A 71838-nucleotide genomic window follows, 5' to 3' on the forward strand; every position below is an offset into this window, starting at 1 on the left:
CGTGAGCCCAGGAGTTTGAGGTTGCTATGAGGTAGGCTTACGCCACGGCACTCCAGCGCGGGCAAGACAGCGCACAGCCAGTGATGCGCATGCGTGCGAACATGCTCGCACATGCGCACGTAGCATGAACACGTGCGCATGCGAGTGAGTAGTGCCGCCTCCGCGGCCAATAGCCTGCAGTGGGAGGTGATTTGAGACCTAAGCCTGGTGCCTGGCAAGTGGGACTTGAAAGTCTTATGCTCGCTGCTCCTGGGTCTGGAGAGGACACAGTCACAAGTCTGTTGAGGTGAATGCCTGGATTTTAACTGGTGGCAAGTGACCTCTTTGATGGAGGCTTCAGGGTAGGGTTCAGTGCTTACACTTAGTGACAGACGCGGCTTCCACCCGGGCCTTGGGAGGGGCCATCATCTTAGGACATGTCAAACGTCCTCTCCTACAACCACTGCAATTCAGACATTTCGGGCATTTTAAGTTTTTCCCCTCTGTGTACAGTCAATATAGGCAAAGAAACCCAACAACTGGTTATTGCATCTTCTAAAAAGAAACATTCTCTTATGAATTAAATTCATTCTTAAATATTCAAATCCAATCCCTATGCAATTTTAATCATCTTCTTTAAAACAAACAAAAATTCCCCCTGGATTATCAGGCCCACTTAATAACCTCCTGAAGCCAGTCCCTGAAGGAGCATCAAAAAGTCTCCTGCCAGGACCTCCAGGGGAGGGATTGGCCACTGGTGCTCAGACCACCAGGTCTGAGACAGCTCTGGACACCCTGGCACAGTCAAAGGGGAGTGGGAGAAGGGGGAGGGGGTGTCCACCGCCTTCTGCCATCTGGGTCCGTCTGTGTCTCAGTCCCCTGCAGCTGAAGTCCTCCCCATGCTCTCATACACCTCACTCAGATTTCCCACCAAATCCTCCTTCCTTCCCTCTGGCCAGGCCACAGGATCTTCCTTGTTCAGGGAGATCCCTGGATGTGTGACAGCTTAGTTTCTATCTGCCACCAAACCCAGCCTACTCATTGGCCCCTAAAAGGCCTGCTCTCCTCATGACCCCATTCCTGACTATCCTGTCCCCACTAGACCTTGCGCCCTCACTCTCTCCTCCACCATGGTTAAGGCAAGGTTTTTCTTGCCCCTGAATCAAATACTGTGCTTCTTCCCTTGGTGATTTCTTATTCCTAGCTCACAGGCCACCCTTGGTATTTATTTACACGATTTCACTGAACTACAGATCTGAAGTGTGTGCCCCAACGGATGGGGCGGGAAAACAAAGGAGGGCTGTGACTATCCACCTATGATAACTCAGAGGAGCATGGAACCTGGGTGGGATGAAGTTTCTGCTGACTATAGCCAGGGGAAGGGGAGCCAAGGGAGGGAAGCTCAAGGGAGTAGTAGAGCAGGGAAACGGGACTGCATGGGTAAGTCTGGAGACCAAAAGTTACCATGATGTGTGCTGGAAACTGAAGGTAGTTTGGAGTTGCTGGAACATAGGTTTGAGGCGGGGAGTAATGAGAAATGAGGCCAGAGTTGTTCCAACTCCAGGGGGTGTCACCCATACTGCAGTCAATGAGAAACGTAGCCCCTGCTGTGTACAATTTTGTGTGGCCTTAGAGCATGGCCCTGAGTGAGTCTGAGAGGCAGGTAAGAGCTAAGCTTGGTGATAAGGGCTACAGTATAACAAGGACTGAAGAACTTGAACTTTAGCAACTCTACCCCCAGATGTTGGAACCCAACGATGCCATTTCCTTCCAGGCATCCACACTCTGGTCTTTTCCTTCTCATTCCCCTCCTCCTTAGATCACAGCTAGAAGACACCTTCAATGCCATCAAGGGCAACCCCCCTCTTTTAACAAACAAAACAACACAAAACAAGTAAAACAAAGACTAAAACAGGGGATTGGTTTGCCAGAGGTCACATAGTTAGCAGCAAAATCTACCAGCTCTGTTCTTCCCTCAGTTCCCTATGGGCGATGTCCTCAACATCCACCCCACCCCCCAACTTCTCCTGGTGTTTTCTTTCATGCATTTGGTTGTGGCTGAGGCTAATTTACCTAATTCCCTCCCCAGACCTTACAGTTAAAGTTTAGCAGGGGATCCTGGTGGTTGGACAATGAGGCCTCATGAAAGATTTATTGGGGAACTGTAGGAAATGTACTTCCTTCCTCTTCTGAGAGCACTTCCAGAAGTGCTGTGGTTCTCCTGGATGTGCGGGTTGTGGGTGGGACCTGCACACAGCCCTGGGTAGAAACTCTCAAAGGAGTTTGGAAGAAGGAGGCCCTTGGGAGACAGATAGAAATGTAAGGCCAGAAAGCTCCTAGATTTAACCTTTCCTGTTACTGCTTTGGAAAAGAATGCCAGATACACCTGTACAGCCTACAGTGTGGTCTGGGGTGACCACAGAGACAGAACTGTAAAAGGAAGAGAGACTGTCCTGTTGCCACCTGCTTGGTAGTGCCCATGATGTTGGCGGTGAAAATACTTAGAATTCAGGCCTGACCAGGGAGGGAGCAGTGGCCCGCGGGATGCTGGGAGTGATGGAAGGAGCCCAGGATGCCCCGGTGCACGTGCAGCCAGCAGGAGGCCTGGGGTGCACATGGATCAGTTCTGTGTGTCGTCAGTAGCCGGTGTTCCCTTTAATCTCCCCTCCGTGGAATGGCTGTACTCTCTCTCCCCTTGACGTCAGGCTGACCTGTGATTTGTTTTAGCCAATGGAATGTGAGAGTAGCACTAGCAGGAGCTTTAAATGTGCTTGTGTGGTCTGGCGTGGTCTCCTGGGCTTTACCCCCGATGAAGGAAGCTTGTCCTGAGTGTCCGCTAGTCCCAGAATGAAGAGAAGCATGGAGCAGATACGAGCTTGACCCATGTTCTGAAGCAGAGCCTCCCCAGCCAGCTTGCGGGTCTTTGAATGAAAAGCAAATGTGATTGCCGTCTGAGATCTGGGGGTTGCTTGTTAAGCAGCAAATCCTACCATATAGGTTCTTCTGAGAATGAGAGAAAACACAAATGAACAGTGACTTAAAACAAAAAGGTTTTATTCTCTCACATTGAAAGTCCAGAGGTAGGCGATGCAGGGAGTTGTCAAGACCCAGGATCCTTTCAACTTTTGGATTTGTCCCCTCCAGGGTGTGGCCCTCATCTTCATGGTTCAAAGTGGGGTGAGCGCTCAGGGTCCAACCATCATGTCCACATTCCAGCCAGTAGGAAGGAGGACCCAGGGAGGGGAGAAGAACATACCCCATACCTTTAAGGAGACTTTGTAGAAGTTTCACACCAAGAGTAATTTTCAAAATATTTAATGATCAGTACGGCATGGGTTTCAATTAATCAGAATGGATGCCAGCTATAAACAACAGGTACATCTCTACCTGTGCAAGTGGGTTAACCATCAGCCCTGATCATGTCTTTCCACTTACAAATATTGGCCAGGTCTCAGTCATATGACCACACCTATCTGCAAGCAAGGCTGGGAAACATTGCCTTTATTTGCACAGCCATGGGTCCAAATACAAATCAGAGGTTCTACTGCTAAGGGAGAAGGAGAGGGCATTTATAGTGGGACAGCTAGGGACTCTGCTATGCTATCAAAAACACTTAGGAGAGCTCTTCGTACAGGTCCACAGAATTTTTCAGATTTCTCTAAAAACAAGTATTTTTCATAAATCATTAGGCAGCAGAATCTGACCTTAAGTGGCTATTCCATTTGGAGTGAACATTCATACATTTGCAGCAGATATATTTGTTTGATTATGAGGTGCTGCCCCGGATCCCTCCAGGGTGTTTTGGGGGGGTGTATGTACACACACACACACACACACACACAGTATATATACACGTACATATCTATGTCTATATACAGTATTGCCTTTATAAAACATAAGTTCTGAATTTGAAGCACATTTGCCCCCAGAATTTTGGATAAATAGGGTTATCATACATCCCAGTTTGCTTAGGACACTCCTGGTTTCCAACTGTAGTCCTGGTGAAACTATTGATAACTCCAAACCTCCCTTCCCCCACTTTCACTTTCAAAATTGCCTAGTTTGGAGGATAAATTGTCTGGTCAACCTGTGGATAAGGAATTATGAATCTGTACAGAGTAAGTTCTCAATAAATGGGGGCAGTTATTAACATTCCCAAGTAGAGCTCCTGTAGAGCCTATTTATGTACAGAGATATGCTAAATGTGTTTTCTTTAACTAGCCATTCAGTTCCTCCTGGCTAAACAGTAGCCTCATCCCCATTTTGGCTCTGTTGTTTATGAATTGGCTTCCAAGGTAGTGTGGCAGCCAGCTTCATCCCAGCTGCCTGTAAGTGGTCACAGGCTCGGAAGCAGTGAGCACTAAATCAAGGCTGTTTTACTGAAGCAGGAAAATGACTAGCACATTCTGAACCTTGACAGGCTTTTCTTTCCTTATTTATGGAGAATTTAAAAATAGGTCTGGTGATGGCTCTTGGCAGCTAAATTCCATGCACGAGCTCCCCTTTCCACAGCAGAGATGGAAGGAAAACAGCTGACTGGACAGGCCTTTTCTTAATTTGAGGTTCTTCCTCCAGGTTCCGCAGTCAGGACCTCAACTCCTAAGTGACTGGTGCCAGTGTTTGTCTGAGCAGGGCCAGCCCTGAGCAACACTGTAGAAGGCCCCTTTCTGTCCCCTCCCCGCTGTGTTCCCTCACCATACCCACCGGCCTTGCCTTCTTCCCCTTTCCCAAGGCAGAGCACAGTGTAGTATCTCCCCAACGGGGCTCATCTTCATTTGCGCCTGCGGTGTATATGAAAATGCAATTGCTGAGTCCTGCCCCTAGGAGGGTGATTGAGGAGTCTGGGGCCAGGCCCAGAAGTCTGTATTTTTAACTATACCCCTGGTGCTTCTGAAGAGCAGCCTGCTTTAAGAAACACTGTTTTTTAGTACAGTGAGCAAGAGCTTTGGAATAGAACAAAGCTGAGTTCAAGTCTAATTTCTGCCACTATGGCCATGGGCCGTTACTAAGCTTCTCTGAGTCTCAGTTTGCCCATCTGTAAAATGTGAAAATTGAATAAAATAATGTATTTAAAGATCCTGGAACCGTAACTGGCAGATGATAAGGGCTCAGTAAATATTAGTTCCTACCAAATCCTGCATCGCAGTAAGGTACAATTGACTAACAAGACAGTTGTGGGTTACTCTTCCAGAGAGATCAGCTTTTAACGGGGGAGGGATAAAGTGTTTAGGACAACAACTGATTCTCCAGCATGGAACCTCAGTGGAAATATTTGAGGGGAACAGGACAGGTCTTCCTAGCCCCTGCAGATTGTACTTGCAGGATTTCCAATAGAAAATTTTAAAAGCCTTACCCCTTCCTTTCCTCTTCTTGCCAATAATCTTTTGCTTCTCCCTCTTTAAAAATCAGATTGGGCTGATTCTATTATACCAAACTACTGGTTAGTCTTAGCTTATATTTGGTAGAATGGCAGCCTGTGCAGGAGAAGTTGATTGATTACTATGTTTCTCTTGTCATGATCATAGTGTGGTCCTTATATGGTATTTACTGAGGTCCCATTGGCTTGGTGCAGGGGTGATAGGATGCAGTAGTGAGGTGCAAATCATTGGTAATGGCTTTGGTAGACTCTCATGATGACCATGGCCGTGCTCCATGTCCTCCAAATTCTTAACTCCACACCCCGGGGAGGAAGCCTCAGAAACAGGTGGTAGAGAGGACCCATCTTGGCATGAATGCTGACAGGGCTTCTCCAGACATTTAGTGACAACCAAAGTAGTTTTATCTCTTGTGATGTTCAGCAGGTATTTTGCAGTCAACAAACATTTATCAGTTGCTTGATTCTATATTTTTGTTTACCCAATTTCCCTAAAATCCTTAGGAATCTAGTTCTTGATTCTGGGAGAGGCATGAAAGGGGAGAGGTGAACTGTGGGATTAGATAGTACTTTATAGTTCAACTTCTATATTTCTGCTGTATTGTGGGGCAGTATGGCTTAATGGGAGAGGATGGTCTTTGGAGTTTGATACTTGGTTTCAGGTGTTGCCTCCACCTGCTATTAATGAAGATAAACTGTTAGTGGCTTAATACAGTGAAGGTTTATTTCATTGGAGTCATAGTCCAGTGCAGCTAGCAGAGGCTGGGGTGGAGGGTGCTCTGCTCCATGTAGTCATTCAGGGACCCAGGCTCCTCCCGTCTTCATCACATGTCTTCATGGTGCCCTGGGTCATCCAGAATTGTGATGTGGAAAGGGGAAATGGAGGCTCATCTGCAAGGCCTTTATGGGCCAGGCCTAGAGGTGTCAAAAATCACTTCTGTCCCCATTTCATTGCCCAGAACTTAGTCATATGGCCTGCCTAACTGCAAGAGGACTAGGAAATGTAGTTTAGCATGTGCCTAGAAAGAAAAGAAGAAAATGGATACTAAGGAGCATTAGAAGGTTCTGCCAGAACCATTCAGCAGCTTTGTGACCTTGGGCAAATGACTTTAACTCTCTTAGCCTTAGTTTCCTCATTTGCACAATGGGAATAATACATATCTAATGGGTCTATTGTGAGGCTTAGAGAAGATAATGTATGTAACATGCTTGATACAAACTGTGTCCTTCCCATTTTAAATACACTGATGAATACCTTTTCCTTCCGTGGGCAACCCCAAATATTGACTAGTTGAAAGCTGGCCTTGGCAGACTTTTATCTGGTTGGGGAACCCGCATCAGCATACACTGCTCCTGTCACCTGGGAGTGGAGGGTTCAGTTTGGGTGATCTCCTCTCAGGGAAGCAGGGAGGTGGTCCCTGAATCTTGGGGGAGTTTGTTTTAAGGTCTTTTCATAGCTTGTGTTGAGGTTTTGCTGGAGTATTACCTTAATAGCCAGGAAAAGCTGTTCTCCAGTTACTTGGAGGAAAGTAGCAGAATAAAATTACTTTCATGGCAGCTCTAAGTATTTGTGTTAATAGAAGTAAAAACACTCTGATGAAACTAGTAGACTATTGGAAAAATTTTGGAAGACTCTCTCCTTCTCTTGAAATCTTTAAGAAAAGGTCAGTTTCTACCTTTTGGGGGTTATTTAGCACATCCCTGGCTAAGGTCTGAAGAAGGGGCTGTGGCTTCTGGGGCCACCTTCCTCTCTCCCGTCCTTTCATGGAGTAGTCCTTTTCTTCCTCCTTCAGGAAATGAGGTTCCTAAGCCTTCGTGCCTGAGTTGACCTGCTCCTGAGCTATCTTCTGAGGCCTTCTTTGTAGGAACATCCAGACTGCCTAACACCCGCCCCCCCGCCAGGTTCCAGAACATTCTGTTCACTTGATCAGCCATGCCCAAGGATGACCAAGTACAGGAGGGCCTGTGCAGGAAATGCAAGGGAAGAGGAGAATAGTGAAGTGTTGTCATGGGAAGTGAGATATAAATAAGACGCCTCTGTTTCCCAAGAGGCAGTAATGCCCAGGTGCCCTGCCCTCCAGTGTGCACGCTGTCGGGTCATTTTGACAGGGCATGTTGCTGAATCAGAACTCAGAGTCAAGAGAGAAGAAAGGAGGGGAAGACTTGGAGGCCAGATGCTTTTTCTTCCTCTGCCTTCTGTTGGGTGGCTCAGAGACACACATGGAAACCAGACTGTGCTCCTTTGAATGACTTCCAGCCACGTCCCTCCCCCACTCCCAGCTGAAAGCCACTCTATTTTTACATTTCTCTTGGGAAGTAGATTCCAAAATTTCCCTAAGGCTTCCCATCAGGGGTGCCTCTGATTTCCAGTAAATCCAGGGTCACATAATTTTCTATATTCATTTGCATTCAGTTTGCATACATTAGCATGCCACCAAGTTCTGGGCTCTGAGTCAAAGCAAGATGGGGAATGAATGCAAGTAGGCTCCAGCTTTTGTGCCCCTGGGAAGTGGCCGAGGAAGGCAGCCTCAGGGAGAGCCACAGCCCTGAGTTGCAGGCAAGAGGTCTCGTCCTCCCCTTGGCCTGGAGGTCCTCTCCCCGGGCCTGCTGAGAAGCCTGCCACGGGGTCCTCTGTTGTCTGGACCCTGAGGCTTCATCCTCAGTCTGTTGGAGCCTAGGAGAGGGGGTTGGAGTCACGTGGTGGGTGTGGGAGTTGTGTCTTGTGGGACAGGAGTTGAGGTGAGGAGAGAGCCTCAGATGTGAGTACAGGCGAGAAGGTGGAAGGGAGGCAGGAAAGAGCAAGGGATTGGAGGAAAGACAGTGTGGGAGGAAGGGAGCCAGCTGGGGGTGGGGGTGGGAGCAGGTGTGGGAGGAGACGGACACAGTCTGACTGGAGATTGAGACAGCCCATGAGGAGGGAGGCCCAGAGTAGGAAAAGCTTGGTGGGTAAGTAGAGGCAGTAATGGTGGGCAAGCGATGCATGGCTAGTTGAGAATGGAGAGTGGACGTGGAAACCTAGGAAGTCAGTAATCAAGCTTAGAGAGTGTGTGGCCAGGTGGTTTCTCCGGGGGCCATTCCTATGCTTTCTTGCCAGACAGGTGCTAGACGGGTGTTTCTTGCTCCTGCCTGGAAAGTCATCCCTTTGGTCTGTCCTGGGATTGTCTGAGGTGTCACAAAGCCTGAAAGTGCAGATGATATATTTTAAAGTGACTCCAAATGCAACAGATGACATAGAGATGGGACTTCGGGCTGTTTTTCTAGAAGGAACAAGCTGCCCCACCCACACATGCAGTTCATTCTCCCTGTGGCCAAGACACTCCTGTGCCTGAGTGAAAGGGAATGCCTATGGCAGAAACGGAGTGGTCTCCCAGCCAGGGGAGAGGGTGGCACCTGGTATGGTACCCAGTGCTCTAAGCCTGTGTTCCCCAACCCCACCAACCCCCTAGGCTGCAGAGGTCTGCGCCCCTCGTGGAAAAATTGTCTTCCATGAAACTTAGGAATAGGGGTGGGGAGGCACACAGCAGGTCAGCAGCAGGTGAGTGAGCAAAGCCTCATCTGTATTTATAGCTGCTCACTCCCCATCGCTGGCATCACCGCCTGAGCTCCGCCTCCCCACAATGGAAAAATTGTCTTCCGTGTAACCCGTCCCCGGTGCTAAAAAGGTTGGGGACCGCTGCTCTAAACCATGCAGTTTATTGCTGACTTGTCACAGTGTAGGTCAGAAACCTTCTAGAGCCATGTACTCCATGGAGTCAGCCCGGGAGTGCGGGCTCCTGCGTCAGTCCCTTGGGATTTAATTCTGGCTCCACCAGTGGTTGCCTTGGGTAAGTTCTTCTAACTCAACTGTGCCTCAGTTTCCTCATCTGTAAAATGGTGACAGTAAAGCCTACTTCATCGTGGAGAAAGAACCAAATATGATAATCCCTGTAGAGTTCTTAGAACAGCAGCTGGCAGAGAGGAAGCACTCAGTAGATAGTACTGTTATTACACACTGCAGCCCCAAATAAGATGCAATAAAAAGACACAGAGCTTGGACAGAAGCAAGGGATGGGCTCCCAATTTCCTGGCTCTATGCCCAGTGTGGCAGCTGCTCTTAGAGTTTCAACTTAAGTTGCTGCAGTCACAGCAGCAGGCTGTGTGCGGATGAGGGCCAGGCACGGGCTCTGGCCAACCACAGGTTGGGAAATCACCCTGTTAGCTGATGATGTTTCTTTTGGTTTAATGATTTCTCTTCCCTCTTAAAGTTTTTCTTTCTTTCTTTATTTTCCTCCAGGAGGGGAGTATAAGGAAAAGAAATTGCCCTTTTCTTTGGTGGGAAGGAACACATGGGCTGGAGGGAGGGACCCCAGCGAGAAGAAAGGCAGGGGACCCTCCATGGCTTGTTTCTACCACTCCCCATAGAGGGCCCCTGGGGAGGGTCTGCTGTGGGCAGGAGGGACTAAAAATTATTAGCTGTGTCTCTCCCTATCCTAAGCCTCTTAGCGCTAATGGAGATCTCTAGAAGGAGGCCAGGAGGAGGGGACGTGTGGAAGGATGGAATGCCTTGGCCACAGTCGTGTCTGGGTGCACGACTAGAAGGTCTTTAGAGCCAAACCATGGCAAACTTTGCTAGACTGGGATACCAAGAAACAGTAAGACACAGCCACACCCCTAAAGGAGGTTACAGGTTATACCAATTAAAATAATTATTTCAGTCCCTTCTCACCCTCCACAGAGACCATTTCTCCCCCTGCCCCAGGCACACAGAAGCCTTGGGACTCTCGCTGTGGCCCCAAGGTGATGTCCCTGACAGCACACCCAGGCAGCATTCTCAGCTTATCACGAATTTGCAGAGCTGCTGTCTTGTGGCTGAAAGCAATGAGCTGGTGGATTAAAAAAAGTTCTGAGAGGCTTCTTAGAAAGTCATTCTGTATATCACTAACCTCAGATTCCAGAGCAACGTGCCAACCTGCAGCCTCACACTTCCCCTCAAGATCCAGCTGCTGATGCTGTGGATGGTTGGTGGTCCAGCTTGGGACACCCCTACCCCTACCCCAGCCCTGCCGCCTCGGGCCATAGCTTCTGCCTGCTTGGAGTTGTTGTCAGAGGAAACAGACTTCAACATGACACAGCTGCTATCTCTTTGGCCTGGCCACAGAGTTGTGTTTTCTTGGCCTATTTCACCCCAGGTTTATCTTCAGCCAAATTTCAATCATCATCAGCTAAATTCACCATCCCTGGATGCCCAGAAAATTTTAAAACTGGTCTGTAGGCTGCCAGTTGATGTTAGAGTTCGGAAAATCATTGGACTTCAGGGTCAGAAAGGAACAGCAGCTGCGTCTGGGATGCATGAGGGGGTTGCAGGGGCTGGTTGCACTGATCCCAACTTGCTCCATTCACAACTGCCCTTCCCCAGCCCTCGTCTGTCTCTGAAGGCTGGGACCAGGGCCAGGGTGGTACTGGCCTCTCTGGGCACAGAGGCTTGTCAGCACTGGTTTCGCTCCTTGATCAAGAGGCCTAAGGACATTGAAATGGCGAGGCAATAAATGTGAAACAGAAACAAATGGCTTTAGTTCCAGTCAAAAATGGAAAGGAAGCTGTTGACATTCTTTGAGGCCCACTATAGGCTATATTTTATGCTGTGCTGGCTAGAACCCTGCCACTTACTTGAAGTAGGACTTTGGGAAAGTCCCTTCTTTAGGCCTCAACTTCCTCATATGTAAAGTACATCTGGGATTAGTCAAGAAAGACCCTGCCAGGCCTGACATGCTGTGGTATCCCAGTAATCTCTGTATCACCCAGAGATCAAAGAGTTTGGGGATATGTGGGGAGAGTTGGAGAGAAAGGGACAAAGAAATGTCCTGTGAGTTTAGTTAACTAAAACGGTGGGGGAAAGGGAGGGAAGTAAGGAAGGGAAAAGGTGGAAGAGGAGAGAGTGTAAGAGGAGATAAGGAGAGAGCACAAAAGACAGAGGTGGCCACACAGTTACTCAGCACTCCTCAGGTACGTCCTGGCCAGAACGTGGAGGGGGACGTGGTGACATTTTGATTCTTCACCCCAGGGCTACCTGTATGGGGTTGGTCACTTTGTGAAATGCTATTGAGTGGTATACTTATGACGTGTACTTTTCTGCATGTACATTATTCTCAGAATAAAACACTAAAAAACCAGGAGAAAGAACATAGCTTGAAAGCAAAGAATAAGTCTTTAAAAAACAAATTTGGCTTTATGAAAAACTTAACTATATTTGTCCACATTTTCCTCATTTCTCCTTACACCAGTGTAAATTGCTTTATGACAGGGCTTCGGGGCTGTGACAATGTCAGCGGGAAAAGAAAACAGGGGACACGGTAGGCATCAGCTGAGGCTGTGAGGAGCAGGCTGGCTCTCCAAGGCAGGTGCCACTCAGCTGCTCCTTGCTGCCGCTCTGGTAGTCCGCACGCATTGTGCTGTGTGCACGTGTGCGCCTGTCTAGGAAGATGCTTCCCAACCTGTGGTGACCATGGCACACATAGAAAATGACAACATTGGAATGGCACACTGGGGTGCCTGATGGAGCTCCTGGCAGTCAACGCCGACTGGCCTCATCTTCCAGCTGCCCCAGGATGAGAGGTGGTGGTACCCAGCACATCTGTGTGGAGGCGCCCACTTAGCGGGTGGGAAGGCAGGGACCACGTTTCAGGTTCTCTAAACTGGCACGGGGAAGAGTCTGGGCTCCCTTTGCCCTTCTGCTGCTGCAGAGCCCCGCTGTGCACACCCCTCACAGCTGCATTCCAGGTGCCATTTGTAGTCATACAGATGGCGGGGCTCAGGGCAGTTATGTGGCATTCCAGGTCCCTCCCCTGTTCAGACCCCAAGTGCCACGTGTTCCTCCTTGCTTTTCTGTGAGCCTTTCTTCTTGCCACCCCCTTTACAGACCAACAGTAACGACAGGGGAAGACGCCTCCACTTTTGTCAGTTCCACCTCCTTTCCGGGCCTCGTCTCTCCTTCCAGCTTAATTTTCACCACACTCTCATCTCCTCTCCCTTCCCTCTGCTCACCCCAGCACGTGACACTTTGGACGCTTGGCATTTCATACACACTGCACGTGCCTGCCATCTACAAGTGAGCCCACATCACTCAAGTCCCTCTCTCTCCCTGTCCTGCTGTAGCCTCTGCCAAGAGCACTCAGCCTGTCATCTCTCTGCTCAGACCTCCCCCCCCCCCCCCCCCCCCCCCCCCCCGCGAAGCCTCCTTCTGCACAGTGCCTGAGAGCCACCCCCACACTTGGGTTTATATGACTGGTGTGTGCATGTTGATGGTCCCTGATTTCCTATCTGGCCCACAGTAGGTGCTCAGCAATTGTTTCTCAAATGCCTTCCAGGCTGCAGAGGGGTCCTGACACTAACTCCACCCACACACCTACTCTTGGCAATCGCTCATTGTCCCCTTGAGTCGGCAATCCCTGGCCTCTCAGGGGACCTGTCTTGTGGCCATCCTATGCCTGGTCACCCTACTGCTGGGGGAGTAGAGCCATGCAGTCTGGATGAGACACGACCTCTTAACCAGCTTGCACCTCTGGCGGCTACCTGCAGCTGAGCACTGGGCCGATTTCCAGTAAATCAGCATCAGGCTGATTGCAGTGTGATAAAGGGAGAGGTTGACAGCGACTCGGCTCAGTCCTGGCTCTGCGCATCCAAGCGCCGACTGCAGTAACAGCACGTGGCCACAAGGGGCTCTGCTGGGCGACTCTCACGCCCGGCGTGGAAGGGCCCAGCGGGAGAGCGCCCCGCCCCGCTCCTGGCAGATGAGAAAGGGACCGCTCCGGTGGTCTCTCCTCTCAGAGGTCTCCGATGCTGAAGCCCCACAGCCCCCCTGGCTGCCTTATCTTGTGTTTCACACCTTCACACCTTCCTGCCTGCTTTCCCAGAACCTCTCTCCTTGCCATCTCCTTTACAGACCTCAATCACCTCAGGGGACGATGCCTCCACTTCTGTAGTTCTACACCATAAGCCCCTTCCTTGTCCTTTGGGCCATGGGAAGGACAACTGTCCTGTTTTATCTCTTCAACATCTCCTGACTCTGCCGCCTTGTCTCCCCGCAGCCACCGAGGTGTGGGCTCCCCGTCTCTGGCAAGGATTGATGCAGTGGCTTCCTGAAGCCCCCTGCCTCCAGGCAGCCCCTGCCCATCACCTGTCCACCCTGCAGCCAGGGAGACCTCACTCCCATCAGGCACCACCTTCAGGGGCTCCCAAAGGCCCCCCAAGATCCAGCTGCCTGATCCTCCAGCCTCATGTCCCTCCTCTCCTCCCTCCCTCCAACCAGCAAGACTGGAACTTGTCATCGCCCAGCACACCGTGATGTTTCTGGCCTTCGCACTTGGCACAGACTCTTTTCTGTGGCCTGATCCTCCCTCCCCACCCCTCCTCGGGCCCCTCCGCCCCCCTTACCCTCGTTCCCCATTCCTTCTTCACCTGGCAGAGCCCTATGTGTCCTTCAGAACTGCCAATGGTCTGTGATAATTCCTTCACTGTTCAGAGGAATCCGTCCTCTGAACAGATTCTCTTCCCTGAACACGCGTCGCTCACTGCATAGAGTCGTAATGACACTCGTCCCTCTCCTCCTCAGGCCCTGCGGCCGCCACATGGCAGGTGCTGCACTGGAGTGTCCCCCCTCTGCACCGTCACCCCCTCTCCGGCTTGAGCAGGTCCTGGACGGAGAGATGTGAGAGTCAGAATAGAGCACGTATGTGCAAGAACTTTATAAATGGCTAAGTGCTACATGAATGTTTTTACTGCGTGTTTGTCTTCCAGACGAGTCCTTAGCTACACTTGCCTGTGTGGAAACCGGAAGATTAAAGGAAGGTGGTGCGATCTATTTATAACTTCCCTACCTTTGCAAGGGAAAAGCTGGCCAAGAGTAAACCATTAATTTGTCTCCCTGCAGGCCCCCAATCTTCTCTGGAGCTCTGAGTTAATGATTCTGAGGTTGTTTTCCTCACGGGGCCAAGTCGTATCTAATCTTCGGCATGTTCCCTTCTTTCTTAAGATTAACTTGACTCACTGCAATCTGGGGTCAGGAGCCTCGTTTGGCAGAGGGACAAGGCAGCCATGCGTAGATCTTAGGCCCTCTTCCTTTCTCAAAGGCTCCTGGACCCCATGCCCACGGTTCCCTCTCCCGACAGAAGAGACCTGTCCCAGCCCAGTGATGAAGACTGTGACTTTCCTCAAAGTCGCTTTAGGAATGAACTGTGCGGGTCCAAGCAACAAGGATGCTGTGATCTAACTCATAACCCCCCTCACATGAGGTCTAAGGATTTGTTTTTGGTATCCCAAGAAGAAATTTTCTGAAGATTCAGTATGAAGAAACCATTCTGGGCCTGGTTTTTAAGAGTTTGATTCGTGGCTAGGGGAGGACTGGGCTGCAGAGAGATGTAGCTCTAGGCAGGAGAGGTTCCTGGTTGGAAGCAGGGTCTGGGATTCCAGGAGGTCTGTTTATATGAATAGATGTAGCGCAGCCCACGGCAGAGGCTGCGAATAGATGCCCGGGAGCTGGTTATGGCTTAAGGGTGGACTGGATACTACTGAGATAAGGCCGTCTTACCTCAAGAGTTGAGTCTCCTCAGCCTCCACCTCTCCTTCCTCTCAATCCCGTAATTTTGGTACTCCTCCCTGTAGAGTTCTGGAACATGGTAGTAAGAACTTGGTACGTCTCAGGTCCTCATGGTGCATCAGTCTCCTTGAACTTGTCCACTTTTCCTCCTCCCCATGCCTCAGACAGGGCTTTGCAGAAAGAAGTGGGCTGGTGGGTCACTCTTTTGCAAAGGTGCCACTGTGTGACTAGAGTAAGTTACCTTCTTGAGCCTCTGTGTCCTCATCTGTAAAAGAGGGATATCATTCCTTCTTTTCCTAATAACCAACCAAGGCTTCTTGTAATAATAAATGTCATTAACATTCTGATTTTGGTTGAGCTCAGTGGCTCCCACCTGTAATCCCAGCACTTTGGAAGGCTGAGGCGGGAGGATTGCTTGAGGCCAGAAGTTCAAGACCAGCCTGGGCAACATGTACAGCCTGTCTGTACAAAATTTTTTTTTTTTTTAAATTTAGCCAGGTGTGGTGGCGTGCGCTTGTAGTCTCAGCTACTCAGGAGGCTGAGGCAGAAGGATCACTTGAGCCCAGGAATTTTTTTTTTTTTTTTTGAGACAGAGTCTCACTCTGTTGCCCAGGCTAGAGTGAGTGCCGTGGCGTCTGCCTAGCTCACAGCAACCTCAAACTCCTGAGCTCAGGGGATCCTCCTGTCTCAGCCTCCCGAGTAGTTGGGACTACAGGCATGCACCACCATGCCCGGCTAATTTTTTCTATATATATATTTTTAGCTGTCCATATAATTTCTTTCTATTTTTAGTAGAGATGGGGTCTCGCTCTTGCTCAGGCTGGTCTCGAACTCCTGAGCTCAAACGATCTGCCCACCTCAGCCTCCCAGAGTGCTAGGATTACAGGCGTGAGCCACGGCGCCCTGCCGAGCCCAGGAATTTAAGGTTACAGTGAGCTGTGATGGGGCCCCTGCACTCCAGCCTGGGTGGCAGAATGAGACCCTGTCTCTCCTACTCCGAAAAGATTGAATCTTAACAAAAGAGGCCTTCCATATTTATATCACTTTAATGCATACATAAAAGTGAAAGCACAAGCAGAAGGAATTGGTTAATGTATGTCTGGGGCAATAACAACTTCATCACAAGAACCACAGAAATTGTAGGACCATTTTGATTTCAGAGATGTTGAAATGCAAAAAACAGCAAAATAATGATAAACATCCTGTACCCACCTCCTTGCTTAAGAACTAAACAAGTCCCAACATCGCTGAAAGCCTGTGTCCACTGCCTTGACCCCAACTCTTGCCTTTCCACAGAAGAGAAAACCATTGTCTTGAATTTTGAGTTTACCACTCCCCTGTTCCCGTGTGTGTCTATTTTACCAAACATGTAATATATTATTTGATCTTGTTTTTGAACTGTTCTATAAGTGGAACTATATCTTATTCTATGATTTGCTTTTTTTAAAAAAAACATTATAAGCAGAATTTATCTTTGCTAATAGGTGTAGCTGCCATTTATTTTTCACTACTGAATATCCCCCTCTATTCATACCCCACTGTCTTATCAATTCTTCTGTTGATGGAAATTTGGGCTGCTCCCAGTGTTTTGCTATTAAATTATTTTGCTGTAAACATTCTCATAGCTGTCTCCTGGAACACGCATGTGTGTTTCCCTGGGAACACACCTAGGAGTGGAATTGCTAAGTCTAGACAGTGGTCCTGTCTGTTCTGATTGCCAACAAGTGCTGCTGCTTCCCTTGCTCCCCCTGACTAGTCCAAGGGGTTGAGGAAGTCCTGTTTCAGCTTTGTCTATGGACCTCCGGGGGAAGAAAGGTTTGTGAAAAGGATAGGGAGATGGTGGAGGTTGAGCTTCCCAGCCCACAGTCTGTGACTCTCAGCCAGGAAGGGGTTGAGGCAGGATGGGGCACTCATCTTGCCTCTGCTGAGCATGAGTGTGGCCCTGGGGTCTCAGGCTGCAGCACAGTTGACATCACAGAATCGACTGTGAGGTCACTACTGGGCGGTGGGGTGTGCACATTCAGACGGAAGGCAGCAAGCCACTCTCAGATGTATGGTTCTTTATTTAAACTGCAGTAAAAGAAAGCTGGAGTTAGCTTTCCAGGGATATTTCCCGGAGCCCCGGGGCCCATGTGCAGTTTCTGCTTCCAGGTCCTATTTAATGGGCTGTGAAGATCACTGTCTCCTTGATCTCGGAAGTCACAGAGCCAACCATCTCCAGGTCCTGGCCACTCTCCCCCGCCTCCACGATGGCCTCCATGGTGTTATTCTCCACTGTCTTCGCCATGATGTCCACATCTCTGCCACGTGGTGAGCTCACTGCTTTTGTAGTAAGGTTGGCTTTGATGTTCTTCCAGAAAGATCCAATCCTGCCGCGTCTCTTGCTGGAACCCGAGCTAGTGGTAGACATGCTCCTCCCAGATTTGTGAGAGGTCCTCGAATCCTTGGTGATGAGGGTGTGGCTGACGCCTTTGTGCGAGCTGCCGGTCCTGCTGGCCCCCGGGCTGCGCCGCCGTTTCTCCTTTCTGTCTTCTCTGCTGGCTTCGTGGCTGGATGAGGACCGGCTGGAGGATTTTCGGGCTATCTTGTCTCTGCTTGTCTTGCGGCGACTCTCACCTGTCCTGCGGTGATGGGTACTCCTGCCACTGAGCGCTCTGTCCTTGTCCCTTCTCTCCCTTTTCCCCCTCCTCTCCCTCTGTTCCTTGAGGGCTTCAGGGCTGGCATGGGCGTGCCGCCTGTCGTGGGGTCTGCTCACGCTGCTCTTGCTTGGCAAGGTTGAGATGGAAGGTTCCTCTGCTGGACTGTTGTCTCTTTCTCCAGCAGTCTTGCTGGTAGGTTCTATGCCGGCAATCGCCACACTCATGGAGCCCTCTGGGGAGACGTTAGTGGACATGCGGGAGATATGCTCTGAGGACTTGCTTGCAGCCCCTGCCGCAGCCACCTTAATGCTCTTTGGAGACTTGCTGGCAGTGCCTGCGATGGCTATGTTGCTCTTGCTTCCTCCTAGGACGGCCCCTCCTGCGATGGTGCTTACGTCTCCAGACTTGGTCGCTGCCAAACTCAAAGCACCTACAGTGCCCGCAGCTGCCCCAGCAACCGCTACCTCTGTGGTTGCCCCTGTTGCTGACTCTTTGGCAAAATCTGTAGGTTTTGTTTTTGGGTTGGATGCATCAGGCACACTGAGGGGTTTGTGGGAGTCATGTTGGACCCACTCCCCCCCAGCAAAAGCGGCAGAGGTGGCCCCGCACACCTCAGAGACTATGTGGAGGCTCCTGATGCTGACCTGGTCCTGATCCCCCTTTCCTTGCAAATCCGCGCCTCCCAGGCTCATTGTGTCTTCCTCAAGCACAGGCATGCACATGTCCTCCGCTGGAACGGCGTAGGTGCTGCTGTTACTGTCCACAGGGGGCCGCAGGAGGTAAATGAGTTTTTCCCAATAGGCAAAGAGGTCTTTCTGTGAATCTACAGGTGGACACAGCTGCAGGTAGCAAGAACGGCCGGTGGCAAACTTTAGGCGCAGCTGTTGTTTCTCACGGTCGTGAACAGAGATCCTTACAAACTTCAAGGGAAGGAGCCTGGTGAGCTCTAAGGCCTTTGCAGCCTTGCGGCGTCTCCCCTTGGTGGGCTGGCCCTGTCCACCATACTCGTCACAGCCGGCGGCCGGTCGGGCCAGCAGCATGACGTCAGGGAGTGGGAGGCTGGGGCTGGTGCACGCGATGCCCACGGTCACCATTCGGACACGGTTGTGCACGTCAATCACTTCTCCCCTTTTGGTGATCTGGATAAAGTCACTCTCAAATATTGGTGCATACTTGAATATGTCATACTCTCCCTTGTACAGCTGTCGCTGCAGTTTCCCCATGGCGGTGTTGAACATGCCCACCCTGGAGCCACTCTTGGCAGTGTAATATGGCAACAGACTGTCACTGGTCATGGCTCCCAGGGTCTCCCTTGGCCTCGCTGGCGGGCGAGGGAGCAGTGGTGCTCCTGAGTCACGGAGATGGCTCTGCGGCAGGTCTCTCCGCCCCACCCCACCCCGCAGGCCCCCCCTTTTGCCTCAGAGCCTCCAAGAGGCCGAGGTTGGGGGCGGGGGCACAGACGGTTGCCGTGGGGATGCAGTGGAGCGTCCGGACTGCAGACTGAATCTCTTCGCCGATGTAGAGACGCAGGGTGGACTCCCGAGAGGGTTTCTGACTTTAACCCCCGCTTCCACCTCTGATTTTATATCTTCCTGACAGTCTACAAAGTGCAGTCCTAGCGAGAGAAGTGACCACCGTCTTGGCCTAAGTCCCTGAGCAGCCATATTTATCCTCTGCTGCCCTTTGTGACCTGTCACTGTCACACACCCCTTTGTTTTCATCCCCTGCTGCCCCCCTGGGCAGGGCCACCATCCTAACACCCTCCTGCTCCCACAGAGGACAGACCCACCCCGCCAGACACTCAGGTGAGTGCCAAAATAAACATTTTTTCAAATGAGAAAATTTTGTGTGGCTTCTCCCCCCCACCCAATTCAAAGGGTTCAGCAAACAGACAATATCTATAGGAATGCTAGAGGATGGGATAAGTTTGAACCATTTGAGTTACACGGTTGAATTTTATAGAAAAATCTAGAATTGGCAGTCCTGGTTCTTAGCCTGTTCTTTTCATAAAAATCTCAGTAAATGTCGACAATGATGATCTTTAATAACAACCTTAACCTTTCATAATAACATTAAAGATTATTTCTCCTAGGTGCCATACTGTGTTCTTCACCTGTTATCATAAGAACCCATTGAGCTTGGGGCAATTGCTACTGTTCCCATTTTGCAGGTAAAGAAACTGAGTTTGTGTCCCTTCCCTACATTCGTAGAATTAATAGGTAGAGGAGGCATCATTTGAATCTGGGCTCAGCCGATTTTAAAGTCTTTGTTCTGAACCACTGTAGTACTTTGCCTCTCCAGGAAAGCTTGGGCCAGCCACAGGTTTTCAAACTGGATGGACTTAAGAAGACCAATTTGGTGCATTATGGGAAGCTGCATGTGTGTGCGTGTGCACACGTGTGTGTGTGTGTATTTGTGGATGTACGTTATGGAGAACCCGGGACAACCAGTTCAGACAGGGGCTGGGCTGAGCTGGGGATGAAGTTTCCCAGGGGTCCACCTCCGTTCCTCCCCTCCGTCCCCTCCATTATGCTTACACAAACACCCCATGCAGGGGAGCCCAGTTATTCTCTTAAGACCCCCAGTTTTTGCTCCCTTCTCCCTACTTCCTGCCCAGTGAAATACCAGGCAGAGGAAAACAAGAGGAAGGTGTGAGCTTACTTACAAGGTGTGAGCCCCTTTGCCAGGGGCCTGCCAAAGGCCCTCCTGAACTAACCTCCCTACCACGCAGAAGTGGTTTGGAAGCCGTTTATACCTGTGGGACACGTGCCATTCTTCCACCTGCTTGTTGCCATGCCCGCACAGCTTGCCACAGAATAAGTGATTTCTAAACTGTTACTTGAAACTTCTGAGAAGGATCCCCCGCTCCCAACTGTCTTTTCTCCCAATTTGATGGTTATGCCTGGAATCCCACCTTAGAGATTCATTCCCTGAGGATAAAGGCACTTCTTAGAATGCACACACCTGTCCGTCAGTGGATGGATGGGTGAGCAAAATGTGGCGTATCCATATAGTGGAATGTCATTCAGCCATGAAGAGAATAAAGGACTGTCACACGCTGCCACGTGCTGAGGCTTGAAAACATTAGACTGAGTGGAAGAGCCAGGCACAAAAGGCCACATATTATATGATTCCATTTATATTAAATATCTGGAATAGGCAGATCCATAGAGACAAAAAGCAGATTGGTGGTTGCCAGGGTGGTTGCCACTTCCTCATCTGTAAAGTGGGGTAACAGTTGTGAGGGTTAAGTGGGACCATGTTCGTGGAGTGTTCAGCTCATTGCCCTACTCAGTAGATGTTAGGTAGCATTGGCATTAGTCCCCGATAGTCCTTTTAGCCTCAGTGTGAAGTCCTTCCTGAAAGAAGTTGTAGATGAGACCTAGAAAAGCTTCTGGAATTAGAGCCACCATGAGAATGCAGGAGGAAGCTCCGTGGGCAACCTTGACCTCCTTGCAGGCAGATCTGGACTGGAAACACTGTACACTCCGCAGAGAGACAGCACTGCAACCCAACCAGAGGTGTGGGACAGGGAAGAGAGGAGACAGCTTGATAGCATTTGGGTGTCAGGGGTTTATTGAAAGCTCATGGAGAGAAATTAGGATAAAGATGGAAAAGGACTTCAGCTCTTGACAGAAAGTGAAAGCATTCAGTTTCAGAACCCCTGTCCTGGCCCAGAACCCTTCCAAGCTTTTTACTCTGAAACGGGTGTCTGGCCAGATCTCAGGGAAAGACCAGGGGGACAGGAGGAAGGCAACGGGAAGGTGGCTTTCCATGCCCGGCTAGTGTGATGTCACCACCCCCAGTGGACAAAGACATTGGCAAGCCAGGTGTTTGATTCTGGCTGCAGCCCCGTCTAAATTTATTCTCTCAAACCCCCAACCTTCCTTCTCCTTCAAATGTCAAACAAGATGAACTAAACAACTTGACGGTTAATACGTATTTATCCTTTTCTTTATTAAAATATCAAAACACAAACCTGGCTACAGAAAACAAAACTGTTTTTAATTTATTTGTTCAAAGAACTTACAGTTACAAACTAACCATACACAGTGCATTTCTCAGATCAATTTTTCTTGCCATAGCCACCGTCCCCTGCCCCGCCCCCACTCCATTCTTGTCCATGGCAGTTTACAAATTGTCTTGAGTTTCATAATGGCTGGTGGGTGGCGCCTCTACCCATAACTAGAAGGTAAATCCAAGGGCGTTTTTCCCCTCCATCAAGATAAGGAACATTGATTCTCTTGGAAGAAGTGGTGAATGGTACTAACATCAGATGGCTCTTTACAGATGAGGAAAGACCCTGGATGTGCAATTAAAGCAGCAAAATAAGGACACCTGTGTCACAAGTGCTAGTTTAAAGGAAACATACACGAGTTCGCAGAAGCAGGTACACTGCCGTTTCATGCGGATGAATCTAACATTTAATGAAGCCAGTGTCTCTCTGAACAATAACACTAGTAGCAGAGTAGGCAATTTTCTTTCCAGCCTGTAAATGTTATATACGTGCACAAAGAGCAAGGGAGCCGGGCTCTCTTTCAGACCTAAGGCATCCTATGCTCTAGAAATTCCAGGAAATTAGGTGAAATACCTTTCTTTGAATTACCACATCCATCCTGTCTAAAATTATTCTCTTTCTTTCTCCCCTCCCCCTTCCCGTTCTTTTCTGATATATATTTGCAACAATGAGACACACATTTTGAACATAACAAATGCAATTCAAGTGAATAATTCTTTAAGAGGAGTTTTGTGGCAGAACATTAGGTGTCAAGGTTGAACAACAGGTGTATGCTTTAGGTATTTGTACATTCAGAGAAAATGACAGTTAAGGTGTTTTGCAATTCAGATTTTATATCAAAATTCTAGCTTAACGCCAAACGGTTGATCTAAAGGATGTATTCGGTGCTGTGTTTCAGCAATTGGTAATGAGAAATTGAGCATCAGGTACCACAGACTGAGGAACAGGATTGAAAGTCAACTATCCCACCTAGTGGTGCCCCAAAGAACAAAGGGTGACACTTGGAGAATTTTTAAAGCTAAACACCTCCCATAATGAAGAGGAGAGGAGCAGGGAATGACTAGATCTCAACAATCAACAGATTTAAAAGAACAGAAACCAGCACAACACATGTTTGCCATGTCTTGGTTCCAATATTTATTATATTGACAGGTTAGGGATACTAGGATAAATAATATTTTCTCTCACAGAAAATTGTAATGATACTATTGAGTAGGATTAAACACTCTGAGGATTTCACAGAAACATCAGAATTTTAACAAGACAGTAGCCAGTTTTTGTGGCCAGTGTGAGTGACTTCTCACAGCTGCAAATGCCCTGGGCTATATTTCTTAAAACAGCTACATGACAAAAACAATGCCATTGACACCCAATAATGCTAAAGCCTGGGCATCACCTGGCCTTCAACATGTCTCCACTGACTGTGGTTTTATACTACCAGGAAAGGAAAATGGAATATTCTTTGGCTCTTCCAGCCTAGAAACAACTCCTGACCTAAGTCACTGAGTGGAGAGTCCTAACCCTTTGGAAGTTGGACTTTCTTTCTGCTTTCTTCCTGTGACATTGGAACTGAGTTTGCAACAGAGGACCTGCTGTCATGCCCATGGATTTTGTATTAACACCAGGAGAATTCTGTTCTCCAGGGGCTGACAAGCTCTTCCGGCCACTTGAACATTTTGTGAGACACTGCACATGGTGACAGCCCCCCAAGCTCTCAGAAACCAGATCCAAGGAAAATCACGTACAAGTCACACCAATGTTGTGCCAAACAAACATCAAAAGAGCACAATGCCTAGTTTTGAAATGAATGCCTTGCACACAGTAATTCCTGGACAATAATAGCATATTTGCTAGAAAGCACAACCCTGGCCATTGCACAACTTCGCTAAATGCTGTTCTCACTCCATGTCCCCTACGAGTGACGATGGCAGCCTCAGTGGAGGTGGTGGCCCCACCCCACCTACCCAAGATTCAGATACTTCTGCATGAATCCTAGCGGTGGGCATCCTGGTTTCTACAGAATCCAGATGAAAGGTGGGCAGGAACCTAACCAGGGGCCATCTGGAAGATTTGAGAATGGCCAGTGTTTTAAGGCCCAAGTCCTGGAATTGAGGCAAAGGTGTACTTGCCCTGATCCAAGATCCACTCTGGGGTGGAACACAAAGGCCCATCTCAGTCACCGCGGGCCCTCCCACCTCGATGGTTCTCTGCTGCTGGATTCTAGAGATGCACAGGAAGTCAGCTCTCCAATGGCTTCAGGGTTTTGGGTGTAAAAGGAGGATTCAATGAGGACTCCCCAGTTGCCCCCACACTGTGGCCACTTAGCTCTGTAATGTTCCTTCTTTTATCTGTTGGATAAAGAGGTTTCTCTCGTCTTCCGGAGTCCGCCCATTCTGAGCCCGGACAATACATGTGGGCCGATGAAGGTTGAGCATGTATATCAAATGCTGCTTCTCGTTCTTGAGCTCCTCAATTTGGGCCTTCAGTTCAGCATTCACGCTCTCCAGCTTCTCTGACTCCTGGGGGATAAGCAACAAAGGCATTAGGAATGGAGCCCATGGCCAGTGGGGAGGGGGAAGCCTGGGGTGCTGCCTAGGGAGCTGCCTGGATGGTAGAGGGCACCTCGGGGCTCAGTAAGCTGGGAGAGCCTTGCTGAGGGAGATGGGAGAGGAGCACTGATTTGGGAGAATGCAGACCCTGGAGAAGGCTTTGAACATGGTGCCTTCTTCAGAGGACTCTTGGAGATGCCACAGAGCTAGGCTGTAACTCTGCTCATTCTGAAGCTGCAGAGGAACCAACAGTTCAGAGATCTCCTTTGCATGAGTCCAACAGCCCACAGGCAGGTCTTCTGGACCCGAAAGGGCCTTGGAGGTTGGGGAGAAATCCCAACTCATGGTGCTTAGTCTTTTGTGAGTCATTGATCTCACTGAGAAGCTCATCTCCCCAGAAAAAAATGTGTTAATACATGGCAACACACAAAATTTCCTAATTTTCACTGACTCCCCTGAAGCAATCAACAGAGCCCTTGGGCACCTGGGGAACCTGGGTTAAGACTCCGCCCTGGCCTGTCTGCACTTGGGGGAGGGACACACCCATTGGAAAGACTGTCAGGCACCATGGCCCACCCTGCCTGCCCACAGATGCTGTTCCCTGTCTTGTTTCTCAGGAGGGGCCGGCTGAATGCAGCCAGGAGCTCAGATTGCTAGAGGAGCCAGGGAGAAGGGCTGCAGAGTTAAGAACTCGACAGGAATGCAAAGAAAGTGTAACCACTGCTTGCAGATTAAGGAAATAACTTGTTTGAAGAGATTAGCTAAAGGCTTTTCATAGTGAGCCAAACGAGAGCTGGCAGCTTCCTTTTCTCGGGAAAGTGTGCAAGTGCAGCTTCCTGAACTGTGCTGGTGGGTCCCACAGCCTGGAAGCTGCTGGACACGTATGGACCGGCAGAGGCTGCTGTGGGTCGGGCAGCAGACGCATTCACACACCTGCTTCTCATCCAGAGTCTCGTCCACTGTGCTAACAGCTTTGTTACCTCCTCATTCTGCAACTGGCATTTCTGCTACCAGCTACGAGGCCCTTCTTGCAACAACACGACCAGGTAGCGGGCATGAGGCTGGTGGCAGACAGGCATGAGCCAGAGGAAGGGGACGGCTAGAAGGCACTCACTTTCTGCAGGCACTCCGTCTTCTCCTTCTTCTTGTTTCGGCACTTGGCAGCTGCAATCTTGTTTCTTTCCCGTCGCCTCTTTTTCCTTTCGTCTTCTTCAGGGGCTACCTATAAAATCCAAAAGGTGCACGTTTAATGGCAGGCAAGAAATGCCACCCACCTCAACACGCAGCCTTTTACTGCCAACAAAAACTGGCAAACCTAATGCTGGAGAACCCGGAAAAAATAAAGCCCTAGACTTTTGCATGAAACCTCTACACACACACAAACACACAAACACATGCACACACACGCACACACACACACTTGAGAACGAACAAAGAAAATCAAAGAATTGTTAGTTAAAATTATATTGGCAATATTAGTAAACTTAAATTTAGTCGACTTTTTTTTAAAAAATGGGGGGTCTCACTATGTTGCTCAGGCTGGTCTCAAACTCCTAGGGTCAAGTGATCCTTCCACCTTGGCCTTCCAAGGTGCTGTGATTACAGGTGTGAGCTACCACATCTGGCCTCAAGTTTAGCCTACTTCAAAAACTCATTTGGATTTTGAAATGACTATGCTATTCAAATTGATAACTATTGTTCCTAACTGTAATCATTTAGAACTGGAAACAGATTCTGCTTGGTAAATATATCCTTTTCCTTAGAACCAGAAATAACCTCAGGATCATCAACTTGCCACCCTCTATCTCCTCTTCTTCTATTCAAGACCCAAGGACAACCCCATTCATTTCTATCTTCACCTGGGGCATGACAGCATCACCTTCCTCAATTTGGAAGAAGCCCATGGACCTCCTGGAAAAGAGGTACCTGAGCTCATTCCCAGCCAAAGTGGCATTAATCAGCCCATGGCTTGGGTGCCACCTGCAGGCGGTAAACTAGAAGCAACAAATAAATACAGATCTCCCCTGTGCCTCACCCCTGAGCCAGCCCTGGGGATCCCAAGAGAATCCAACCCTGTCCTGCTTTGGGATCTGGTCCTCCATGGAAGTTCACTGAGATCTGGACTTTGTCTAAGGATCGATGGGAAATTAGCAACATCCAGCCATCAGATATGGCTTAGAGCCTGGGTCTAACTGGGATGAAGCATTCACAGTGGGCTGAGTGGGTGACAGCATAGGCTGCCAGTGTCAGACCCCGTCATGTCCCTGTCCTTGCTCTGGACAGACAGAAGTGTGTGGGAGCCACACCTCAAACCACAGAGTTCCTGGGATGGCATAGTCACCGCTACAAAACCCAGATGTAAACCCAGGTCTTTCCCTTCTCCTCCTGTGTCATCTCCTGGCCATATCTTCCTTGTTCTACCATGTCACCTTCGTGGAGGTGACAGGGATCTGGGAAACAGGCTCATGCTGCCTGGACGCATAGAATGTCCATGGCTTTTGTAGGCTTGGTGTCTTATTTTAAGATGAGATATACGGCAATCAAGGGGATCAGAATATTCAACTAGGTTTTGGTGCATTCTCTTCTCAGTGGGTAAATCTGCTTGTTGAACTGACCTAAGGTCAGAAGGTCACTTGGTGAACCCGGAATCAGAGCAGATGAATTGGGATTTCAGGAACGTTTCCATGAATCAGGCTGCCTGTTTCTTCCTCTGGAGAACCCTCCAAATAGCCTTCCAAAATGCTTTCCTTCTTTCTTGGAGAATCCTACTACTTCCATTGCTTCCTGTTATCTTAAGGTATTAAATTAGGGGAAAAAAATCTCCCTGAGTATCCCAGGGTCTACTCTACACTGTCTAGTGTTGGACTGGGCACCCATAAACATTTTGTGGGGAATGCTGCCTCCCTCTTGGGCCTCCCCTGAGGTTAACTGGGGGCACAGCTCAGGCCCCAATGATGCCTTATGAATACAGCATCTTAAGTAGTAATAGTTCCAGCTACCATTCATTGAATGCTAACTATCAGCTAAGGCTAGGCCCTCTGCTAGACCCTTCATAAATGTCATCTCATTTAACCCTCAGATCAATCCTACGAAGGAGTCATTATAGCATCATAAAGATTCTTACCCAATCTCCTTTTAAATTCAGTTCTTTTGGGCCAGTTCCACTTCCCCCTTGCCCAAAGGCTGCAATCATGCCAATTAAGTAAGCTGGAAACACTCCTATTTTGCAACCTTGAGGGAAAGGCCAACAAAACGGCAGAATCTTGGCTCTGACATCCTTGAGCCACCAAAGCATCACCAGCAACCACCTCCTAGACTTCTCACCACGTTTGTTAGTCCAGGTGCCTTACGCAAGGTTGCCAAGTGTGGACAGTGCAAGTGTTTGAGACAGAAGTGAATTTGGAGCAATGCCCGGTACCGAGGCTGTGGGCACCAGGGGAGGGTGGGGCTGGCTGCCTGGTTCTTGTTCCACCTTCTGGGCGCTTGGGACCTGGTAGTGATGAAAATGACCACCACCCTCTGTGCTGCTTCAGAACAGCTCGGCACAGAGGGCAACCCCATTCTGACTCATGGCTTTAAATGCCATCTCTATGCTGATGAATTCCAACTCTCTATCTCTGGCCAGACTTTCCCCTGAACTCCAGACCCATGTATTTAACCTGTCATCTCCATGGGGTGTAGAAAAGGACAGAATTCCTGCTCTGGCCCTCACCCAACCTCCTATAGCCCCAATAACACAGCAAAGGACATGCCATTCTTATAGCTGTGCAGGCCAAAAAACTGGGGGTCACCCTCGAGTCCTCACTCTCATACCCCAGAGCCAATCAATCTATCAGTAAATCAGCTCTACTTTCAAGTCAGATCCAGAAGCCCACCATGCCCGGGCCCTGCTGCACTCACGTGGCTTGCCACCCCACGCCCGCTTCTGTACGCTCTGCCTCCGTCTTGCCCCTACCGCCCGTTCTCAGCATGACGCCCAGGGTGACCATTTAAAAATATGAGTCGGACCATGCTGCTCCTCTGCTCAGAAACCCTCCTGTGGCTCCGAGTCTCACTCTGAGCACGTGGCCATAGCTACGCGACAGTGTGTACGACGTGCCCCTGTTTCACTCCCACCTCCGCACTCTGCCCCACCACATAGCCCACCCTGCACCAACCAAACTCCCAATTCGGTGCCCTTGATCTCTTTTGCCAGATACCCACATGGCTCCGTCTCTCTCCTCCTCCAAGTCTCTGCTCAAAGGTCACTATCAGCGGAGCCCTCCCCAACCTCCTGATTGAAAACAGCAGCTCCACCCGTCCTGTCCCGTCCTGTGCTGCCTGTCCCCCTCCCTGCATTAGTCTTCTCCTTTGCACCCATCTGTCACGTTGTGTAGGCACTTACACCGTGTACTGATCGTCTCCTCCCAGGACAAGGTCAGCGCCCCGGGGGCAGCGGTTTTGTTCCTATTACTCCCAACTACAGCCCCCTGCCTGAAACATGCCCGACACGTGGTGGCTGTGTGACAGGTGCTGAAATGAAAGAATGAACACCCACCTCAGCTTTTGTGACTGACATCCCGAGGGGTCTGTCGCTGACAGTGACCGACTCCAGCGCAGAGGACATCCGGTGGCAGAGGTGCTTGTTCTGGATGGCAAACCTCAGCTCTTCCTTGACAAAGGGTGTCAGATTAGCAAAATCCTCAAACACCAGTGACCCAGGAGGGGACAGGCAGGGGACGATGGCAGAAGCACTGACTTCCGAGGCAGAGACCTGGCCTGGGTGTTGAAGCATCATTTTGCTGAAAGACACATTGAAACCCAAACTGCTTCAGGGGTCCTGGGGCATGGGGTCAAGTGTTCCCCCACCCCACAACCTCCAACACCAGAACCTCGCCCTCGGAGGAAAGTCCCATCAGCCCCCGGGCTTCTGTTCTGTTTTCATTTCATGCCATCCTCGTCTTGAGTAAAACAGGTTCTTAAAATACACAGCTCAGTGACATGGATAAAATGCCTAATTGAAGTTTATAGGAGTTGATGTCTCCGGCTACTCTGAACTCACAAGAGCTGTTGGTTTTGGCTGGTGTGCATATGTGCAAACGTCGCCCCAAACAGTTCGGAAAGAGGAAGAGCATTTTTTAAAAATCAGTGAGACCATTCCGCAACCTCACTTTCAGTCTCCTTTTCAAAAAGAAACTCGGAAGGTACCTGAAATCAAGTGGAATGTATCAGTGAGTGGAAGTAAAAGCAAGGAATGGGGGACCCTTGAATGTAGCCAAAACATCGCTGAAGCTTCTCACCCCACAAGCTGGATCCGAGTAATGGGAACGAGGAAGGTAACCGTAGCAGGGCGTGTTTCTTCGCCCCAGTCCTTGGCAGGGCATGAGGGGTGGGAATTCTTACAGTTTAGGTTGGCAAAGCAAAAGACCTTAGGGTAGAGCAAAGTGAGGAGCCAACACTCAGACACTCTGAGGGTGTTATTCAGACCTGTGGTGTAAGGAGAGGCTTGGGCTGGGGGCCTTGGGCTGGCCCTGGCACCAAAGAGCAGTGACTTGGGCCAGTTGCTTTGGCTTTCTGATACTCAGTCTGCATCTGGCAGATGGCTGAGAGCTCCCTCGGTGCAGGGACTGTGTCTCTACCGACGCTTTATCCCAGAGCCCGTCCCAGCACCTGCGGACCAGCTGGACACTGCCCAACTGAATAAATAAAATGAAGACAGGTGGTAGAATCAAATGGCCTCTGAGGTCCAAGGTCTCATCTCCCTCTATCGTCCCATAGCTCAGTGAGCCCAAAGGATGACAAAAGGAAAATAAAGGGTAGAAATAGTAACAGTTCCATGGCTACAATTTGGAATAGTCCCCCATGAGTCCTGCCTGCCATGTACTCGCACAAGAGGCAATGAGTGTGGGGACTTGTCCGGGCAGGCAGCCCACTGGCATGTCCACAGGGCATCTGTGGTCATTAGCCAAGTCCAGCCAGACAAGAAGCCCTCTGCCAAGTCCCTAACAGGTGAAGAGCGCCTCTTTCATCCCAGAAACCTTATGTGCACTATATCGTTTAATCCTCATGAGAACCCGGTGAGTTAGGTCCTAGCCCTATTTTATAGATAAGGTAACTGACATTTAGACAAGCTAAGTAATTTGCCCAAAGTCATAGAATTAATACCGGGCAGCGTCAGGATTTGGAATTAGGTTAATGTGGCTCCAGAACCCATGCCCTTAACTTATACATTGCAAAAATGAACAAATGTTATGCTACGTTGCAAAAACAAACAAAAAATAGAGCAAATTTTTTTGAAGCGGTGCAGGCACTGGGGTAAGTGGGGGCTGGAACTGAAGAGAGGGAGGGGAGACTGAGCAAAGACGCGTGGGGAAAACCCGAGCTCGGTTTAATGCAGTGTAATTGTCATATACCGGGGTGCACGCTGAAGCTGCCACCTGCATTCTGGGAGTCGGCTTAAGTGGGTCTTTATCCACAAAACTCCCAGACTGGGCTCAAAAGATGAAGATTTGAAGCCCACTTACTCCACTGTGTGTCATCACTATACCTCCCAGTGGCCTTTTCTCCTCTGTTAAGAAGTGTTAATAACAATCGCCCTGTTTTCCCTTAGAGTCATGTGAGGAATTGAAGAAACAATATATGAATATGCCTGGAAAACATTCTTCAACTAGGAGCTACACTATTACAGGGCCTCCCAGGGACCTGTCCAGCCCGGGGCTGGCTCTCTGGCAGAGGCTCTGTGGGGTCCAGGTGGGAGGGTGGCTGGTCACCCTCTTTGATCTCAAATGCTTCTGAATAGTACACCCTGACCTCTAACTCCCCCTGGAGATCTCAGATACACGGATGGAGGCAAGAATTCCAGGCCAATGAATGCCACCCTTGACTAGTCAAAGAAACCCAGGAAATGTATGTAATTCTCTTCCCAAAGCTCTGTGTCATGAGCAGGACTGAAGTTCTTCTCTCAGTTTAATCCTGTAATCTTAGGATGCTGGGAGGATACTTCTCTCTGTCAAGTGATCAACACTGAGAAACTAGCCTTCTAGAGCCAGAGGTTTAAGATTCTCCCATGCCTTCATGCTTCCCCTCCCTTTCCAACTTTATTAAAAACCCAATAGTTCAGGGATGGAATTCAGAGCTACCACTGGGCTGGCCTTTATTTGGAGGACTGGATGTCTCCCTTCTACATGGGTAGTTTGAATTCCTCCACGGTTGAATATAGTTCCATTTTGCCACCCAATTAAGTTTATTAATGAGCTCTCAGGGCTTGGGGTCTGCTGGTTGGGATATCTCCCAGCTCCTGCAAGTGTAAAGTCAGCAGTCCTGAGGAAAGAAACTGACGAATGTCAGTGGTATGGAATCTTTTTATGAAAAACATTGAGTGGGCTCGCTTGGGGACAGAAATGGGTTGTAAAAATGTGAAAAGCCCTTCAGTAGGTAAAGCAGATGTATCTGCAGAGATTTGGGCTTTCTCTGCAGTAGGCTAAAGCTTAGGCTCTTGGGATACTTTCTAGTTATTCCCTTACTCAGTCTCTTAAGGCATGACTCAGCCTAGACTCAGGCTGTGTCCCCACAAGGAAATGAAGTTAAATATTCAGACAATTTTTCAGAAAGTTGAGACCCTCTAACAATCCCTTTACTGAAGAAACAAATGTTTTTTTTTGGGGGGGGGTCCCAGATGATCTGAGTTGACTTTCTACATCGATCATAAATTTGTTCACGCCTACTACAAAGAACTTGTACTTTGCTTCTGCTTCATTATTTCCAATCAGATATCATGTCATATTATTGGTGGTTTCATCATTTTCAAGAAAGTGAAACTTTACTCATGTATTTCTTTAGCTGGAAATTCAGCTCCCAGATTTATTTCGTAGTACCTGCAACTACATTGAATTTTCACTTTTAGTTTTCATCTCTTTCCACTAAGCACTGCTCACTAACCATCTTATGGTGCTGGGAAGTCAATATTGGCCTTTCACTAACTCTTCATATGTTGGTCTTTCTCCCAGCCTGCTTGAAGAGATTATAGGTGTAAGGCTGGGCCTCAGGGCCAAAGACGATGTTTCCAGGCCTGTCAGTATCACTCACAAGCTGAGCACCTGACAAGCCACGTGGGTTTTCTGGGCCTCAGTTTCCTTTTCTGTAAAATGAGATCAAGACTGCCTGCCTCAATTCCCTCAAAGGGCTGTTGGGAAGAACACACGAGACTCACACACACACTGGGTAGCCATCACGACTGTGACTCCACTTTCCCTGTTTCAGGGGAAACTCATTCTGTCATTAATCCAATTAAACCCTATTAGGAATTAACTGGAACCCTCCAGAAATTCAGGTCAGAGCCTCCTCTGCACTTGGACTGACCCCTCAGTTCCTGACACACCAAGTAAATTCCACTCCACTATTTGCTGACACCAGCCTTTCTGCGCTAGTGTGACATACTTGAGAGAGAACCAGTTCTACACATGAAATCATTCCTTCCTTGAAAAGTTTCTGTGGAGTCCTGGCTATGTCCTCTTTCCTCCCCCCCCGCCCCCGGCCGGGTAACACTTGGGAGCCACTGACCCTGTTCCGTGCCCAGCTCATTTTAAAAGAGAGGGAATCATGGAGTCTACAGAAAGGGAATCATAGAACAGCCAATATTAGAGCCATCTAGGGCAGATCCTCATATTATAATGGAGTAATTTGAGGTCCAGGGAGGTAAAGTGACTTGTCCAAGGTCATAAAGATGGTGAATGACCCAGCCCATCCCAAGCTGCTGACCACCCACCCACTGCTCATTTCACTCCATCACCAATAGGGATCCATCACCTCAAGTCACCAACCATCGTGGCAATGGAGAACACAGCCACCAGCCAGGAAGATGAGGGGTCAGCAGTCCTGGCACCTGGTACTGGCCACAGAGGGGACTTTGACAGGACTAAGATGGTGAGGAGTTACAGAAGAAAGGGGCCGTGGAGAGAAAGGAATTAGATGATAGTGGCTAAAGAGCAAGGAGGAAGAGAGAGAGGGAAGGGTGGAGAGGTTTGAAGGCTCCCAGAGCTGCCGCAGGTGCTGGGTGCTGTATCTTATCCGCCCTGTGGGCCTGGGGCACTGCAGACTATCCAGATAGTAACAACTGCAAGCCCCACGCTGCCCGGTCTTTGTCTAGAATAACCTCAAAGCAAGAGCTTGTATGTTGTAGCATTATTATTCTACAACAAATGTTAAATGCAAAACAAGGGGACAGTAATGCCAATTTCACCTTCCTTTTAAGTTGGGGAGGCGGAAACTCCAAACAGAAAATGTGACTGTCACCCACGCTGAAAGGGATATATTGGGGGAACATCCAGATTTTCTAACTCTCAATTGTTTTCTGGATCCATCAAGAATTTAGAAACTCTTTTATCTATAAGAAAGCAGATGTGACCCATGCAATGAAATTAGGAAAAAGAAAATGGTTAGGAGGAAAGGAAGTAGGAGAACAAATCCAATGGAAATAAAGTCGGGGAGGGACGAGATGCTCCATAGAGAAGTCCCCTTTCCCCCGTTGTCTGGGAGACTGGTCAGTGACATTAGATGGGGCCACACTTCATTCAATTCCCCTCTCTGGTCCCTTTCCTTTCAATTACACCACTCTAAAATCTGAAAATCTTCAGCCGGAAAAGACCTTGGTGGTTATCTTGTCCAATCACCACATCATGCTCTCCAGCAGACAGGAGCCCACTAGTGTCTATGTGTCCATACTTCCCAGCTGGGGATACTAAGGCTCAAGAACATCAAGTGCAGTATAAGGTCTCAGAGTGCTGGCACTAGACCACAAAACCATTCTCTCAAATATCTGTGCAACTGGCTCCACACCCTCGCTTCTCACCACAGTGGGTCTCCCTGGTCTCAAAGCAGAGAAATCCACAAACCCCCAACGGAAAAGCGACAGTGAGAGTCATACAGGTACGAGAGAAAAGCGCGTGGGAGTCCGCACCCAGGAGCCGGACACCAGCTTGTGCTGGGAGTCCTCCCCTACCTCCGCCCGGGACAGCGCGACACCAGCGCTCGCCACTTCCAAACTTAGCCCAACCAACTTTCGCTCTGGTCTCCCTACGCTGTTCAGCGGCTCAGCGCTCCGAGGTGCGCAGGGCGACCCCCAGCGGCAGCGACCGCGACGCCTGCCCGCCCGCCCGCCCGCGGGTCCCCATTCATTGCGCTCCGCGCCCGGGACAGCGTTTCCGCGAGCCCCGGCCTCCGCGCCCCTCTGCGGAGCTCGGGAAAGCTCTGCCGGGGAGTGGCGGTGCCGAGTCGCCAGGGAGACCTGGGGCAGGACAGCGAGCCGGGTGGCGTGAGACACCCGCGCGCACCACCGCCCACCCACCCTGCGCCCTCCCCGCGGGTCAGTGCGGGCCGACGGCGGAGAGAAGCGGCGCTCCGAGGTCGGTTGCGGAGTGGACGCCCGACCGCCTCCGTCACCAGGCACCTTTCGCGCCCCAAATCAAAAGAGAAAGTTAGTTCTTTCACTTTGCGGGAAACTTTCCGAAGCGCTGAGAGGCAGCGGTGTCCCGACGAAGTTCAGCCGGTTACTGCGAAGCCGGAGCTGGGGGCGCGGGTCGGAGTTGGAGCAGGGGTTGGGGGACAGGTAAGCAGAGGGGCGCAAAGTGAGCAAAGCGAGCCGCCCCCGTCGCGCCCGCTCACTGGGCTGCCAGCGCTCACCTCCAGTCTCCGCTCGGGGCGGCCAGGGTCCGGAGGACGGGCAGGGTCGGGACGGGGTCGGGCTGTCTGTCTGTCCGGACGGGGTCAGGTTGTCTGTCTGTCCGGCCGGCGGGCGAGCACCGAGGACTCTCGGTCGGCGCGCGCGCTGGCTGGTCCGCTCGGGGAGAGCGCTGTGCCGTGCGCGCCTGGCTGAGTGCGACTGTGGCTTGGAGCGCGTTGCATCACCCCTTTTATAGCCCTTGGCTGGCGGCGCGGTCGTTTACTCCGGGTTACCAGTCCCGGGCTGACGTAATGCTATTAATAGCTTCCCGGGAGAACCGGCCGAACTGAGCAAAGGAAGGAGGGGTGGAGGAGGGGCCGGGGCGGGGCGGGAGGCGCGGGGAGGGGGGGTCACCGGTGATGCAAGCTCGGGGAGGAGCCAGCCGAGGCGCGTCCTCCCGGCCTCGCGCGCTCGGATACACACTCGCCCGCCCTCTCTCTCCATATCAGGACCGGAGCCGCCCGGGCGAGCTGCCAGATGTGCGTACTCGCCGCTGCGTGTTCCAGGCATGACCAATGGTGCCCAAGCCAGCGGCATGACTCCACCGCGCTGGCATCTCTCCCTCTGCTAGGTTGGAGGGGGGCGGGGAAGGCGGGGAGGCGGGGCCCGGCCGCGGCCCAGACTAGGTGAGGCTAGGAAACCCGCACGACCTTTCTCTAAAATGCGTGGTCATTTTCTGGACCTTCAGGAAAATACCCCCCGCCCCCCGCCAGCCTCCTGCTTCTCAAGTAGGGGACAGAGTAAGGGTAGAAACGTTAGTGTCTGGCGTGGGAGAGGTGCCCAAAGTCACCCTTCCGTGTATCCACGCCGTTACCCGCCGGGTGTGACCTCCGCGGCGGGGACCGCGAGACGCCGGCCGACCTATTAATCCAAACGCGGAGGGCAGCGCTTGGCCGGCCGGGTGCGCCCAACCCGCAGCCCCGCACACCCCACGCGCGAGCACACGCAGGAACCACCCCCAGCCCGTTGGGAGCCCGCTCCAAGGCGAGGGCGAGTGGTAGAACGGTATCGTTTCGGATTTTTTAACAATCACAAAACGTTTGGAATTGACGGGGAGATGGATTCTCCGTGAAATCAACCAGAACGTGGAAAGACGAGCGACCTAAAGAAATCAGAGGCAACCAGAGGGAGGGTAGGAGGGGGCTGAAGCTGGGTGGCCAGGGACAGGGGAAAGAGAAGGTGTCCCCGAGGGCTGGGACAGCCGCGGGGCGGGGGGCGGGGGGGTCGCCGCGCTCTCTCGCAGTATTTAGGGAAAGCCCATCTTCATCTTCCACGTGTTTTTCTGCGTCCAGAGCGGATTGGGCTGAGACTGGACGGTCCAGAATGGGGACACACTGACCACTGCCGGAATAGAGCCCCCCCAGCAGAAATCCCCTCCGCCCTCAAGCTGGGGTTGCGGGAAATGTGGGGTCCCGTGGCCTGAAATTCGAGCCAAGGTCTCAGCAGAACTTGGTTCGAACCTTAAAAACTATTACTATTTACCAGTTCTGATTCCCCCCACCCGCCACCCCCACTGTCTCTGCTCAGAGAGCGGCAGAACCAGGGACCTTCTCAACTGCCCATGGACGACTATATGTGGACACGACTGTGGCCTGGGACTTTCGCACCTGCCTGGGAGGGATACCTGCGCGCTCCCGCCGGGTGTGGGAGCACGGCCAAGGGCAGAAACACCTGCTTCTACCTGCCTCTTGGGAGAGAGGCGATCGAAGGTCATAGTTTGATAATTCGGAGCCTGAGTCACTGGCAATCTCTCTGTCTCTCTCTCTCTCTCTCTCTCTCTCTCACACACACACACACACACACACACACACACAAACACAAACAGTGAGGCACCCCTTGCCCTAGCCCTAGCCCTGCTGATTGCAGAGCAGCCTGGGGCGACACCCTCAGAGCTGCAGGTAAAATCGGGTCCCCCGTAGCCGGGTTCCTTGCGCCCAAGCCCGAGCCTCACTCAGTGCACCCCCCTGCCCTGGGGCCTGGGACAACGCGGCGGGCGACCTCGGGAGTCCTCCCACCCTGGCAGGTCCCGGAGCCCTGGGGTTCCATGCGGGATCCTCAGAGACCTTGCTTTGGACCTGACCGGATCTCCATCGGCTTCGCGCGGGAAGTGCAGGGCGTGTGTTTTGGCTTTACTTTCGCCCTGGTAACGGCTCTCCTGGCCCCATCCTCCCTGTCCCACGCCCACACCTCCTCACACCCCGCTCCACACCTCCGCACCCCGCCCTCCCACCGACGTGCGGGCAGGCAAACCCCGGGCGTGTCGGCACAACCCCAGAGCGCCGAGCGAGAATAGATGCAAGAGTGCTTGTGCATTTAAATGAAAGTTCTTTGGAATCTCTACTTATCCATTGTATCTACTTATATACAGACAGTCCTGAAATAATTAGCGCCATTATGAAGTGAAACAAGGAGATAAGGGAGAACACATGAAGCTTTTTACTCTTTTTCTGCTGCAAAACGCCTACAGAAATCGTTAACCAGTTTACAGGTTAAACTATGATTCCATAATACACCCAAGCCAGAGATGGGGTCTTTAAGGGGAAATTCAACTTAAGGCACCCAGTGAACAAACAGCCAGACCAGCGTTCACAGAACAATGCGAGGGAAGGGTGATTACAACAGGACAAGTCTACAACAGGTTGTCGGCTTCTTTTTGTTACCACTGTGCCTGCAGTTCCTCTTATCAATCTTGTTTCATTCTAATAATCCTTAGCTTTGAGTGTCTCAGTCACACCTGGCTGGAAATGCTATCAGCTGTGCACAGAAGTCTAAGCCTGGCAGTCTCTGCCTGCTCTTCTACTGAAACCCTGAAAGCGATAAGAATCTTGACAGAGAGGTTAAGTCGAGCCCCACTTGAATGAAACTCTTATCCAAGTAAAACAAAAACTGCTCCTTCCTGGCTCCCTCCCCCGCAGCCTCCAGGAAAACTGTGAAATGTCCCATGAAGCGAAGACTGGGAAAGGGCAGTAGAAGGGAAGAGCCCCCAGGGTCTGTGCCACAGGACATTGATCAATATCTAAGCCCTGTGCCTCCTCATTTTACCCTGACTTAAGTTAATGCCACCAGTGTTGAGTGTGCACACTGTCATCACACACACAGGCAATGCCATGTAGAGGAGGGGCTCGAAAAGCCCCCCACACCAAAATGCTTCTCTACACAAAGCAAAGAATGCTTCTCCAGGCTCAGAAGGAAGCCCTGGCTAGGGTTATTTCAGGGGTTAATCCTCAATGAAAGAGGGTTAAGCAGAGACTTGAATATTGCTGAGGTTTTACGCTGGGGAACCGCCTGGGGAATCCACATTCAGATCAGCCTTGGTATGTTTTGCCGAGTGAGATAAGAACTGGCGACTTCATGCTGGGGCATGTGCAAAAGGAAGGGAAAAAAATTAAAAGGGGAGGGGAAGGAACCAAGCAGCTAAAAACAGCCCACTCGTGGCAACCAAACCTAAACAGAAAAACATTGCAGGGAGCCAAAAACAAAAAAGAAAGAAAGAAAAGTTCAAGAGATATTTAAAGGTTTTAGCAGTTTCTTAGTTCAGCGCACAGTCCCTTCCCACATTCCTCTGCCTCATTACTCTGTTCTCCAAATCCCAAGACTCTATTTGCTCACAGAGCTCTAGAAACACAAGTTAAACACAAGTTAAAATCAGCCAGGGAGGCAGCAGGGTACTAGCAGCCCTCTTTGCCCGGCTCAACCTACTTCTCTGCCCTGAGAAAGGAGTGAGGTGGATTTTCTTGTTCTTTATTCTGTTTCCAAAGCCTAATATTTTCTACAGACAGTTTGAATGTAGGCGTTACTAATTTAATAGTCTCCAAAATGGGCATCCCCAGGAAATGAGGACAGCATCACACAATAGCCTCCGAAGTGGGGAAGGCACTTTGATTCTGCTTTCAGCACTTAGTGGCTGTGTCACCTTAGGCAAGTCATTTCCTCACCTGAAAAATGGCACTAATCATAGCATCTAACACATAAAGTCATTGTGATGATTTATTGAGGATGGGGCACACAGTTGACCCTCAGTAGTGATATCATTATTTGTGAATCAGGGAGGGCTTTCTGGGGTACCCCTGAATCTCTCCAGGAGCTCACTTGGTCCCCCTTGTCGGTGGCTGAGAGTCATGGATGAAGTCAAACAATACCCAGGAATGACAGTCAGGAGGGGAGAGGGGATAAGAAGCCAGGCAGAAACCCATGAGAGCAATCCTTGTTCTGCAGTATGTTGACTCTGCCACACACCTGGGGCATTCCTCATTGTGGTGTGGACTGATGGCCCTGCAAAGTACCCTGGGCTGGGAGCAGGGGATTGGGGTTCTGGTCTGATTCTGCCTTTGGTATTCTCGTGCAAAGCACTTCCACTTTCTAAGGCTCTCACCTTTCCTGAAGTCAGGAGCCCTGGGCTGAACTCTGATGGTCCCGAATGGGGCCCCTCTACCAAAGCCACCCTATGAGCCCCCGGCAACTTCCCCTGAGAGAGCTGGGGAGAAGGAAGTCATTGAATAATAGCACAGGGACAGACCCATTTCTGTAATCTCCCTTCCCCTCCAAAAACTAGAGTTGAGAAATGTCGGACTTGATTCTCAGTCACAGTCTGTCCTTCCCAGCACCCCCTGCAACATTTCCATGAATTTTTACCCACGTGGACTTGGTGCCTTTCGAGAGAGGAGGGTAGCAGAGCACTCCAGGCATGGATTGCGTCTTTGGGGACTTCTTGTGTGTAGTCTATCATCAACAGCCACAGACCCCTACCTTGGTCCACAGGGCCAAAACCCAGGTAGCAGCTATTCCTGTTTGAGAGAGTGAATCCTGAAGCTCCTAAAATCCAAGAAGAAGTCCTGGAGGTCAGGGGATTAGCAGGACTCAGGAGACCCAGGACTCACAGATTCACTTCCAGCCAACTGAGTGACTTAATGCAAGTCATAAACACATTATCTCAGTTTTCCAGTCTATAAAATGGAACGACTTAACATCGACTCCACCTAAAGGGTTTTAAGAGTCAAATGAGATAATGGATGTGAAAGTGGTTTGAAAATAATTAAAAGAATCATACTTTTAAAGATTCCTTTGGAGGAAATTTTCTTACTATAATTTTTTGCTATTATGAAAATTTGGGAAAAAGGCAAGAGAAAAAAAAAAACATCCATGATCTTAACACAATTAACATTGTGGTGTATTTCCCTGCAATCTTTTTTCTCATGAACATGATTTAAAAAATATAGTTATGATTTTAGATTGCATGCAACTTTGATATTTGCTCTTTTGCTTATGACGCTGAACGGTATGTGGTTTTAATTACTATAAATTTTTCTTCTTGAAAGTATGATGTTCATTTTATTATACAGTATAGCATATATACAAATGATTACAAAGAACAAATATATATGCACACATTTTAATAATAAAACACATCAAGAACCCACCACCACCTCCAGTGCTCACATGTCTGTTCCTGATCACATCTGCCTCTCTGCCTCCCAGAGGTAACCACTATCCTGATTTTTATTACCACAGTTTGTAATGGCCAATTGATGTTGTATCATTTCTTCAGTTATTTCTCTACTTGTAGCATTTAGGGTGTTGCTAATATTTTGCTAGGTTGCTATACAAATTTAAATCGTTTTTATGGAAGAGGTGACAGCAAATACCATCATTGCTCAGGTTGCTTAAATGGGTCTAGAGAAAGGGTCTTGATTTCTATCTTCAAGTGTTAGTCAGGGTATAGTGGAAGGTGCAAGGACCCCCGAAGATTGCAACTACCTGTGCATTTTCCTTGTTTCCTGGCATCCAAATAAAAAATCCTGCAGGCACTTTCTCCCGTGGAGCATCTCCTGTAATCCCTCCCCCCTTCTTTCCCATCCTCCTTTATTTTCTGTTCATCCACCTTGGAAAAGAAAATCCAGTCTGCAGCATGGGGTACAGAGGTAGAGCCAACCAGAAGTCCTTCTGCCTGTGCCTTCAGGAAAAATGCTCACTGTGGCCCAGGCAGCACCTCCGCTCTGGCATCTCTATGCCAGCTTGGTGGCATGGGTGGCTACAAGGTAGGCAGCCACCTCGGTCTACAACTGAGCAGGTGCAGGGACCTGATGGTGCTGATTTTCAGAACTACAAGACACCATAGCCAGAAGGACCCTAGAAGTCATGTATTTCCATCTTTCCCAAGCTGGGCATGAGCATGCACTTGGGCACACCATTGTGAACCAGGGCCACGAGATAAACAGAGGGGATCTTGCTGGAGAGCCCATCTTAAATAATAAGTGCTTGAAATATTGTTTTATATTAAACAAATGTGGATGTGTTGAATTTGAGTGTAAGGCACACAAGGATTTTTTAAAGACAGAGAAAAGATATCAAATACATTCTGCATTTGGTATGGGCTACCAAAAATTATACCCCTAGGACCCCGGGGAGATTAGTTCTCTGCCTTCTTCCTTTAAGTGTAAATAATATCAGCAAATGATATTATGTAGCATTTTCTTGTTCCAGCCTATGTGCTAAGCCCTTTACATGCAGTTGATGCCTTTAATTCTCATAACCACCCTTCGAGGTAAGTACTGCAAACATCTCCATTTTATAGATGAGGAAACCAAGGCACAGAGAGGGTAAATAACTTGCCAGAAGTTACTTAACCAATGAGCGGTAGAGCAGGAATCAAGCCCAGGTAGTTTGGCTTAACCACAACACACACTGCCTTTTGCCAAGTGCTCACGGGAGAACATGGGATGCTCTGATGCAGTTCAGAGCCCTCATTTGAAGGATGAGAAAAAATTGATCTCGGAAAGGAAAAGCGGCTCTCCACAGTCTCAGAATTATAAATTCTCACACCAATGGGGACTGCAGCAGCCATCCAGACTACTGAGCCCCTGTTTTGTCTTCTGCCTGCAGAGATGCTGCATTTGCTGAGATCGGGGACAAGGTGAAGAAAAGCTCATTGTAAGAGGCGTGCCCTACGACATTGCAGGGGCGTCATCATCAGTATGCCCTTAGTGGCTGGCCAAGCATACCGTCCTTGGAGCTGAAAACGGGTGGTGTAGGGGAAAGACCTGGGGATGGCAGAGAGAACCTGCACTCAGAACTGAGTTCAAATCCTCATCCTGCCGCCTCTTATTTGGCTTTGCAGCCTCAGTTTCTCCTGTAAAATGAGAAGAATAACATCTATCTTACAAGTTGATATTGAGGATTAATGAACAATACATTCTCAAGGTTTCCACATTGGAGACATTCAATAAAGGTTACTTTTTCCCCCTCTTCTCGCCTTATCCTTGAAGCCAACAAGTCACATAGAATCCTGAGATATCAGAAGTTTCTAGACTGCAATGGAAAATTCCATCTCTTAGGCTGATGTACTGACAGATTTGAAAACAATTTTTTAAAAACAATTGATGTGTGGCCAGGTCATATTTAGTAATTACTATTTACTGAGCACATACTACATGCCAGGCATGGTGGTAAGCACTTTTTAAAATCCGCAGTATCTTATTTCATCCTTATCATAACCCTGTGAGGTGGGTATTATTATCTTGGTTTTACAGATGAGGAAACCAAAGCTTAGAAAGGTTAAGAAAATTGTTCATAGGAACTTGATTTAAACATAGTTCTAACTTACTTCAAAACTTATATTAAGTTATTTTGCCCTCCCAAATGTTAGCATTATATGTGCTTATTTCTCTTTTGCCTTGCTGACCTTGTTGAAAATGGGCACCCCTGCTTTACCAAGGTCTGGCTTTGCTGAATGCATGGAAGCTTCCACACTTGACCTTCCCAGAAAATTCTTACTCCTGAAGTCCCAGAAGATTCATGCTTGACAAATTCCAGATCCCTGCTCCCTCTGTGATACTGTCCCCTCTGCCAAATTTGCAATTATTTCATAATTTGCTTTAGCCACAAACATAAGCCCTGCTATTGACTGAGTAAACTGAGTAGGGCTTTTTGGACTTTTATTCTGTTTCCCAAAATATGATGAACTGAAATCATATGATGATGAACTTGTACTTGAAACTGGAACGGCTGAGGGTGCAGTGAGTCACTCTAGTGAGTTTATATCTATCAGTCAATTTATCAAATTGTGTCCTATTGCCAGATACTGCTCTCAGCAGCGTACTTGACACCTTGGGGTTACAAGGGCAATACAAGAGCATTTCTTGACCTGAGGTGTTTAAAATCTTGTTTAGGTGGCAAATTAATACATATAAAACAGTGTCTAGCATGTGGTAGGTATTTTGTCCTCAAACATTTTAATGAGCACCTACTATGTGCTGAGTACTGTGTTACGAGCTGCAGCTACACAGTGACGCACCCCTGCCCTCCAAGTGCTCACAGCTCATGGGAAGGCAGACTTGACAACCCGTAGTTACAGACCAATGCAATAAGGGCTAAAGAGGGGGCAGGAAGGCTCTGCCCAGGAAAGCTGGCAAGGACTGATGACAGAGGTGACTTCTGAGCCGGATATAGAGCCGAGCATATTCTAGGCAGGAGAGGAGGAAAGGCATTCCAGGCATGGGCAAGGCATATGCAGAGGCTGTGACTGCCAGGAAGGCAGGGGCTGTGCCCTGCTCACCTCTATGCTTGTTCCCAGCTCCTCGCACAGTTCCAGGCACATGCAAGGCCCGTGGTGAATGCACATTCAGTGAATGAAAACACGGAATGGTGGAAACATGCGGCACGTTTGGAGAATGGTGAGGCAGTTGCTGAGCAGTGGGATGCTTGGAATGGAGGGGAAGCTGGGGGGCCAAGTGGGGAAGGAGCAGACTGTGATAAGCTTTGAAGATTGTAAAAATGAGTGCCGACAGGGACAAAAGGAGGGGCTCATAGGGTCTTTCAGGGCAGATGGACCCAAGCAGATGCTTTTCAGGAAGATTCCTGGTGCAAGGCTGAGGGTGGACTGGATGGGAGAGGAGGATGCCGACAGAGGCATCAGGACGCTGCAGCACTGGCCAGGTGAGGTGACTGAAATGTACATGAACTGAGAGGATGGTGGTGTCCCCACTCTCACTCATTCATTCAAAATAAAAATTATCCACAAAACACAATGCTCTTATGTATACTGAAATCAAAATAGCCCTTTTCCTGGATCTTTTCACTGCATGATTCAGGATTCCTTTATTAATGCTGAGATTCTCTCACTTTCGGGGTACCCCTACTTTAGCAGTGCCCTGAGCAGGTATCCGGTCAGTCTTGGGAGTGAACCAGTGCCGCCTGACCTCAGGCAGGGCTGGTGAGGTGAACAGAAGGGCATGATTTGGGGAAACTTCCAGGCAGATACCTTTGGATTTTGGCACCAGCGTGGTGTTAGGACGAGAGGGGAGGAGTCCCTGACCGCATATATTATGGAGCATGGGGGGGGGGGGGCAGGAACTGATTGAGATTGTAGGGACTTGAAGTGGGAAGAGACTAATGGGTTTATTTTGGGACAAACACCTGCACATAGCAGCAGGATGTCAAAAAAGGGAATGGCCCCTGGACATTGGCATGCTGGTGTCATCAAAGTCACAGAAAGTCTCAGAGGAGGGTGGGGAAAGGGAGGAAAGGTAGCCAGGCTGGGTCCTAGGGCTCAACATAGGGGTCGGTAAGCCGTCCAGATTATTGGAAATTTACTATTAATTATCAGGTACCATGTAAATCTGCCCTAGTGGTTCACAGCCAGAATCTGTGTTTCCCTCAGGCTTTTGACAATAATATTGACCCCAGCTAGCTTTCTGATAAAGTGATTAATGAGGAACAGAGTGGTCATCAAAGAACTAGGAGAATCTAGTGGTCTTCAGCCTGACATAATTGAGAATTGACAAAGTAGATACTTATTTAAATGAATCTGTTTTTTCAATGCTATTCCACTATTTAAAAAGATGTTTACAAAGAGCTTATAATTTAGGGAATGTTGTGAGGATAATGTAAGTTTTAAAATACATATATTGTAGACACAGAACACTCACAACTCAGTAAAAGCTATAAAGAGACAATGAAATACACTTAATAGAGAAAAAAAGAAATTGTCACAAAATATTGAAAGTGTTTGACTCTGGTTGCTGGAAGTATGGGTGAGTGATTTTTTTTTCCCTCTCCTTACTTACACATTTCTGAATTTGCCAATTGTTCTATAGTAGGGATGTGTTAATTCTTAAAAGATGAAAGTATAAACTTTCATGAAGGTAAAAACTAATATTACTGTGTGTTTTTCAAAGGGTGTGTTTGCCTACTTTTTTCGAGTCCTGCCATTAAAGGGTACTAAAGACTGAGATCCCATCCAAGTCAAATCTTGCCTTAATGAAATGTATCAGGCACTTATTGAATGCCTGTGATATGCCAGGGTATCCCGGAAAGAATAGAATAGTTTCTAAGGTGGGGGATGGAATGACTAATTAATCTTCAGTAAGTTCAGTTTTTGACCTGCTAAACCTAGCAGAGGCTTACATCAACGAAACAGAAAGAATCCAAAGTCTACTCATCTAGGTTGAGGACACGGGGTAAGTGGAAATAATGTAGGGCTGAGGTTAAAGTCCTTGTTCTGCACTAACTGAATAACCTAAGGTACCTCTCTGAGGGTCAGAATCCTCCTTTGTTAATCAAGGAGACTGAGTTGGCCTTGAAAAGAGCCAAGCTGGGTGAGGGGACTATATACTTTCTATCTGACATATAAAGCCGTAGTTTTATGTAGAGGCAGCAAGAAGCCCAAACTCTGCCACTTGCTGGCCTGGGACATTGAAAACAGAGCTAGTAAGACCCACCGTGCAGAGGTGATATGGGTGGGTGGGTAGAAAGGTGACAGATAAATGACAGAATCACTCAGTACCCAGAATATAACAACATATCAGTAAATGGGAGCTTCTGTTATTATAAATTCTGAAATTCCTTACAGTTCTTCAATTCTATGATTTTAAGCTCTGTGTCTACAGTCAATGCTGATGAAGATGATGATAATGATGGTGATGTCACACTTTAAGGGCCCCTTTTCTCTTATTGTCATTCCCCATTAATCAAGGAAGAGACATATACCTAGTCACATAAAAGTTGGTAACCAAGGAGGCCCCATATTGTCTCTGTTTGGGACATGCCTAGCTGAACTTACCACCTCTTTCCCTCAATTTGCAACACTTAGTCTCTGTTTTCTGATCTGAAAATTTGCCACAGGCACACAAAATTGCTGTGAGAAATAAATTCATCCACTTATTCATCAAATATTTTTTGAGTGCCTGCTACATGCTAGGCATTGTTCAAGGTATCGGGAATACGAGACTGAACAAGGCAGACAGAGGCTCCACACCTAGCACTTTACACACTTTAAATATTAATTTAAATTGAAATAAGGTGGCAGTGGAAACGGAGAGATTCTCAGTTCAGAAGAACCAGTGTTACCTCTTCAACATTCCTTTACAGAATTTGGGAACAAAGCATTGACCATTACTCAATCACTGTCCGTGTTCCGGAGGGAAGCCAACATCTTTTGCCCCCCTTTATGTTGGCTTTGAAAAGGGAGAGGTTGGGTGAGAGAGGACCAGTTACTTTTTTTCCTGACATACAAAGCCTTAGTTCTGACTTTCCCATTCCTCACAGAACACTTCTGCATTGGCTCTGTGACATGTCCTGACATGTAGAATCAAAGGAAACACAAAATGAAAATGAAACAAATGTTCCACCTGAGTCACTGTCTGTGTTTCTCCTTTATCACCAAAGCAATATACTCCCACACAATTGAGGCTTGTTCTATTTAGGTTTTAAAACGTCATCTTTGTAATTAAAGCACACTATTATTGTTATAAAGTAAACATGTGAAAAACACGTTCTTAGAAACATCTCTCTGATTCATAAATATTTGGATGGTGAAGTCACATAGCTGGAATGCTAACCTTGCTAACATGCTGGTGATAAAGATCAGTAGATGCTAACATTACACAGTGAAAAGCTGGCCTTAGTGTGCAGTGGAAAAGAGAGATGGAAAATTGAGCAGTTATCTTGTAATGGCCATTGGAATAATCTAGGCTTTAAAAATATATACTCTTTTTCTAATGTTAAAATTCACTTAACTTGTATTTATTAATGCGTTAAAGCATATTTATTGAGTGCCCCATCCGGCACACCCCACAGGCACTTTAAGCCCCAACCACTGGAGGCGCTGGTGGTTTCAGTTTCTCATCAGGCCTTTCACATCCTACGTTTATTTTTGCCCATGCTGGTCCCTTTCCATGGAATTTCTTCCTCCTCCCCACCACCCTACCTTTTCCACTTGCAAAATCGCTACATTATTTTATCTTTCCAAGTCCAGTTCCAAAGTCACTTCCTCCTGTAGGTAATGTAATGTTAGCCACATCCAGGATTCGCTATGTCATTTGCGGGGCCCATTACAAGATGAAAGTGTGGGGTCCCTTGTTTAGAAATTATTAAGAATTTCAAGCCAACGACAGCAGAGCATTACGCCAAGTGTGGGACCTGTCATGCTCATGAATCCTGCTCTGGACACACCTTTCCTGTGTTCCTGTTATTCTCAGTGGATATTGTTTCTTGGCTGCTCTGTGTCCATCCACCCCAATTCAGGTAACGCTGTCCCAGTTTTCCTCTGGGAAAGCCCCTCGCTTCACATTCCTGGGCCATGTGCATTGAGTGGCCGATCAGAGCAAACCATGCATTGGGTGACCAATCAGAGCAGACCAACCACCGTGATTGGTCCAGGAAGGGGCTCGGGGTCCAATCAGAGCTAACGAGCTGCAGGAACTTTGGGCAGGGACTGCTTCAGCCAGCGGACGAGCGGGACTTGACCGTCCGGACTGCGAGCCTGGGGCGCCCGGTCTCCGCGCTGAACCGGAGGGAAAGGGCGGAGTCGAGATGCTCTGCGTCGAGCTGTGCGGCAGCTGCATTTTCCGCGTAGTTTTCAGCTATGGGAGCCAGTAAACTCCCCCTTTTTGTTTAGATCATTTTGAACTAGCTTTTCTAACACTTGCAAGCAAAAGAGCCTTAGGAGATAGATATCTACTGGTCTGTATATACTTTTTAATATATATGTTTCCCCACTTGAGAGCAAGCATCCTGTTTTGGTCATGTTACCGTCCTCAGGGCTCGCGATAGTATTATAATAAAATATCCTTTCGTTTTTAAAAATAGAATAATTGGGATAAATGGATGACAAAACAGCGGTTGCAAACCTCCTCTCCAAGTTGTGACATTTAACTGGCTTGTAGAATTGAGACGGCTGTGAGACCCTGCACACTCATCCAGTTCAACATATGCTAAGTACAGGTGATTCTGCTCTCAGGTGCCGGCAACACCCTCTTCTTTCCCCTGAGGTGGGGCCAGTGAGGGGCCCAATAGCTTCAGCCAACAAAGCAGATGCATACCCATTAGCTCTTTCACATCGCCCACAGTCCTAAAAAGGGATGGGGCAGGGAGGGTCATCTCCATTTTACAGGCTGGAAATTGACACTAAGAGTCTGAACACTTCCAGCAAGATGTAGAGTGGTGCTTTCCAAAACGATAGCCGTTGGCCACACCACATGAGCACTTGTAGTGCGGTTCATCTGAATTGAGATGTGCTGTCAGTGTAAAATACACACTGGGTTTTAAAGACTTAGTATGAAAAAAAATGTAAAATATCACATTCATAATTTCTGCATTAATTACATGTTGAAATGACATTTTGAATATATGGAGTTAAATATATTATTAAAATGAATGTCATCCGTTTATTTTCCTTTTATTAATGTGGCTACCAGAACATTAAACATTACCTATGGGGCTCATGTTTGTGGCTCACATTTTATTTGTATTGGATAGCTGATCTGGAGTCTAGCATCCTGGCTCATGCTCTGTTTCTATCTATAGACCCAAGCTCTCCTCTCTCTCCTGCCACTCTCATCTGAGATTCTTCTGACCCGCTGTCTCTGCTCTGTCTTTTCCCTCCTTGCTTCTCAATCCTTCCTCCCTAATAAGGCAAAATGTGTAAGAGGTAGACTGACTTTTTAAATCTGCCACTTGTAGGCCTCTGCTAATTTATAAGGGCACAAAATGAGCACAATGGCAACTCTGAACTTTGGAAAATTGTCAGGTTTTTTTTAAGTTCATATTCTCTGGATATTTTTACTTTTTAAAAATGAGTTATCTGTATTTAATTTTAAAAGAAAAATAATGAATGCTGGCTGGAAAGTTACGATAAAACATATTGTAGTCCTTGCCAATCTTCCATTAAATTCATGAAGTATGTGGGCCACCTGGGATGTGTCTTGGCCTTGTGCATCATTGCCCCAGCCCCCATCTGCCGGGTCTGCTGCCAGCTGCTCTTCAGCCCCACGGTGCCCCAAACTAGAGGAAATAGAATCCAACTTCAGGAGGAGGGCTAGACTAGACTGAAGGAAGACTTACTCTCTGTGAGCATTTAGACATTAAAACTACAAAGGAGGATTCCTTTAAGGTAGATATGTGTGCCTCTGGGTGGGCACGCATTTGTAGGCAATTCAAGGACTAACTGGAAATAGGGAGCTGCCTTAGGTGAAATCTGAGAGCTCAAGAATTCTGGGAGTGTCTATTCAGCATCATGGATTGAACAAAGACTTTGAGGAATTTTGAAGATCTACAGAACAAATAGAAGACTGTCCTTATATAAATACATATGGAGAGACACAGACATAGGTATGCTTACAATCACAAAGTCTTAAGAACACTTATTTTTAAATGCCATATTATCAATGGATGGATCAGGCTGGCAGCACCTGAACCCACTGACCTGTCCTAATATCCCTAGAAGTGGGACCGCCAGACACCATGGACCCCTTACTGTGATAAAGTAGGAAGCACACAGCCCACCAAGAGAACCGAACCTGAATCTAATCTAGCCCCTAGATAGGACCACTGGTTTTTAGCAAATTCAGAGGATAGAGGAAATGGTTAGAGGATACAAACAGCCAGTACCAGAATGAGGGAAATTCTACAGGACAGATTACCTCATTTATTCAACAAATAAATATTATGATAAAAAAGAAGGAGGAATTATCATAAATTAAAATAGACTTAAGAGACCAAACATAACGTATGGGCCTTATCTGGATCCTGATTACATCAAACTAACAGTAAAATGCCATTTAAAGAGATAATTTTGGAAACATGAACCTAGACTAGATGATATTACAAAATTATTTTTAACTTTGTTAGGTATATTGTGATTATCATTTTAAAAGCCCTTATCAATCTTAAAAAGGAATAAAATTCTGACACATGCTACAACATGGATGAACCTTGAAAACATGATGTTAACTGAAAAAAGCAAGACATAAAAGGACAAATATTGTATGATTCCACTTAGGTGAGCCATCTAGAAGAGTCGAATTCAGAGACATAAAGTAGAATAGTGGTAACTAGGGACTGTGTTGAAGGGAAAATGAGGAGTTCTTGTTCAATGGGTACAGAGTTTCGGTTAGGATGATGCAGATGTCCTGGAGCTGGATGGTAGTGATGATTGCACAAGGTAAAGGTGCTTAATGCCACCGAGTTACACACATAAAAATGGTTAAAATGATATATACTATGTTATGAACACTGTATCATAACTTTAAAAGAAATCTAGCCTCCTGAGTAGCTAGCTGAAACTACAGGTGTGCACCCCCACACTAGGCTAATTTTTTAATTTTTTGTAGAGACGGGATCTGGCTAAGTGTGCTCAGGCTGGTCTCGAACTCCTGGCCTCAAGCTATCCTCCCACCCTCCATTTCCCAAAACATTGGATTACAGGCGTGAACCACTGCGCCCAGCCAGATTGGCAAAATATTAATAATTATTAAAGCAGGATTACGGGTATATGCAGGTTTATATGTGTGTGTTTGAAAATTTCCATAGTTAAAAAGTTTTTAATGACTACGAAATGCCTTACTATCAAGCATCAATGAATACAGCACAATTCTGTCTGCAAACATGACCAAGCCCAGCTGACTGGAGCAGCACATGCAATGGGCTGGGGGCAGGGCTGTGGAGAGCATTCCCCATGACTAATCCATAGGCCACTGGTGTCTCAAGAGTACCTACTTTTCCAGAGCTGCATCCTGACCTCTGCTCTTGCTGGAACACACACTGTTCTTCTCAACCAGTTTGATGAGCTTCTGGTTTATATTTTTTTCCACAGGCATAAGCCAAGATATCACTTTAGATTTTTTTTCCCTTGCAATAGGAGCCTGGTGGCAATTGTTGAATATCATTAAGGAAGCTTCATCAAGCAACAGGATGGAACAGACTGCTGGGAACCCACGGGAGGGATCCTGTCTGTCTAAGGACTCTGGAGAGACTGCAGAGCAGGAGGCTTCTTTAAGGGAGATGGGTCTTGAAGATATCCCCTTAAAAAGGTGGGGGAAAGCGTTCCAACTAGAGGAATCAGAATATGCGAGGGCATGGAAGCCCAAAGGAGTGTATCTTCCCCAGAAAGGGAGAGTCGCCACATGTCCCTTGTACAGGGACACATAAGGGAAGATCAGGCTGAGAAAGTTAGCTGGGGTCAGATTGTAAATGATCTTGTATGTCTTCTTTTTTTTATTTTCTTTTTGCCCAGAATATACAACTCAGATTTTGTATATCTTGCTATGAATTTCATTCTTCTGACAAATTGAGAGCTTACTAAGGGCCACATTCTTTGCAAAGATATAAAAGCCACCAGGTTCATCCTAAAGGGATCTTTTTCACTTCTGTGCAATCTCTCCTCATTATCTAAGTGGTTAGCACACTCACCTTATAGTAAGAGCAATAGAAATACATTATCCTGCTCCTCTAATGTTGCCCATATCCAATGCTAACTTTGTAAGACTTTCAACAGCGGATCCATTAAGCTTATCTTACCATTTAAAGAAGTGCCCAGGAAACATGCAATTTCTGAAGGAACAATAATACAGACAGCCACTGCAAAATGAACACCTGCACTTATGCCTCCTGTGTTCACATTGAATTCAACTTTTAAACATGTGTACTTTTTAAATACAGTACCTTCTGTTACATTTTAAACACTTAAGTAACATATGCACGTGATAAAATAAATCAAATAGTAAGGAAGTGTTTATGTTGAAAACTAATAGTACCCACCCCCACACTCATGCCACCTTCCAGAGGCCACTACCTTCAACTGCCTCTTTTAAAAATTATTTGGATGGTGGACTTCCTAATTCTACGTAATATGCTTCTGTGAGTTTTTAAAGAACAATTTCTTGGTCAATTTAAGACATTCTTTAAGGACTCGCCTTTGTGAAATAGGAGGATTTAGCTTCCTATTTCCCTCCTTCCAACTTCTTGATTTATAATTTAGCTTTTCTATTGGTTCTCTCTGCACGCTTACATGATATACTTAATCATCTATTTCTTCCTCCATCTAGGAAGCACCATTTGGCTCCCCACTATGTTCACTGAGGATATTAGCACAGTTCCCTTCTTTCTGTCTCTCCCATGTCCCCTTTATCTGCTATTCAAACCTTTAATTTTTCATCAAGAATGAAAACATCTACAGGCAGCTTTGCCACCATAGTCGAGTCTTCCTTGCTTTGTGGGTAGGTGGATTTTAAGAGTGGAAAGCTAATAGACAGGGTGTACGTTCTTATGACTATGTAAATTCGGATTGCTGGGATGCCCAGGGGTATGTGAGGATCATACTCCTCTACCTGGCTGAAGTCCTCACTGGTGTGCCACTTAAAGGAGAACGTGCCTACCAAAAGCAGCCAAGTGGGTTCTCTCTTATGATACGGCGTCAGATGCTAAAAGTGATACTGTGTTTTAGTTGGGTTCAAATTGGGACAATAATTTTCTTTTCAAAATATAAATACTGTACTCTATTTGTTCCCAAATTAAAAAAGAGAAAAAAAGAAGAAAAAAATGTAAACATGTCTGCACATTCACAGAAAAAATTCATATACATATATTACTCATAGTTTTGAAAAGGAAGTTATTGCCCAAATGTGAAGGCAACCAAAATGTGGCATCATTTGGAGCATTTGAAGGAGGAATTCTATGGATGGTGGAGAAAGAGAGCAAAATCCAAAAGTGTAAAATTAGAAGTCAGTAGATAATGTCCAGATAGAAAAATCAGACAATGAGAAGTATATATGCACTATTTATAAATGTGCAGAAGAAACAGCTGGAAGAGTAGAAAGCAATGAGCTTTCTATTGCTGGGGTTTGGGGTGGGGGTGCATGGACTGGGAGGCTTGTTTTTTCCTTATGAGCCTTATGGTATCATTTGACTTGTTAAACTTGGTATATGCGTTCCTTTGATACCAATTAAAACTGAATTTAGAAAGAGAGTAATTGTCCCTCTCATCTCACCGCAAGGTGATCACTGCTGCCCCACCCAATCTGATAGGAGTGAAGGCACTAGCAGAGGGTCTGAGGCTCTTTGTGTGTCGCCTGGTGGTGGCACCCAGGGTGATGCGATGTGATTCTTCATTGGTAGACCCAATGGCAGCAATGCTGTCTTTGCTCTTGAGCCGACTGGTTTCCAACCTCCCCTGGTGGGGACTGGTGGGAACATGCCTGGTTAGGGCTGTCTGTGAGCAGGATGGGACGTTCAGAACGTGCAGTTTGACTTAATCCCCTTGTTTTGATCCAAGTCCACACCCTGCCTGGAATCTTCTAGTCCTAAACCTCTTGTGTTTCAATTTCTCCTTAAATGAGGGACGGTCACCTGGCTACAGGGGTGGAGAACGCTACGGAGGGCATTACCCCTCTTAGTTCAGACTGATGACTCATCTCCCTGGGTTCGGCGCCCTGTCTCACTGCCACCTCCCACAGTAACTGGTGCGCCGTATGGTGAGCCTCACAGGGTCTGCAGAGGGACTGCGTCCCCTCTCAGGCATCTTGTTTGAACTGCTGCTCTGCTAAATTAATTACGGTGTCCTACCCCACACTTCCCATCTTACACAATTCTATTGACATCTCTTGTCTGCTGTTATCTGTCTTCCTGTCCTTTCTGTCCTTATAAGATTGATTACATATATATTATATATTTTTGGGGGGGGACTTGAGAAAGAAAGGAGGTAATACACAGATGTATGAAGGAGAGAATGAATGATTAATGCTTCATTTTAACTGAAGTTGCAACTGACTTTAAAATGGAAAGTCTGGATTTTATTTACCATTTTCTGCCCACTGTTGTGAATTCACCTTCTGGGTTATTTCCCTGTTAGCAACACTTTGTCCCTTGGCCAATGGCAGCCTCCCTGGGCCCAGCCTGTGGGCTTCTAAACACATGGGCCAGTCACGAGAGGTCCAGAGTGGAAACTGTGGCTTGTGTCATGCAACCCCCTCCCACGGCAGCTACCCCAACTTCTGCAAAAGTCCACTTGCAAGTCTGTTGTTTGGAATGCAAAACATATTTTCCCATAGAAACGATAAAAGAGGGGAATATTTTAGTTCCCAAGCCAGCTTTCAAAAGTCTATTTAACGCAGATAAAGCCCATAGGTACAAATACTGTTTATTTATTGATGTATTCACCCCCAAGCATTTATCCAACACCAGTGATGTGTAATTTGCACATTATTTTATTATTGTAAGATCCTAATCGAACACAATCACTTTCTTCAGTTTTTAGCTTTCATTGTTTTTAACTTCCAAATGGTCTTCTCTTTTCTAAAACATAATCCCCTTCTCTCCTTCCCTCTAACTCACCCATCCCACCTTAAGAGAAAAAGGCAAAGCTTGTGTAAGCGTCAGTGAAAATGTTCATTTGTCCAAGACAGAGAGTCCCCAATGCCTCTTTGCACCCAGAGGGCTCCTCTGCCCTGTGGAGGGCCCAGGCCAGGGTCAGGGGAGACGCTGCTCCCTGTGCTTTCCCCAGGGCACTGTCGTGACTTGGGTGAAATTGGGAATTAGCTCCTCATCACTTATCTTTGCAATTACTAGGGCTGTAGCACTGACCCGAACAAAAAGCCACTTTTAAAGGCTTAACACAGTAACTCTCGGTTATTTTTTGCCTTCCCATAAAATCCAAAGGTAATTGGAGCATGTTGCCAGCTCAGCACTTCACGTGTTTATTTCTTCCATGTCGCTTCATGTCTGGCCGTCAGAGGACGGACGTGCGCTCTCACTCCCGAGGGGCAGGGGACAGCCACTTTGGGGTGGAGATTGTAAACCTCCCAATTAAGTTCTTTGACTCCTTCTCCAAGGTTGTCCTGGGCGGGAGTGCCGTGCTAGATGGCAAACTCATGCTGATGCAGTCGTCCATTCATTCATTAGTTCATTCTCTCACCAAATACTTATTGCATGCCCACTGTGTGCCAGGCACTGTGCTTGGTGCCGGAGGTGCCTGTGGCGTCACCTCGACAGCATTAACTCTGCACGTAGAGCAGCAGACGGGAAGAAAGCCTAAGGGGAGTAGTCCCTCCCACCCACCTTCCCCCAGCCCCTGCCCCAGATAAAGTTCTACCCGCTTAGGAGAGAAGGGAGAGTGGACAGAGGGGGAGACGGAGCGAACTGCCTGCACGGGTCCCGCCCACCCCTAGTCAAGCTCTGGGTCAGGAGATAATAGGAACCTCATGAAAAATGGGGGAGCCCCAGAACAGAGGAGACTTGCATCGCCTGCTACAGGTGACTTCCCAGAGGAGCCCGAGTGTGAGGGTAGAAGCAGCATGGCTGGGTGAGGCACCTGGGTGGATGCGCCGGGAGCGGCTCCCACGTGGGGCAGAGAGAGTGGCCGAGACATCCCCATGGCTACTGCCTCTCACAGGCAGGACCCAGGAGGGTCAAGAGAGGCTGAAGGACACAGCAAGTTTGGGGAAAGGAGATTATTAGAGGCCACAACAAGACCTGGGTCATTTAGGAAGAAGCCCAGAGGATGGGTGCCAATGATCAAAGGCCGAGGGGACCCTAAACTTCAGCATAAGCCATTGTGAACAAACACCAGCAACCGTGGAGCAGGCACCTCTCTTGGCACCAGGGCAAAAGTAACCGCCCCCCTCCCCCAACCCTAGTCACATTGTACCTAGAACTGAGAGCCCCTCCAGGAAGAATGGCAGAAAGAGACTCAAGGCAGAATGCTGAATTTGACTAAGCTCATAACCTGAATCGACTCCATAATCATTAATTTGTCTGAGTTTATCTGAAGAAGACTAGATTATGTTTCCCGTGACAGAGGGAGGGTTCAGAAATTAAGAATTACAAAATATAATCTATTACATTTTACACATGCGAGTATATGGCCTATGAAACTTGCTCCTGCTTTACAGACAAAGAATCACACATCTTCATAAATCCTCTGGGAAAATAAATAGCTGGTGACATAGAGGCCGAGAGGGAGGAACTTACATCAGATGGGATGGTTTGAGGAGGGCCTCCAAAGACAACTGAAGCCTGAATGAGAAGGAACCAGCCTTGCAAAGCATTATAAGAAGGAATAGCACAAGCCAAGGTCCTGGGGCAGGAAAGAACTCAGCTGTTTGAGGAACTGATGGCAGTCCAGCATGACCTGGCATAGTGAGCAAGGCGGAGGGGGCCAAGGTGAGTTTGGAGAGGTGGACAGGCAGGCAGGTCCAGCAGGGCCTTTGGGTCCACCAGTGGTCAGCAGCCCCAAAGCTGCCACACACAGAAGTCCTGCTCTTCTCCCACCCTTGGCTTTGTTAATAATCCTTCCTCTCTTCTCATCATACTGTGGTTCTGCCGCACCATCAAGGCCTTTCTCCCTGTGCCTTGGGAGACCCATCCCCCACCCGACACACAACTTCCCCAATAGAATTTCTCTTCACGTTCTCCTTTTGGTATCTGGCAGGTTGGAGAGAGGGCTTGAAAATGGGCAGCCGCAGGGCTGTGTTTCCATGCAGATTCCTGGGTCTCTCTCCCAGGCACTCTCATGCAGTAGGCGTGGGTGGGGCCCTGCAATCTGCATGGTTAACAAGCTCCCAAGAAAATTCCTTGCAGGTGGCCTGGGAGCCACACTTGGAGAAACTCCAGGTGAAAGAGAGAGAGGCCATATGTAGGCAGGGGGGCGGAGAGAGAGGGGCGACTTCATGAGGAATTTTAACTCTAGCGGAGCATGATGGTTAATTTTGTGTGTCAACTTAACTGGGCCACGGGGTTCCCAGATATTTGGCCAAACATTATTCTGGGTGTTTCCGTCAGGGTGTTTTGGGTGACGTTGACATTTAGACGGAGACACTGAGTAAAGCAGAAGGCCCTCCCTCAGCGGGGTGGGCCCTATCCAATCAGCTGAAGCCCTGAAGGTAACAAAAAGACTACCTAAAAGGGAACGCCTCCTGTCTAACTGCCTTCGGCTGGGACATCAGTTTTTTCCTGCTTTTGGATTTGAACTGAAACATCGGCTCTTCCTGGGTGGTGGGCCTCCCCGCCACGGGCCTGGAGCTGCACTGTTGGTTCTCCTGGTTCTCGAAGCTTGCCGACTGCAGGTCTTGTGACTCATCAGCCTCCATAGTGGCATGAGCCCCTTCCCTTATAATAAATCTCTTTTATGTTTATATGCATCCTATGGGTTCTGTTTCTCCGGAGAACCCCAATACAGATAGTGACAGCTGTTTTCTCTTTTCAGAATGCTCAGAGCCTTGTAGTACGGTGGGGGAAACTGTCCCGATGGTAAAGGTTGTTAATAAATACATATTGGTATAAGAAATCAACAAGTGCTTTGTGGCATGGGTCTCTCGGGGGAGACTTTAAGAAATAATTGTAACTACTATTTGTGAGCACCCTGTGTGTGAGGCGTGATATTTTATCCCCACTCCTTGTAAATACTTATGTAACCTCTGGCTTTCCTGCAAGTTTCGCCTCCACCAGGGCAGAGGTACCGTCTGTCTTGGTCACTGCCGTATCTGCGCAGCAGAGCCTGGCACACAGGAGGAGCTCGGTAAATATCTGTTGAATGCGTCAGTCGGTTTATTTCTAATCTTTTCAGCAACGCCACATGGTAGATACTATGATTCCCATTTTAAAAAAAGCAAACTGATGCTTAGCTGGAGGGTGGTTATTCTCTGATTACTACGCCCCACCCCCACCCCCACCCCCTTCCATCCACGTCCTGCCCTGCTCTGTGCCCGGGGAGGCTGACCTCCACAAGGCGTATAACCCCGCTCCTGCCAGGGAGAGAGAGAGGTCAGGGTTAGGGCCTCTGTTCCAGGGTATGCTTCCGACAGTGGCTGGTCCTCCTCCGTGGCTCCAGCTTTCAACAGATTCAGTAAAATATTCTCCCCCTCTTGCCCTGTAGGCCTAGGGCAGTAGTGGTTTCCTGCTCTTACTACTCCCTGGGTGCTTCAACATCCCTTGTTGGTTCCCTTAATCCTGCCAAAGCCTCAGTTAAACCCTTTGTGTCTGCCATCAGTCTCCTGCTGGGATCCTGACTGATAAAGAGAAATTAAGTGACAAAGTGGCACAGCTAAAAGGAGGCAGGCTTCAGGCTGCAGTGTCTAGTTCTGATGCCCCTTTTCATTTTGATATACCTCATGACCTCTTCACTCAGAAATTGGTTAGGAATGGCCCTACTTCATGACAGCCTATGCTGTCTTCTAGAACATTCTATAACCGTTGGCATTGTTTAGCACTCTCCCTTTCCCTAGAGAGGAAGAGTAGTAGCATGGAAATAGGGCTCAGCCTGCTGTGGCCCAAGAGACCTGGATTTGAATCTAAGTTCTGCTATGAGCTATGTGACTCTGAGCAAGGGCTTGCCTTCTCTGAGCCTCTGTCTCTTGGTTTGCAAAATGGGGCTCCTACTACAGCAGGAGGGAATGAGGATAAAATAAACCCAAGTATTTATATCAAGAGCTCAGTAAAGTTGGCATTTCCTTCCCTTTCTCCTAAGTTCAGGTCTCATGGCAATGCCTGAATACCTTCCAGACATCACTCAGTCTCAGTTTAAAAAATGCTGCTCAATCTCTATGCAGGAAGAGATGTCAGGGGTTTTGGCTGTTTTTTGTTTGTTTGTTTTTGTTGTTGTTGTTGTTTTAAAAAAAAACAACACTACATGGGCATGTTTCAGAAGGAGGTGTCCAGAGTCCCCATCACAGGGGACAGAAGCCTGGAGCCTTCTTTCAGGCACTCAGTTTTACTTACTCTCTTGTGACATGGCGAAAGGTGAACCTCATGACCAGTGTGTTTTTTCTCCAGCACTAATGACTGTGACTAAAATAGGGCTTAGTGGGGGAGAGCCACACGGCCCTCCCCTGGGAGGAGTTCTGAAGGCTGCACTGCTTTGCAAGGTGCAATGGGTCTGAGAGCCATTGGTTGATGAACCCAGTCTCTTTATAAATCTCAGAATGTGTAAGTGAAAATGGATTAATATGAGCTCACCAGTACAGAATTTATGGGGTCTGGGGCAAAAGCTGGCCAGGTTCCTTCTAAAAGATGGTACAAAATGAAGGGTAATACATTAGGTGGGAAGGGTTGGCAGATAAAGTACAGGATGTCCAGTTAAATGTGAATTTCAGATAAACAATAAATACAAGTATGCCCAATGCAATATTTGTGATATACTTATGCTAAAAATTCTTTGTTTTTATCTGACATACACGTTTACCTGGGCATGGTGTATTTTTATTTGCTAAACCTGGTAGCAGGTGAGGGAAAGAAAGATGTTTCACTGGCTCAAGAGAACATTGTTTTCAGGCATCCTTCACTCATTTCAGAAGCTTTATTTTACTCAGAAACCAATGTACTTGTTATAAATTGCTTTTTTATATTCATTAAATGAGGACTCTAAATAACATTCTGTATCTGAGTTCTAATGTCTATGTTCTAGAAAATAATAAAACTGTATTTCCTTAGGAATATGCAATTATATCCTTTATCTAGAGGCCATGTATCTGGCAACTTCAAATATTATAACACTGCCAAGCTTTTACTGTATATGGGTGTGAGATATATCATACGTATATATTAAATATGCCTCCTGGTACTAATTGTTTTATTCTTTTAATTTGTATGGTCTGCATTTTCATAGTATAGGCCATATTTTGTTTATGCTGTTTATTTCTCTTCAAACCATTGTCATATAAAGTATAACTTTGATAGTAGTGCAAATATCTAATGACCCACAAATATTTTTTGTATTTTAAATTGCATAAAGCATGGTTCTATTGGCAAAAACAATGACAATGACCACAACCATAAAACAAAACTCCTACACATCCATAAGAGATGTCATGGGTTTCAAGTAGTTTACTCAGGACACTGCTGAGATTTTCATAGATATCTACTCACAACTGATTTTTCTAGTCATTGATGTTCTGAGTTCTTGATTTTTGGATTTTCCATTTCAAGGCAGCAGAGGGAAGCAGAGTAGGAAAGTGGCTAGGGTTTCCACTTACAGGCACACACAGCAAGAACAGAAAGTAATGTGAATAAAAGCAGAAGCCCCACTGAGACACAGGATCAAGAACTCACAGGGGGCATTTCCTATAGGGGCCCTGCAGACCCGCTCACTATCAGTCTTGTAAGCCAGCGGTCCCCACATTAAAATGCACTAGATGAGAAAATTCTGTCCTGGATAAAGTTGAAGAACACATTAGTGAAGTGGAAAAAGGGTGCTAAGTAACATACCCAGAATATAGACAAAGAAGAGAAAGTATTAACAGACACAGAAGATCAATCAATAGATTCCAACCCTCGTCTAATAATTGAGAAAGAAGAGAAAGAAGGAAATGACAGTGAAGCAATATTTGAAGAGACAATTGCTGAGAATTTTCCAAAATTGAAGACTTGATATTAAACGTACATTTGAGTGCCAAGCATAGAAATAAGGATAGATTTATACCTAAACACACTTAGCAAAATTGCAGCACACTTAAGGATAAAGAAAGAATGGCTGTTATCAATAAAATAAAAGATAATAAATGTTGGTGAGGATGTGAAGGAAAGGGAAACCTCTCTCGGTGTGGATGGGAATGTAGATTAGTACAGCCATTATGGAAAACAGTATGGAGGTTCCTCAAAAATTAAAAATAGAACTACCATCTGATCCAGAAATCCCACTGCTGGGTATATGTCCAAAGGAGATGGAATTGGTATGTAGGAGAGATATCTGTCTTCACTCCCCTGTTTATTGCTGCATTATTCACAATAGGAAAGACCCAAATCAAATGTCCATCAGTGGATGTGTGGACAGAGAAAATGTCACACATATACACGATGGAATACATTCAGCCTTAAAAAAGAAGGAAATTCTGTCATTTGCCACAACATGGATGAACCTGGAAGTCATTATGTTAAGTGAAATAAGCCAGGCATAGAAAGACAAATACCACATGTTCCCACTCATACGTGGGAGCTAAAAAATAGTTGATCTCGTAGAAGTAGAGAGTAGAATGGTGGTTACCAGGAGCTGGCACGGTTGAGGGACTAGGGAGTTGGGGAGATGTTGGCCAAAGGATACACATTTCAGTTAGGTCAGAGGAATAAGTTTGAGAGATCTATTATATAACATGGTGACTATAGTTAATAACAACATATTGCATTCTTAAAAAATGCTGAGAGTGGATATTAAGTGTTCTCAGCACAAAAATGATAATTATGTGAAGTAATGTCTATGTTAATTAGCTAGATTTAGTCATTCTACGATGTATTTTTATTTTAAAACATTATGTTGTATACTATAAATACATGTAACTTTATCTGTCAATTTAAAAAAAGGTTAACAAGATGAAAGATGGATTATCTACAAAGGAATTCATTTGACAGAAGCCTTCTCAGACAACAATAGATTCTAGAAGATAATAAGGGTAATATGTTCAAAGTGCAGAGAGAAAATGATTGTCAATCTAGAATTCTATACCCTGAAAAATAAAGGCATTTCAGACATCCAAAGATCAAGAGGGTTTACCAACTACAGACTGTCACTTTAAGAACTACTAAAGAATATTTTATTTTGATAAAAATAATTACCTGATTGTTAAAAAATAACTTCACATTTAAAAAACTACAACCCTGGAGCCAAAATAAGATGGGGAATAGGGCTTAACATCTAACTAAAAAGTTCTGAGGCCCTCGTTGTGGTCAAGAGGACAATGAAGTTTCTACTTAAAAAATATATACATTCAGTAAAAACAAAATGAAAAGCCAAACAAAAACAGGACAACAAATGAGTAAAGTGTTCAACTTACAAAACTAGGCAAAGAACAACAGAGAAATGTAAACTAGAAATAACAAAATAGTTAATACAAGAGAAAAAAAGGAAGAAACTGTATTTAGGGAAGATGAATAAAACAAAAAGTTGATTTTTGAAACAACTTGCCAAAAAAGATAAACCTTGAGTACAACGCATCAAGAAAAAAAGAGAAAAACACAAACAGAAAGTAGGAATAAAAAGGGATGGAAATAGATACAGTGGAGATTTTGAAATACATAAAAGGATACTATTAACTTTATTCCAATAAATATGGAAACTTAGAAGAAATGGATAATTTTCAAGAAAAAAATAAAAATTTGGTAATTTATTCAGATGAAAGCAGAGTAAAGCCTTAGCCATCAAAGAAATTAAATTATTAATCAAAAGTTTGTCCAACTGCAAAGACACTGGGCCCACATGATTTTACCAGATCTTCAAAAAAATAGAGAAACCCTGCTTTAAAAAAAAACAAAAACAAAAAAAAAAACTGTTTTGGAGGACGAGAAAAAAAGGGAAGAGGATTACCTAATCTAGTTTTTGAGATATTAAAGTCAGACAAGAACAGTACAAGTAAAGAAAATTATAACTTAATCTCATTTTTTATTTAGACACAAAATCTTAAAATATCATGACCAAGTGGGATTTAATCTCAAGAAATGAAGGCACAATTCAACTAGAAAACCTATTAAACAGATTAAAAAGAAAAGCCTTTTTCTTTTATATTTTATCTTTTTTAGTATCATCGCAAGAAGTGCAGAAAAGACATTTGACAGAATGCAGCATTCATTCATGGTTTAAAAAAAACCTTAGCAAACTATGTACAGAAGGCAACTTTCTTTACCTGACAAAGGCCATACATCAAAACTCTACAAGCAAATATTATCCTGACTGGTGCTATTTTAGAGACATTTCCATTAAAGTCAGGAATAACATAAGGATACCAGTTATAAGCCTCTGTTCAACATTATACTGAAGTTCTCATCTATTCAATACAAAGGAATGGAGAGAGAGAGAGATTGCAAACTGTTCTTGTTTGCAGAAAATGTGACTGTCTAAAGAACTCAAGAAAATTCAAAGAGAAACTCTTAGAATGAGCAAGAGTGCTAGATACAAAAATCATCCAAAAATAAATTGGATTCCTAATAGTAATAACTCATTAGAAAATATGATAGAAAAACATAATCCTATTCATAACAGTAACAGAAATTATGTGGCACCTAGAGATAAATTCATTAAAAGCTAGGCAAAACCTCTATGAAGAAACCTATGAAAGTATTATTGAATAAAATAAAGGCCTAAATAAATGGAGAGAATTACCATGTTTATTGATTAGCGTACTCAGTAACATAAAAAATGTTGACCATCTCTATATTTATTTACAGATTGGATGAAATTTTAGTATTAAAAATCCCCCAAATGTGTGTGTGTGTGCAATTCTTAACAAGCCAATCCTAAAAATCATGTGAAAATGCCAAAAAAAGCCAAGACAATTTTGAAGAAAAAGAAGAGAAGGTGGCAGAACTTGTCTTATTTGATAATTAGACTTATTAATAAGATTATGGTGGTATTGGCACAAGAAATAGACATGGATGAATGGAACAGAACAAAAGCCCCCGAATAATCTGTACACATGAGGAAACTCCACATACAACTGAAATAGCATCACAAAGCAATGGGGGGACAATTGTGGGTCTGGGACAACTGGTTATCCATGTGGGAGAAAGTGAAATTAGATTCCCACTGACACCAATGATAAAGATTTAAGACCTAAATGTGAAAAGCAAAACTTTGCCACTTTGAGAAGAAAATATGGGAAGATACATTCATTATCATCAACAAGGAGAAGGTTTTTTATATAAGATACAAACATACAAATAATAAAATAAGAGGTATATATTTTATTACATTAAGACAAAAAGCTTATGTACAAAAAAGACAATATAAGCAAAATGGAAAGATATTATAGACTAGTAGAAAGTATTTGCAATGAATATAACCAAAAATGGGAGATATTTTAAGAAGAAAATATTATATAAGCTTACTTCTTTGATCACAGGGCAATCCAACTAGCTATTAATAATAGAAATTAAGACAAAAATAAAGTATAAGGACAGAACAAAAATTAAATAGAACAAAAATTATAGTATAAGAACAGCAGTTAGAAGGTAATTATAATAAGAGCATACCATATCAAAAGTTGTGAAATGCTATCAGAGCTGCACCAAAAGATGAAGTTATAGTCTTATTAGTTTTATTAATGATTATTTTCAAGGAAAGGAAAAATAAAAGTATTCAACTCAAGGATTTATAAAAACAACAGTGACAACAAAATCCCTAAGAAATCAGGAGAAGAATAAAGGCAAAACTCAAACTAAATGAATTAGAATATACGGAAACTTATAGAATTAATTCAAAGGCTACTTTTTACAAAGAGCAATAAAATAGACAAATGTTTAGAAAAACTAAAGAAGAAAAAACCCTATTGATAATAAAATTAGAGATAAAAAGGGGATTCAGCACCAGATATATTTAAAATATAATACTTTGCAAAATTATAAGTTATAAATTTGAGAACCTAGATGAAATGGATAGTCTTATGGAAATACATACATTACCAAAATTAGAAATGTAAAACCTAAATACACCAATCACAGCTGAAGAAACTAAAAAAGAAAAGAAGGAAAGATTTCTCTCCAGAAAAAGTGCCTAGGCCTAGCAAACTTTATAGGAAAAAATCCTTCAAATCTTAAGGAATAGGTAATCACCATGTTTCAACAATTTCAAAACATTGAAAAATATGGAAAGTTTATCTAATTTGCTTTACAGAGATAACCCTAATGGCAAACGCTGAAAAATACAGCTCAAAAAAAGAAAATTATAAAACTATCTAAATTATTAACATAGAAAATCCAAACATAGATAGTATCAAAAGAATAACCCATGGAGGGTTTAAACTAGAATGAAAAGTTATAGATAGTATCAAAAGAATAACCCATGGAGGGTTTAAACTAGAATGAAAAGTTTTATGTTTTAATATTTGAAAAATCCAATAGTGTAATATATCTCATCCACAGGTCTAAAAAGAAAATCCAAATAAGATTCTCAATAGATGCAGAAAAAAACATTAAAATCCAACAGCTAGTCCTTATTCAAAAACAATTACAAATTTAAACAATTACAAATTTAAAAACTTCTTAACATAAGAAAAAGTCTATTTCAAACAGTCAAGACCATCCTTAAGAATGGAATATTAAGGATGGCAATATTATTAAAATCGGGAATTATTAAAATCATTTTTATTTAATTTTGATCTGGAAGTTCTAGCCAATGAACTAGGATACTTATAAAATATGATGCATAAACTTTGGAAAAGAATAAATAGATTTGTAATTATTTGTAGATGATATAATTACAGTCTTGGAAACTCAAAAGAACAATTCAACTAAAAATTATTAGAATTGATATATGAGTTTAAAAAACAGCTAAATATAAAAAAGAGACACAAAAGCCAGTAGCTTTTCTATACAGAAATTTTCTATATAAAAATTTTCTATAGAAATTTCCTATATAGATTTTTTTATAGAAATACTATTAATATCCAGTTAGAAAATGTAATTTAAAAAAATAAAATTACAATAGCAAAAATCAATAATGATGACGTTGGGAATCTCTGTAAAATGCCTTGGAATAGCTTTAAGGAGAATGTGAGGGACCCATATTTAAAAAACTATAAAATGTTACTGAGAAATGTAGAAGATTTGTATACCAAGTTTTATGGCAATGATGTCAGTGTTCTGCAAATTAATTTGTATGCACAAGATAATTTCAATAAAAATCTCAATAAGATTCTTTTTGGAATTTCACAGAATCATTCTAATGTTCACTGAAAGAATAATTATGTATAAACAGCAAAGAAAATGTTGAAGATGAAAAGGAATGATGAGACAGTGGCCCTACTAGCTCTTAAACCATTTTAAAAGCAAGTGTCAATAACACAGTGTGGAACTGACAAAAGAACAAAGGCACAAACATGCAAATCAATAGCACAGAATAGATATTCTGAGACCACATTATATATAAGAAATTTATCTTTGGTAAAGAAAAAATCACAAATCAGTAGAGAATAAAATTCTTATTTAATAAACTGTGCTGGGTTAATTGAATATTTAGAAAAAAATTAGAGCCTTACCTCACATCATTATCAAAATTACTTTAGATGGATAGATACATGCAGTTAGATGTAAAGTACATAAACACTAAAATAAAACTAAAGAAAAACTAGAAGTACATGAAAAAATGTTCAATAACTTTAATTATCAAGCAAATGCAAATTAAAACTACAATGAGCTACCCCTGCACACCCAACAGAATGGCTAAAATAAAAAAGACGGACAACACCAAATGTTGACGAGGACATGGAGCAACTGGAATTCTCATGCATTGTTGGTGGGAGAGTAAAACGGTACAACCACTTTGAAAAAAGTCTGGCAGTTTCTTATAAAATTAAACATACATTTATCCTATGCCCCAGCAATTCCACCCCTAGGTACTTATCCAAGAGAAATGAAAGCATATGCCTACAAAGGGACATTTACAAAAACGTTCATAGCTTCTTTATTCATGATGCTCCCAAACTGGAAACAGCACAGGTGCCCATCAACAGAGGAATGAATAAACGAGCTGTCATATGGACACACTATAATGAAAGCTTAGTTTTAGCAACAAAAAGACACAAAGTCCTGAAGTTATACCAACATGAATGAATTTCAAAAACATTATGCTGAGTCAAAGAAACCTTATACAAGAGTTCATGCTGTATGATTCCATTTATATACAGATCAGAAACAGGCAAAACTAATCTATGATTAAAAAAACTACCATGGTTGGCTCTGGGTAGAGTGGGAGTGAAGGTCGACCAGGAAAGCATACAAGGGAACTTTCTGGGGTGATGGTAAGTTTTTTTTTTTTTTTAAACAGGTTTATTTAGATATAATTTATATAATTCACCCATTTAAAGTATACAATTCAATGTTTTTAAATATATCCATAGATATGTGCTACCATCACCTGAAAAAGAAACCTGTACCCTTTGGATTTCTGTATCTTGATAGGTACATGCATCATTTATGATTTGTCAAAACTCACTGAATGATCCAAGATTTGTGCATTTCCCTGTAATTATATAAAATATGTAAATTTTATCTTTAAAAGGCTTTTTTATTAGAAGAAAATATGAAATAATTTTCAAAGTTCTATATGGAAAAGTTCATTCTTCAGAAAAAAATAGACAATTTAAATCTTAAAACCTCTGTCTCAAAAAATATAACTAACATTCAAATGCAAATATCAGGCCAGAGAATAATTATTATTTAAAAAATAATAGACAAGGAGATCTTTATCTGTATATTTTATATATGTGTAAAATATTCTAAATCATTGCCGATATTAAGATACCAACAGATATATAGGAAAAGACTCTGAACAGAAAATTCATAAGCAGAAAATAAAACTTGTTAACAAACATAAGGGGAAGTTTGTGTTTACAGAAATTAAAACTGAAATTACATCAAGAGCAACATATATCAAAGGCCCTACAATTTATATACTCTGATTTATTTAACTTTGAGAAATACATTTATTCTCCTTTGAGAAAATATATTTAAAGTAACTAAGAATTGTTATGCACAAAGATTTGGCTGCAAGAAGTTTACTGCAGTATTCTTTGCAATATCCAAGAATCAAGTATTACTCAAATGTTTAATATAGAGTATTATTAGTTAAATAAATTAAAGTACAAAGATATTAAATTAACTTAGGACTCCTGTATAGCCATTAAAAATTGTGTTGTAGAAGAATACTTAATCATGTGGGAAGATGTTTACATTTTGAGTTTAAAAAAGGCCAAAAAAAATTCCTTGATCCTGTTATGCTGACACCTTTCCTACTTCCCAGACATTCAGCTTCTGTTGAATTTCTCCCTTCCCTTCTCCCCATTTCCCTTTGGAAGCTATTCCTATTTTTCACTCTGGTAAGGAGGAAACAGGCTGGCATTAGAATAGAGAAAAAATAAAACACTATAAAAATTAAAACAAGAAGGGTGCAAAATACTGTTTTGGTTAACTTTTTTATTGGGAAAAAAAATATATGCCTTGATTAAAAATCCAAACAGTGCATACGATGAAAAGTCTCTCTGTCTAGTTCTAGGTGCCTTTATCAGTTTCCCTTATCTCCTTCCAGATACACTTTTTAGAAAGACATCTACCAAAATTAACAAACACATGAAACACAAGAAAACAAAGAGAAAAGAAGGAAGAGAAGGAAGGAAAGATGGAGGGAGTAAGGAAAAAAAGAGAGAAGGAAGAAAGGAGAAAGAAATAAAGAAAGGAGTACTATGAAGAAAAATTAGAATGAGTTTATTCTATGAGGGTTCTAAACAGCCAACATTTATTTTAGAATATATGTTAAACATTTGGATCCATCAGCAACCTACTAACTTAATAATACTATTAAATTAATATTAAATTATTTATAAGTGTCTATAAAATAAATAAACCAGGATCAAAAGCAAGGAGCTTTTTTACTTGAGATGACTTAGGGAATAGTCATCCAAAACTGAATTAGAATGCCTGGTCCAATAAACATTAATGTATCTACAGTAATTATGGGGTAGAGGATGTGAAATTACAACTGTTTTGGACATATAGCTTTGAGATAAAGACAGTAGTGGAGATCAGACCTTAGAAATGCCCCCAGTCTGGACTGATCCCACTGGAGAGTCTGCCTAGGACCGAAATACCAAATGACAGTCACTGGGAAAGCACACTAAATTTTCTTTCTGGCATCATCCTCAGATGTTTGGGATGGGACCACAGATCTTGACTCTCTTTAATAACCATTTTGGATTGATTGGCCATGAATGTACCAGCTTATATTTACTGCTTGAAGTAAGCCCAACAATATTATTAACAAATTCAGGGAGAAGAGATCAGCCAATACAGGTGGCCCACACAAAAGCACACCTGAGCCTCTTAGTTGAGGGTAGGTCACCATTCTCGGTGTGTGTTTTTCTCCGAGGACCCTCCTTTTTCCATGATGCAATTTTAGAATGTGCAAAGGGCATGTACTCAAGGGACAAGACTTAATAAAATTATTTTTACTGCTTCATCAAAGACATCCTTCAGTGTACAGGAATATTTTTGTGTATAATTAAGCTTGGTAGCTAAAAAATAATTATCAATTTATTTATGAAGAATTTATAAATGAATGCATAATTAGTTCATGACTTTTCTTTACATTAAAAAAAGGTTTTATTGCCCACTCTCCCTGTGAATGACACCTTGCTAGTTGCTATAGCACAGCTTAGGAGGTAAGAAGGCATGCTTGAGGAGGAAAGCAGCCCTGGACAAGAAGGGGAGGAAGAGTTGACTTAGGGATGGGGGGGGGGGGCGGAAACAGGAAAGGGAGACAAAGACAGAGAAGCCAATGCTGGAAAAGAAAGAACAAGAGAACAGAGTCATCTGTTGCAGAAAGACGAAGGATTTTGTAAAAAGCTATAGTTATACTTGCAAGCCCTCATCAAAATTTAGAAATATGTCCTCACATATAAAATCGAGTGGATGTTTTTCCTGGAAAAAAATGGCAGGATTAATTTTTCATAATTTCTCCTTTTTTTAATACCTTCATTTATTTTTTTAATTATTCCTTTAAATGTGTATCTGAGAGCAGAACTTGTTTTTTAAGAGCTTATCCAGCCCAACTATTTCTTCACCTGTCATTACAATGCCCAGATACCCGGTTCCCTTTATTGTTGTTACACATGTGGTGATAATTTCAGGTCAAGAATCAGGGGTGAAATTAAGTCTGACTGTTCTCCTGATTTACCTCCAACATATAAATTAATGAAAATCACTGCCACGTTTTTAAATGAGCCTCTTCTAAGGGAGTGTTCCTGAGTTGAGTGTGCTACTTTCATCTGATTTTAGCAGTTAGTCCCCAAGGATATGAGCAGTTATTTTTCCTTATTAATGCTAATGCCTTCAGTATAGGCATCTCCAAGCCTGACCCCATTTGCTGAGCCCCCAGGCCCCGAGCAGGGAGAACTAAAGGCGAGAAGACCAACTAAACAGAACAGAGCTCCGGTACTCATGGCTCTTATTCATTAACTCTGCAAACACTTACTGAGCACCTACTATTCACAGGCTCTAAATTAGACACTGGGGCTACAGTGGTGGGCAGAACCCATCCCGGTCCTCCCAGAGCTCAAGTCTCTTCCTCTGAGGCAGGCAGAGCAAGTGTTATCAATATTCCCATTATGAGATGAGCAAACGGAGGCAAGGAACCAACACTCAGCTCCAGAACAGGATGAGCCCAGCTTTTCTCTCCTGAGGTCTAAATATTCGGCACACTCAATGCCTCTCAAAACTTTTTCCTTAATAATTAGACAAAGGAGCTTTAAGAAGGCATTTTCCCAGCCCCCTCCCCCATGGGCTACTGTCCCCCATCTTTAAAATTGGGAGAAATAATTTGTGTTCTCTGTCTTAGAAGCAGCAACACATTTCTTTGCACAACTTTAGACTATTATTATAGTTATCAATCCTGGTGATATTATAAAAAACAATTTGCTGAAATCTTTAAACCCATGTTTCCCTAGAGTTGGGTAAATGAAAAATAAGGCTATAAATTTTTTTTCCTCTAAGAAGGTCAGACATCAAGGTATTCGGGTAACAATGCTTGATCGGTAATGGTCCCCAGGGAATCCTGAGTTCACCTGCCTTTCATAACTTCTGACTCCTTTGCACAGAAACAGAGCCAAGAGAAAAGGGTTGTTTTTCCTGACAGCATTTTCTTATTCCTCCACTCATTTCAGCTGTCAGCAGCAGCTGGTCGCTTCAGTGTGCTAAAATGCCCGCTGCCTTGTAAACATTCGCTCTAACACCGTGCATTACTCATAGTTTGAAAATCACGTTGACTCCCGAAACATAATTATGTTAGTGTCAGATGAGTCAGCAGGAGGACACCGCTCTGTACCTCCCGCCAACCTCTAACCGCCTCAGTGCCTGGGGCTTAAAAAAAAAAAAAAAAAAGGAAAGAAAGAAAAAGAAACCCCATTTTATGCTTATGGCTCAAGGAACAACTTCAAAGGAGTGCCCAATTTTGTTTTTTCGCTGCAACATGAAAGGAACAGTTGAAGTAAAATTGCTAACCCTAGGTTAATCTATTTACATGAAGAAGAAACAGGAATTTGGAGAGGTTCTTTAGAAAATCTGTGATTTCCCTCCTCCCCCACCCCATGAGTTGAGACATGTCACTCTGGTCACTATTCAGTGATGATCTGTTACTTCCCGGGTTCCCCCTACGAGTTTTTAAATGTGTGGGGTATGGTGCCAAGCAGCCCAGGAGGTGCATGGTCCGAGACTGTTCTCCTTGGCACCAGTAAGAACTAGGAAGCCACTGATTTGCAGGGGGACTCTAGACCCTGACTGGGCTTGGTCCCCAACCACCTTCTTTGCTCCAGCGGCACCACCCCTCAGACAGAACTTGCAGCCACTTTACTGGGCTGTTTTTTTCTTTTCTTTTCTTTTTTTTTTGAGACAGAGTCTTGCTTTGTTGCCCGGGCTAGAGTGAGTGCCGTGGCGTCAGCCTAGCTCACAGCAACCTCAAACTCCTGGGCTCAAGTGATCCTCCTGCTTCAGCCTCCCGAGTAGCTGGGACTACAGGCATGCGCCACCATGCCCGGCTAATTTTTTTCTATGTATATTTTAGTTGGCCAGATACTTTCTTTCTATTTTTAGTAGAGACGGGGTCTCGCTCTTGCTCAGGCTGGTCTCAAACTCCTGACCTCGAGCAATCCACCCGCCTTGGCCTTCCAGAGTGTTAGGATTACAGGCGTGAGCCACCGCGCCCGGCCTACAGGGCTGTTTTTAACATCATTTATAACCTCATTTCCCCTCCCTCAGCTGCTCCAAAAGGAACAGGAACTGA

The 71838-nt window shown here is 45.7% G+C and overlaps 2 protein-coding genes across 2 annotated transcripts; both read right to left on the minus strand.

Annotated features, from left to right (window-relative positions):
- Positions 1-17082: 17082 nt before the first annotated feature.
- GARIN4 (golgi associated RAB2 interactor family member 4) lies at positions 17083-18858 on the minus strand. The gene has a single exon (XM_069459622.1). It carries the CDS (start codon positions 18856-18858, stop codon positions 17083-17085), a length of 1776 nt encoding a protein of 591 aa, XP_069315723.1.
- Positions 18859-21553: 2695 nt separating this feature from the next.
- On the minus strand, positions 21554-34849 carry ATF3 (activating transcription factor 3). Its single transcript, XM_069459285.1, has 4 exons — positions 34787-34849; positions 28668-28911; positions 25245-25352; positions 21554-24100 (listed from the first exon to the last, which is right to left on the minus strand). The coding sequence occupies exons 2-4, from the start codon at positions 28905-28907 to the stop codon at positions 23903-23905; spliced, it is 546 nt and encodes a 181-aa protein (XP_069315386.1). The 5' UTR covers positions 28908-28911; positions 34787-34849; the 3' UTR covers positions 21554-23902.
- Between the last annotated feature and the right edge of the window lie 36989 nt (positions 34850-71838).

Source organism: Eulemur rufifrons, chromosome 27 (assembly GCF_041146395.1).
Source record: "Eulemur rufifrons isolate Redbay chromosome 27, OSU_ERuf_1, whole genome shotgun sequence".
NCBI classification, from domain to species: Eukaryota; Metazoa; Chordata; class Mammalia; order Primates; family Lemuridae; genus Eulemur; species Eulemur rufifrons.

Excerpts from the sequence above, each read along its gene's own strand:
- ATF3 (XM_069459285.1), bottom strand. The coding sequence starts at position 28,907 with ATGATGCTTCAACACCCAGGCCAGGTCTCTGCCTCGGAAGTCAGTGCT. Across the intron at positions 25,353-28,667 it reads TGTCAGTCACAAAAGCTGAG|GTAGCCCCTGAAGAAGACGA; the intron begins GTGGGTGTTCAT and ends TGGATTTTATAG. Across the intron at positions 24,101-25,244 it reads AGACGGAGTGCCTGCAGAAA|GAGTCAGAGAAGCTGGAGAG; the intron begins GTGAGTGCCTTC and ends CTTATCCCCCAG.
- GARIN4 (XM_069459622.1), bottom strand. The coding sequence starts at position 18,858 with ATGACCAGTGACAGTCTGTTGCCATATTACACTGCCAAGAGTGGCTCC.